Source organism: Peromyscus maniculatus, chromosome 3 (assembly GCF_049852395.1).
Source record: "Peromyscus maniculatus bairdii isolate BWxNUB_F1_BW_parent chromosome 3, HU_Pman_BW_mat_3.1, whole genome shotgun sequence".
Classification (NCBI taxonomy): Eukaryota; Metazoa; Chordata; class Mammalia; order Rodentia; family Cricetidae; genus Peromyscus; species Peromyscus maniculatus.
Genome location: NC_134854.1, coordinates 51664687 through 51736594, shown reverse-complemented (window position 1 = coordinate 51736594; position 71908 = coordinate 51664687). Strand labels below are relative to the sequence as shown.

The window sequence follows — 71908 nt, the reverse complement described above, 5'->3', positions numbered from 1 at the left end:
CTTGGGTTAGAATGTCATGGATGGGGGAGGACAGGGGAATCCGTGGCTGATATGTAAAATTAAATTAAATTACAAAATTAAACAAAATTAAAAAAAATGTCATGGACTTTGATCATGGCCTTGAAATTGCTTTGACTCTTCATCTTTCTCCTCTGCATGATGCTGATTTGGTTCTTGGCTGTGATTATTTATTTTGATTTGTTAGGTCTGTGACTAGTGTTTGGGGTTTGACTTCTTGTCTCAGCTCTGCAGCCTCCTTTCTTTTACTTTCTCATTTCTCTAGACGTCCAGGCTGTCCTCAAACTCACTTCTTAGCAAAGGATGACCTCGAGTGTCATCCTCCTGCCTCTACCTCCCAAATGCTGAGATTAGAGCCTGTACCACCACATCTGATCGTGGGCCTTGGGAGGTAACTGACTAGATGAAGTCTTAATGGTGGGGCCCTGTGATGAGACCGATGTCTTTATAAGAAGAGGAAAGGAAGGGTGAGGAGATGGCTCAGTGATAAAACAGAAAGTAAGAGGACCTGAGTTCAAGTCCCCAGCGCCCATGAAGTCAGGCATACCCTGTATAACCCCAGGGCTGGGAGAGTAGGCATGCAAGCTTCAGGTTCAGTGAGTAACCCTAGATTAAAGTTTTAAAAAGGTGGAGACCCACAGGGGATGAACCTGCATGCTCCATCAGCCTATGCACTGCACACACATGTGGACATGCACTGCACACACACGTGGACATGCACTGCACACACACGTGGACATGCACTGCACACACATGTGGACACACACTGCACACACATGTGGACATGCACCGCACACACATGTGGACATGCACCGCACACACATGTGGACATGCACACACACATAGACACACAAGCGAAGTGGGGTGCAGAAGTCAGAGGACAGCTAGCAGATCAGGCCTCTCCTTCCCCCATGTGGATTCCAGGGATCAAATGCAGGGAGACTAGAAGAGGCAGGGGCTGGAGAGACGACTCAGAGGCACTCTTGCAGAGGACCCAGGTTTGGTTCCCATTATCCATGTCGGGAGCCTCAGAACCACCTGTAACTCCAGCTCCAGTGGATCTGATGCCCTCTTCTGGCCTCCACATATATGAACATATGAGGCACACACACACACACACCAAAAACAAATCTTTAAAACAAATGGATATATATAACAACAACATAGTGTGATTCATCCAACATTTTTCTGTTGACTGAACCTATCATTTTTTTTTGAGTATGTGGTCAAATGTATCAATATATAAGGATTGGAGGAGGAAGAATAGAAAGAAGGTGAAAAGAGACCTGAATTTGAGAACCCTTGGACTCCTGTTATGCAATGACTTCAACTATGTTTGGGCTCAGTTACCCAGACGCCATTAGTTCAGAAACTGGTACCATGAGTGTGGACTTCCTAGTCTCCAGAACTATGAGAAACAGACATAGAGAGACAGATATTTATTCAGTCTGTGGTATTCTGTTATAGTAGCAAGAAATAAGTAAAGACACCATCCTCTTGGAATCAACACGTTCCTTGTGGGGAACCTTTGAAATGCTGTGTTATGCCACTTCCCATCCCGTTGGGGCCCTCCCGTCGGCATCCACCAGTTCTTGTTCAGGCTCCACGCACGCACCGATGAAAGGGAAGCGTCCCAGGCTCGGGACTTCAGCTTTCTCTTTTGTGACTATTAACTCTGGGACCCTTTGTCACATGCTCCACCTTCTCCCGGGGAGAGGAATAAGGAAGGAGGAAGAAGGAAGAAGGTTGAAAGGATGGAGTCGAGGGTGCTCAGAGCCTCTGCCTCAGGGCTCCCTGAGGTGTGTACGGATTCCTGGGAAATACAGGCTGCCTCCCATATTACCCTCTAAATCGCTGTGACATATGCCTCACTTAAACTGGATTACAGTCAGGTGCTGGGAGAAGCTGCTTTAGTCGACTGTGGACTGAAAGAGGACAGTGGTCCCCTGAGACCCCGTTGCCTGGTGACATCCTCCATATCGTGGTTAGTGTAAGTGCAATCTCTGATGTCCATGCACCGATGAAATCGCCCACGGACAGGTTTCTCAGAACTCAGCCCCGTCACTAAGCAACGTGTGACTACTTTTGCAGGAAAGTTTATGTCTCCAGTTTTCTGTGCTTGCTGTGTTCCCTGACACACATTCAGATCGACTCCTGGCTGGTGACATCTTGTTAAGTGTTGTTTCTAACTCTCCAGATGTTCCCTGGCACCGTGCACTCTAATCCAGGGACACCTGTTCCTGAGGCGTGACTGGCCAAGTGGTACAAGAAGTCCCCTGAGAGCTACTGTGACATGGACTAGGGTAGCATTTCCGTTATCTCTCCTTTCTACACGACCCTGCGGGACACAAGAGCACCTGGTAGCCAGGCAGGCCGCAGCAGCTGTGGACCAGAGACCAGTGGCTGCATGCCTACCTCCCAAGACCCCACTCCATCTTCAGGATGCTAGGAAGAGGTTGGTCTTCAGACCACGGGGGCACAGAAAGCTGTGCACTCACTCCAAGTGGCATGGGTGTGTCGGTTGGCAGCTGAGGTTTGAACTCGGAATGTTTCCCCACAGGCTCAAGTGTTAATGCTTGGCTCCAGCCGGTGGGGCTGTTTTGAAAAGGGACCTTTAGGATGTGGAGCCTCAGTGCGGGGGACTGGGTCACAGGGAGGAGGGCTTGAGGTTTTACAGACTAGCTCCACTTTCTGCCTACCCTCTGTTTCCAAATGAGGGAGCCCCAAGCTCCTGATGCCATGCCTCCTCCACCAGGTGAAATGTATCCCCTCAAACTGCAAGCCCCCCCCCAACACCTCCTCCTCCCTTCCTTCTATGAGGCATTTGGTCACCGCAATGAGAAAAGTCACTAATACAGTGGGTTTCCTGAGGTCTAAGGGAACTGCCACAGAGGGAGGGAGCCGGGCTCGGAGCATCAGTGTCTACAGCAACGCTTCTCACCCAATGCTGCGACCCTGTAATACAGTTCCTCATGTCGTGGTGACCCCCAACCAGAAGATTATTTTCATTGCTACTTCATAACTGTAATTTTGCTACTCTCATGAACCGTAATGTAAATATTTTTGGAGCTAGATAAGAGGTTTGTCAAAGGGGTTGTGACCCACAGGTTGAGAAACCCATCCGTCACCAGGAAGACGCCTTTGCCTTAGTATTGCTTGGCCTAGGGGAGTCTGGGAACCAGTGATCTTCTGGAAACCATTACTGTAATCTTCCTTCACCTGGCAGCCAGTCTATACTCAGAGATTTTTGTGAGTTTTGTTCTCTTGAGGCAAGAGTCTCAAGTATCCCAGGTTGGCCTTGAACTGGATAGGTAGCCAAGGATACCCTTGGATTTTTGATCCTTGTGTCTCAGCCTCCTGAGCAATGTTTGCCCCCACACCTGGTTTGTTCGCTTCTGGGAATTGAACCCAGGACTTTGTGCGTATCAGGTAAATACTCTATGAACTAAGCCACATCCCTAGGCCCTACCCAGAATCTTTTAAAAACAGTTTGTAAATACCTTTCTGTACTCTATCCTTGGAGAAAATGAGCCACCAAACAAGTCATTAATTCCATAAAGTGAACACATTTTTAAAAGAAAGGTGGAAAAACGAAAAGCTCCAGTAGGAGAAAGACAAGAAAACATTCGAGAGGTTAGAAACAAACCCTGGGAGAGATGGTGGCAGCCACCGAGCCTGTGTTTTCCCAGGAGCTTACCGGCTGAAGCATTCCTGAAGGTGGAGGCCCCCCCACCTCCACTGGGAACACAGCCTACTGAGAGAAGACATAAATCAATCGTGGCTGGACCTAAAAACAACTTTGACATGCTGAGAAGATCAAACTGATCCAAACGAACAAAGGAAACAGAGCACTCCCCATGGAAAATCTTTTTTTTTTTTTTTTTAAATAGATATCCTTCTAAAAATCAGCCTAGCTTTATTGTGAGTCAGGAGCAGCTCTGGCTGGAGATCAGGGGCCTAGGATCCCTTTCAACCCACTCAGAAAAGCTCTGAAGACCTCAAGCCATCTTGTCCAGAAGTACAATGAATTCTATCGCAGCTTGTGCGGCCCATGGCTGGCAGACTCCCAGTGGACTGGGGTCTTTCTGCCCCTCTTATTTCTATGCTTTAATGAAAAGGGGTTCTCCCAGCCAGCTCCCCATCGCTGCAGCTTTATACGTTAACCACACCACAGGACACAGAACTACTTGTAAAGCAATTCTGCCAGCCACTTTACTGTACAATTAAGGCTTGTGGTAAATCTAGGGTTCCGTTTTGTGTGTGTTTAGTTGTTTTTTTATTTTGTTTGTTTTTGAGTCAAGGTCTCATGTGGTTGAAGCTGCCTCTGAACTCCTGACCCTCTTGCCTCCATTTTCCAAGTGCTGGGACTATAGCATGCACTATCCATACTCACCCAGATTAAATCTGGATAAGAAAGACAGACGGGCACAAGTGTTGTGCCACCCAGGGCGGAAACACAGGGCCGCTGGCGGTGCTGCACGCATGCGCATGCGAAGTTGTTAGCATGCAGGTGGCTCCATGGAAGTTCTCCGGCCGCTGCCATCAGCCTTGTGTGGCCACTGCTTTGGTCTTGGCCTCCACTCTATAGGAGGTGGCCCAGAAGCACCATTTCATTTAGTGTTAGCAGCCCACAGAGGTTCAGATCCAGGTTCCCTGGACCAGCCGCGCCCACCCCGACTTCCTCTCTCCCCATTTAGGATCATACCAGCCTCTCCCTGTCCTCCGAGGAACCTCCGCTGATGCCCACTAACATGTCTTCCCCGCCCTTCTATGAACAGCGCGTGTTGAAAACCCCTCCAGTCCACGGGCAGAAACACAGATGACTGTAGAGCGGCTGAGCCTTCCCGAGTCCCTCTGCTCCGTAAGTCTCCTCTGTGGGCCTGCCGTATGCATGTGTTTCCACACCCCTAATCAAAGTCTTTCTTCAACTGCCAGAAAGAAAAGAAGAGGAAGAGGAGGAGGAGGAAGAAGACAATAGCGACTGTAGAGCAGGCACAATCAAATCAAATGGACCTGAGGGCCCGCCCTCGACTTCTGTCGTCTCCTGCATCTTCTGAAAAGTAGGCGGCAGTAGATGGGCCACACCACCACCATGTAAGAAGAAGCCAGCACTCTCTCCACAAAATCTAAAAGTGATTATCTGAAAATATACTCGAGTTATCAGACAGCTGGCTTAATAGAATGACGTAATATACACACAATAGCATACTGTGTGGGAAGCAGGATATATATATATATATATATATATATATATATATATATATATAATATGTGTGTGTATTTACATATATATGTAATCATTTAACATAGAAGGTGGATTTCGACAAAAGGCCAGAGTTCAAACAAAAGAGAAGGGACTGGCAGACAGCTCCGAGGCTAAGAGCACATACTTCTCTTGCCGAGAACCTGAGTTCAGTTTCCAACACCCATGTCAGATACCTCACAACCACCTGTAACTCTGGCTCCAGGGAGATGTGACACCTTGCGCCTCCTCAGGTACCCGTACATACATGCACAGACCCATATAGAGACACAGACATATACATACATAGTTAAAATACATCTTTAAAAGGAGACTGACGAGGAACTGCATAATGTAATGCTGAATCAAAGTCCCAGTGGCTAGCATTCCGGAGGACATTTCAAAGGAGGAGTTATTTCTGGGTCAACTTAAATGACGTCTCTAAAATAACCTCAGCAGTTGGCACGAACGATAAATGCTCAGAGTAATGTGCGTGTCTTGGCAAAGAGTGAGAAATTAACCTTTTCTTGAAGCGTATCTGGAAGTGAATGCTCAATAGAATCATGCCCAAGAACTTCCTGGTGGCTAGCCGGGTCTAGATGAGTTACCTGTGGGTTAAGGCTGCCAACTAGGGTGGGCTCAGAGTTTTATCTCAGATGGAAAAGATGAAGTTAGTGGAGAGTGGTGTGACGCAGTCAGGTCTCATCTCTGTGGATTCAAAAACCCATAGCCGATGGGAGGCCTGCCCCTTTCTAAACAGAAACAGAGGAGGAGTGGATGGGGACTGGGCAGAGGGGAGGGGTGGGGGAGGAGAGGGGAGGAGAGGAGGGAGGGAAATTATAAAATAAATGAAAAAATTTAATAATAACAAAAAAATCAGTAATCCATAGCCTACTCATGGGACAGCTAAGGACTCAGCTGGCCAGATTCTCACTAAGAACCTGCCTTACAGGGGCGCTTGCTCGGCCTGTGCCCCTGCAGGGGTGAATCATGCCTTCCTTCCATGGGTACTTATAAATGTGACCTTATTTGGAAAAGGGTCTTTGAAGATGTAATCAAATTCAAATGAAGTCATACTTAATTGGGAGAGGCCCTGACCTAGTGAGATGTAAGGTCCTGTTTGTGGACAGGGTCTCGGGTATCCCAGGCCCGCTGATTACGTAGTGGAGGATGACCTTGAACTCCTGCTGCTGGGCAAGCACTCCACCAGATGAGCTACAGCCTCACACACTATGATGTTGGGGAGTCTTTGGTTCCCACTCTTTAGCTTTGACTGGCCTGGAACTTACTATGTAGCCCAGGCTAGCCTCACAGTCCCAGAAACTCTCCCAGCGCAGCTTCTTAGCTAAGTGTTGGGGTTACAAGAGTAAGCCCCCACACTGGCTGACGAGGTCCTCAGAGGAAGAGAAATGGAGTCAGAAGCAGACAGGCAGAGGAAAGGCACCGTGACAGACGTACAGGGTGAGCCGAGATGGCGGTGGAGGCAAAGCCTTGGGTTCAATCACCAGCATGAAAGGGAGAAAGAGAGAGATGGAGGGAGGAAGAAGGGAGGGAGGGAGGGAGGGAAGGAGAGTGGGAGGAACGGAGGGAGGGAAAGAAAGGAAAGCCGGGCGGTGGTGGTGGCGCACACCTTTAATCTCAGCCTCAGGAGGCAGAGGCAGGCAGATCTCTGAGTTCCAGGACAGCCTGGTCTACACAGAGAAACCCTGCCTTGAAAAATCAACACAAAGGGGGCGGGCAGAAGCTAACTTTAATGAACAGTAATGAATAAATACTTCAAAAGAAGAAGTGCTTAGGCCTTCCCTCGGTTCCTGGGATCTGTAACTCATTTCCCTCTTTGTTTTTCTTTTTGTTTTACCATGGTCACACTGCAGCCTCGCGATTAGTTAATACCAGATAGCGCTGCCTAAACCTCAGCTACTCTATTTAAAACCTAACAAAGAAACATGTATGTGTTGGTCCTGGGTAAATCAGGGAAGAAAAAGGCAGGGGCCTGGTCCTTAGATAACTCCAGCCCAGATGAGGAAGGGGAAAGGTGCAGGAAACAGCAACAGAGTGTAAATACAGTCCGGAGGAAGCAACTGCAAGACACCTAAGACCTCCTGCAGGAAGAGGAGCAGCAAAGGCTAGTTATGGCCCAGGCAGGAAGGCTAGCAGTGTCCCAAGGGTAGAACTCAGGCTGCCAGGGTGGGTGGCAAGCACCTTTACCTGCTGAACCATCATCTGGACACCAACGTCTTCTACTGGCTGTGTAGAAGATCAGACCCACCTACAGAGAGAGGCTACTGGTGCCCACAGTTATATTCCTACAGAGGTGTGGACCCAGACACACCAGATTTCTAATTCTTAAAAAAAAGGAGGGGAAGGGGAGGGAGTTTTCTGAGTTTCATGTATATGTTCTGATGTTATCAAAGTTAGTTCAATTCTACACTGGGTTCCTAAAAACAAAGCTAAACATTGCACTGTGAGAACCGAGCAAGTCCATTCTGGATATGTCCCAAGAGAACAGAAAGCAGGGATTCAACAAGGGTTATAATATTTGTATCATTGTCCACTATAGCCTTATTCACATAACCAAAGGTGAGGAGACAACAGGGCCCGTCAACAAGTGGATGGATAAACAAAATGTGGTAGAACAGGGCTGGAGAGATGGATCTGCGGCTAAGAGCACTAGCTGCTCTTCCAGAGGACCAGGGTTAACTCCTAGAACCTAAGTGGCCACTCAACTGTCTGTAAGTCCAGTTCCAGAGGATATGATGCCCTCTTTTGGCCTCCATGGGTAGTGCACACACATGGTGCACAGACACACATGCAGACAAAACACCCATCCACACAAAATAAATATAGGTAAATATTTTCCAAGAATACAGCTGAACAGCATTCACCCATTAAAAAGAAATACAGCACTGATACGGGCCACGATATGAACCTTGGAAATACTGTGTTAAGTGAAATAAGCCAATGCAGGAATATATTTATTGTAGGACTGGATTATTATTAACTATGTTGAAGGGGCAAGTTCATAGAAAAGTTATCAAAGAGGGATCATTAGAGGAAAAGAAGAATCTCAAGAGAGCTGGGAAATAGAGAGGGTAACAGAAAACACAGAAGAGGAAAGTAGAAGGTGGGGCGAACTGGGGAAGAAAGGGAGCCCGCTGGACAGGGAGGGAACACATGAGAACAGAATAGTGACCTGTGTGTATGAAAACGCCATGATGAGCTAATCTCCCCAAGAAAGAAGAACTCTCCTCCCTGCCTCGCTGCGCCGGCACTGTGGATGAGGGTTCCTTGCTAGCTCGTATTGTGCCAAGAAGTAAACCATGCTATTGCATTCTGGATAAAAGAAAGAAAGAAAGAAAGAAAGAAAGAAAGAAAGAAAGAAAGAAAGAAAGAAAGAAAGAAAGAAAGAAAGAAAGAAAGAAAGAAAATGCCATGATGAAGCCCATTACTTTGAATGCTAACCTGAAAAAACATAATAATAATACAGTTATCAGGGCAGAAGTTACTGCTTTACAGTAAGGGTGGTGGGGAGCAGAGGGGAGCAGACTCTGCGAGCAGGGTGGGAATTTTAAAAGAGACAGGGAAATGTGGGAAGTGTGCCACAGCAGCCATGGAGGCTGAGGGCAGAGGACAACTGGGTCTTTGGAGTTTGCCCCACATTGGGCGCCAATATTGGGATAAAATCGCAAACAATCCACGGAGCCTGCTTAATGAACAAAGGAATTTATCTGAGGGTTAACTCACAAGACAGAACAAAGGAATTTGTCATAGGATCCTGGAAGGGTGAGGCATGGTCCAACACAGTTCTCTGGCAAGTTCTGCCCTGGTCCATACCAGTATCCAAAACCACGAGGTAGCAAAGAGAGAGAGTTTATATGCACCCCAGGTCTTAAGGGTCCCCCAGTGGCCACACCCCAGGGGCAGGTACCTCAAGGTCATAGGCAGGTGTAACAGCTACCTGCTGCCTCACTAGGGACGGTGCTTCAGGGCATGGCTCAAACAGCTACCCACTACAACTTTGCCTAGAGAACCTACAAAGAAATGATTCTACCTAAGTCCACCATGGTGGACAAGTGAGTTTATTAGGGTTACCTGCAGAAGTACGGGTGATTTTTGGATGGCTGTCTCACTGGAGAGTCCCATTCCTCCATGCCCACTCATCAACTGTCAATGGTTGAGTGTCCTCAGGGAGGGGAGGGAGAGGTCTCTGAGCGCTACCCTCCTTCCATAGTATGATGGCAGCTGCTCTGACTTCCAGCCGTGCATGTCTGGGGTGGACTGAGTTACATAACAACGGCCATCAAAAAAATTCTGGAAATAATGTCGAGGTGGCAGATGCTGTTCATGCAACCAGTCCCACTGCATACTTGGTTAAAATGGCAAATTTTGTGTTACGTATTTGGTTACCAAAACAACAAAACCCTACAGAGTGTCTCTAAAAACTTACGAGGGTTTGCTCTATGAGCTGTGGGCTATGTGTGTCGGACCTTCAGCTCAGAGCAATGTACACGAACCTCACCTACACTAAGACTTTTAAATGACAGGCACACAATAAACGCATGTTCCAAGTCAGACATGATGGTGCACATCTGTAATCCAACATCCGGGAGGAAGAGATAGGAGGAGCAAGGTCATCCTTAGCTACACAGCAAGTCCAAGGCCAGCCTGAGCTATTTAAGACCCTGTCTCTAAAACAACAACAAATATGTTCTCCTCGTGGACACCAAAGGCTGGGGTAGAATGGGCAGCAGAAACAGAGGCTCCAAAAATAATGCATGTGCCTCAAAAACCGAGAAGACCACTCGTGGTTGGGGAGCACTAGCAAAATGGTGAGGTAAGGAACTTGAGCTCAGTGTTCACAGATGGGGAAACTGAGGACACTCCAGAGATGTGGGTAGTGCAAGGGCATGGGGGAAGGGCCGAGTGGGCATCTGATCATGAAGCCCTTCTGTGGACAGTGACAGAACCCTGAGGGAAGCAGTTGGGAAGGTAAGAGGGGACAGACCCAGGGGAGTGTGCCTGCCAAGTTATATCCGGGCGGAACAGCAGCTTCTCAACGCGGCTTCGAGAATGATTAGCCAGGTGTCTGAGTGAAATGGAGGACTAGAGGAGACACCTGCCAGGGCTCCTCAAGAGCCACCAGGGAGGCCAGGCTACGCCCGAAGTCCCATTGACCCGTGGGTGACTCCACTGCTGCTTCTGGATGATGTCCTACCAGTAAGGCTTGGGGCCAGTGACTTCGTTCTTCTGGAGTACTCCACGGGAGCCGATGGCTTCAAGGGGACGGAGGTGAGAATGAGCCAAGGCTGTGAGGATGAGGAGAGAAGGCTATGATTTTTGTCTATTTTCTTAGGTTAAGAGAGGTTGGAGGGTGTGGTGATATTATGTTCCCCAAAATATTGTGCACCCAAATAAAGTTATCTGGGGTCAGAGACAGAACAGCCACTAGATACAGAGGCCAGAAAATGGTGGCACTCATGCCTTTAATCCTAGCATTCCAGAGGCAGAGATCGGCCTGGATCTCTGTGAGTTCAAGGCCACACTGGAAACAGCCAGGCATGGTAACAAGAGCCTTTAATTCCAGGAAGTGAGGGCAGAAAGCAGAAAGGTATATAAGGTGTGAAAACCAGGAACTAGAGCTTTGTTAAGCTTTTAGACTTTGAGCAGCAGTTCAGCTGAGATTCATTCTGGATGACGACTCAGAGGTTTCCAGTCTGAGGAAACAGGTCAGCTGAGGAATTGGCAAGGTGAGGTGACTGTGGCTTGTTCTGCTTCTCTGATCTTCCAGTTCTCACTCCAATACCTGGCCCTGGATTTGTTTTTATTAATAAGACTCTTTAAGATTTCTGCTACAGGAGGGGCAGAGTGAATTCGCGGGGGCGTGGGAAGACTAAAGGCAGGGGACAAAGAAAAGTGACGGGACAGCAGATGGGGGAGGCAGCCAAGGAGATACAGAGACCAGCAAGGGATCGGAGAGCGCACCAGATAGGGTGGGAGACAGTGAGGAGATGGGAAATGTTCTCATTCTCCTGGACAAGAAACACGATGACGCGGGCATGAGACAGAGACTGTGGTGGTTTGCACCCCCCAAGAGAGACTCCACAGGCCATGCATGCTGAATAGAGGAGAAAGGCTGTAGGCCCAAATGGGAACGTGATGCAAGCCCACGGACCACACATGATCAGGGCCGGTATCTGGGCTCAGTCAGACTGAGTACCCTGGCGATCAATTAGTGATGTCTGCCAAAGGAAAAGAAGAGGAAAGACAGCGTTATAGCCTTTCAACCCCATGAGACATGCTCAGAGAGGAAAGGTTAGAGGAGGGGCAGTCCCGTGTGACGGTGAGGTCCAAGACCTCTGTGGATGACCCTACTGCCTGCAACCATCATTAAGGATGCCTGGGGCCAGCAAGATGGCTCAGGAGATAAAGGCACTTGCTGCCAAGCTTGATGACCCGAGTTCAAATCTCAGGACCACTCAGAGTCGGAGAAAACTGACACCTGCAAGTTGTCCTCTGACCTCCATATCTATGCAGCACAGCCTGGGTACCGCCCCACCCCCCACCCCCCTAACCCCCCACTCCCGCCGAGACACACACACACACACACACACACACACACACACACACACACACTCACAGAAATAAAACAGTGCAATGCTTTAAAAGGGGACCTAGACAGATGGCGGGGAGGATTGCCAGTAGCATGGATGTTCAAGTCTCTGGTAGCAGTGGCATGAAGAGGATGGGAAACTGTCAGTGCAGGATGTGAGAAGTCACCTCTCAGAATCAGCAGGCGGACCGAGGCAATGACAGGCGACGGAACCACAATTCCGGACTTGGCAGAGTCCAAGTGCTTCCAGCACTGAACGCTAAGCCCTAAAGGGCGTGACCAAGGCTTTCTCTCTTTGTATCTTCAGACCTTGCGTACCACCATCACCTGGCAGGTGTGCTCTGGCCTGTGGGATGAGGGGGCCCATCTCTAGAGAGCAAGGGGCATACATTCCCTTTTCCTGCCCCACAAATCAGGAGTTGGCAAGAAAAGGAGATGGGAACCAGGGATTTGACTCAATGGTAGATAGAGCACATACTTAATATGCCCGAGGCTATGGGCTTGATCTCCAGCATCAGACCAGAAAGGGGAAAGGAAAAACAAAAACCTATGTGACAGGAAATGGGGCAGATTCTAACAGAAATGGTCCTGGGGGTGGTGCAGGGGGGCAACAACAGAGCTGCCTGGTCACAAGCACCAGCAGAGCAGGGTGTTGACAATTCAGTGACACACACTCCCGCGGACACCAAACCACCCGGTTCTATCCGCAGCGGTTGGTTTCCTCTAAGAGCTTTCCTGGGAAAAGACAGACAGACAGAGAAGCACGACAGACGCCACAGTCAGTCCAACCCTAACTTTGCCTGTGATTTTGGGGATCAACGCTGAGGACAAGCTAACTGTGCTTCAGTGTGCTTGCCACACAGCTCGCCTCCACCCCACCGTTTCCTAAGATTGCTCTGAGTCTGACAAGAAGAACGCTACTTCAAAACGCTTCCCGTTTCAGTTCCCAAGTTCCCCCACTATAGTGAATTCTAGATAAGGATGCCTGGGCTTCACAACGCCGCCGTGGAACACGTTTCTAGTAAGTAGGTCGTCTATCTATGGGGTGGGTTTGGAATTAGCTACGCTCTGGAGACAGGGATGCGTCGAGAATTTTGACTTCGGTACAGAGCACAGCATCGTTGCCATCCAGCCAGCCTTCTATGGAGCTCCTCACTGGGGACAGAATCTCCAGGACACCCAGCTCCTCTGTGTTTCATTTTCTTCCTTTCTGAGACAGGGTCTCAACCATGCAGCTCTGGCTGACCCAGAATTTGCTGTGTAGACCGAGGTGCCCTTGAATTCCCCGAGATCTGCCTGCCACTGCCTCCTGTCTCCCAAGTGCTGGGATTAAAGTCTTGCACCACCACAAAGCTTGGCTTATTATTATTATTATTATTATTATTATTATTATTACTACTACTACTACTATTACTATTATTATGACTTTTGACAGGGTTTCAAGTCACCCAAGATGTCCTTGAAGTTCCTGTGTAGCCAAGGACGACCTTGGGTTTCTGATCTTTCTGCCCCACTTGCTGGGTGCTGGGATAAAGGCTTTCTCCCCCATGCCTGGTGGATACCGTGTTGGGATGGACACCATGCTCTGTGCAGGCTAGGAAGGCATCTATCGAGTAGGCGACACCCCAGCCCTGTGTCCTCTTTCTGGGGATAAGCATATTTGGTTTCTTGCCACTGAAACTGATTTCTCTACAGAGCATGTGTGTCCTGTAGCAACAAGGACGTGGGGACCTTCAGGAGCTACAGATGAACATCCTCCCCCAGACAGTGCTGTGTCATTCCAGACAAGTCCCCAAATCTGCATTTCTATAAAATGTCCTGAAACAGGCCTGGGAGACCGGTAAGGACAGGCAGAGGGGGAAGGCACTGAGCTCCCTCTGTGACGGAGGAAGGAGGACACTCCAGTTTTAGCTCAAGTGGATCCCAGAAAAAAAAAAAATCCATGTTGTGAAAGTCACAGAAGAAGGAGATGACTCGTTTCCACAAAGTGGGACGCACAGCAGGAGCTGGGTGCTGATCCGAGGATGGCATTAGCTTTGCAGACCCCGAGACCTGTGACCTGTCTCAGGTCACCGTTTCCAAGTAGGACAGGGAGCTGGGTGTGGTGACAGCCACACTGTCATCTCAGCATCTCAATGGTAAAAGCAGGAGGCTTTACATTCAAAGCCAGGCTAGGCAGCTGGAGATTAAATCTAACCCTAACCTGTCTCAAAAGAACAACAACAAATCTACAACATGCCTCGGGTGGCCTTTGTGCTGATGGTCGCCTTTGCTGGTCAGGGCGAGAAAAACACAGTGGCCTGGATGCACACGGGGGCCTCGGGCTACAGTGATGACGCACCCTTCTCCAGCCAGTCACACACAAAGGCTACCCGGGAAGGGCTGAGAAATTAGCCCCAGAAGCAAAACCCAACAGCTGTGGTTTGGTGAATAAATAGAATTCTTGCTACACAAGGGAAGAGAAAAAAATAGTTTTATAAAGTGTGTGGGGGGAGGCAAATAACCAAATGTTTTAAGAGGGGCAGATGTGCCCATAAGGAACATGTGGAGATCCCCGCAGGAGCACTGTGCCCGTAGCTCAATGGGGCTGGGCAGGCCAGAGGTGGAGTCCCCTTTTCCAGTGTTGAGGGGAGCAGGTATCCTTCCAAACAGGCCTGCCTCTGGCCTAGACCCTCAGCAGGTACCTGGTCTGTCTTTTGCATTGCAGACCTCTCCTCTGCTGGGGCACCCAGTGCCCGTTTAAGGCAGGAAGCCCCAGGCACAGGAGGAAGTGGCAGGCGCCCTCATTCACACAGGATCAGGAGCACGGGTGAGCAGGCCCACAGGCGATGAGTCACCACGAGCTGCCAATGCTATTCTGAGATCTGCCAAGGACACGGATGCTCTTGTCAGCACCCTGGCATCCCTGGCTGTTTGTCTCCTTCCCAGTCTGGCTCCAGAAGGCGAGCATTGTTAAGAAAGAGGGATGTGAACAGGGTGAGGCCATAGACAAAAACATCTGACTATTCTGCTTCTGCTGTCTCCTGGAGACCAGGAAGTCGTCACTGAGAGCCACCTCCTTCTGGATTGAACTGAGGCAGCTTGCTGAGAAGCCAATCCAGGGCAGGGCATGGCAGACCTGGTAGAATTTTCCAGATGAATCACCTGGCCACTTACTTTACTAAGGGCTGAAGAAGTATTTAAGTTCTAGATTCTCTAAGGAAACTGAATCAGAGTGGGTCCCCACGAACAGCTCTCCAGAATGCAGCACCCGGGCACCTTCTCAGCCTCTCTAGCTCCATGCAACCCAAGGAAACTTTAAGCTCCAGGAACCATAGGGGGCCAAGTGCCACAGAGACCATCTCAACTCAGTTACTGGAATTTAAATAAGAACCTACGCCAGGTGGTGGTGGTGGTGGTGGTGGTGGTGGTGGCGGCGGCAGCGGCGGCGCACGCCTTTGATCCCAGCACTCAGGAGGCAGAGGCAGGTGGATCTCTGTGAGTTCGAGGCCAGCCTGGTCTACAGAGTGAGTTCCAAGACAGCCAGGGCTGTGCAGAGAAACCCTGTTTTGAGAAACAAAAACATCAAATAAATTAAATAAACAAACAAACAAACAAATAGGAGAATATATGTAGATTGTATGCAATCCTCCCCCTCCTTTTTTTTTTTTTTTTTTTTTGAGACAAGGTCTCTTTCTGTCAACAAGATGTATGGTCTTCCTGCCTTGGTTTCCCAAGTGCTGGGGTGACTGGCCTGTGCCACCATACCTAGCATTACTCCACCATTTTGTTAAGGGATTGAGCCTCTGCAGATTTTAGTGTACAGGGTGTATGCTCCTGTGGCTGTCCCTTGTGAACACTAGGGAGGACTGCCTTTCCCTAAGTCAACACAGGGACGTGAGGAGGCTAGAGGAAGGTGTCAGACTCCTGGAGCTGGAGGTAGAGGATCCAAACCCAGGTCCTTCAGAAAAGCAGCAAGTGTTCTGAAGTGTATCTCTACCCCGGTCCCATCCCCCTTCCTCCCTCATTCCCTTTATTATCTTGTTCCTATTGCCCTCATAATATGAGTGCTCTATCTGCATGAATGCTTGCAGGCCAGAAGACAAAGAGCATCAGATCCCACTATAGACAGTTGTGAGCCACCATGTGGTTGCTGGGATTTGAACTCGGGACCCCTGGAGGAGCAGCCAGTGTTCTTAACCTCTGAGCCATGTCTCCAGCCCCCATCCTGGTTTTTATTACTCCCGCCTGACCTACAGGCCTGGTTCTGTATCTTTGGACACTGGGGTTGAACACAGGGCTTTATGTGGGCCAGGCATGCGCACTTAGTGCCCAGCCACACCCCGGCCCAGGTTTTCTGCCCTTTTGAAGCCCTCCTCTCTGTTGCTGTATACAGCTGCCAGTCTGTACTTTGGAAGCTCTGATCTGACCTGATGGTCACTGTCACTGTGCAGTGGTTTTCGGGTGATTCTCTCCATCTGCCGGGTCACTTAAGGTACTTCCTGTGCACATGCCACATGCCTATCCAGACCTAACTCGCCACATCTCTGTAGGAAAAACAACACAAACAAAAGCCCGGGATGGTTTCCGTGGCTTACTGCTTTTCCCCCCGTGGAAACATGCTTGCTCTCCAAGGCACGGTTCCCGCCTGACTCCCAGCCAGCTGGGTGATCCTGTCCCACTGACTCAGTGTGTCTTCAGGGTGGTTTGTGGGTCTCTCTGCAGGCGTCTCCTGACCTCTGCAATCTTGCTTCCTCATAGGAAATGCTTGCTAACAGGACACGGACCACACTGCATGCACCTACCTGTCCCTAAAAGTATACAACACAAGGAAGTGTGAGGATGGAGGCCTGCTGACTTCCTCCTGTGGAGCCTCGTGCAATTTAGTAGGTTCTTTTTGTTGTTGTTTTTCAAGACACAGTTTTTCTGTGTAGTCCTGGCTGTCCTGGAACTCACTCTGTAGACCAGGTTGGCCTCAAACTTGGAGATCCACCTGCCTCTAGCTCCTGAGTGCTGGGATTAAAGATGTGCCCCACCATCACCCGGCTCTTTTTTTTTTTTTTTTTTTGGTTTTTCGAGACAGGGTTTCTCTGTGTAGCTTTGCGCCTTTCCTAGAACTCACTTGGTAACCCAGGCTGGCCTCGAACTCACAGAGATCTGCCTGGCTCTGCCTCCCGAGTGCTGGGATTAAAGGCGTGCGCCACCACTGCCCTACCCGGCTCATTTATTATACTTAAAGCTTCTTTTAAAATATTTGATTTGGGAGCTAGAGAGATGGCTCAGGGGCTAAAAGCACAGTTGCTCTTGCTGAAGAACATGGTTTTTTGCCAGCACCTACGTGGAAGCTCAAACCTGGAGTTCTGTGACTCCAGTTCTGGGGGATATGGTGCCTTCCTCTGCCTGTATGTCTGCATGTCTGTGCCCTCCTCTGGCACAGACACAGTGCACAGACATACATGAGGTAAAACACCCATATATACAAAATAAAAGTAAATCTAAAAAAAATTAAGATTTTGAATTTTGTGTGTGTATGTCTGTGTGTGTGTATATGTGTGTGTGTGAATACATGCAATTGAGTGCAGGTATCCTCAGTGACCAGAAGAGGGCATCAAACCCTCGGGAGCTGGAGTTACAGGTGGTTGTGAGCTGCCTGATGTGTGTGCTAGGAACTGAACTCAGGTCCACTGGAAGAGCAGCAAGCCTCATAATCACTGAGCCATCTCTCCAGCCTCTCTTCTCATGCATTTTAAATCATTACTACATTACTCATACCCAGTACAAGGTAAGTGTTTTGATAGTTGTTAAAGTATATTGATTAAAAACAAAGACAAGCTGGGCGGTGGTGGCGCACGCTTTTAATCCCAGCACTCGGGAGGCAGAACCAGGCGGATCTCTGTGAGTTCGAGGCCAGCCTGGGCTACCAAGTGAGTTCCAGGAAAGGCGCAAAGCTACACAGAGAAACCCTGTCTCGAAAAACCAAAAAAAAAAAAACCAAAAAAAAAAAAAAAAAAAAACAAAGACAAGAAAAAAGGTCTTATTTCAGCACAGATACAAACTTTTTTATATTTATTTATGTGTGGGGGTATGTGTTTATACCAGGATCAGAGGAAAAGTCACAGTTGAGTCCCCCTTCTACTTATTCAGGCCCTTGGGATCAAACTTAGGTTGTCAGCAAATGCTTACTGGTCCCTACAGATGCAAATATTTTCAACCCAGACTAGACTGACTACGGATATGTAACCCACAAGGGTCAACTCTAGGTGGGTATAAACATACACATATAATATGTATATATAGTTATAGACTGTGTAGCATTAGTCACCGAGAAGAAGAGTCCCCTGCTTTACCCCGTGCTAATAACATGACCTCTGAGATATGGCTGATGTTTGCTGTCCCAGTTTGAATGAGTATGACCTTTGAACTGGTGTATGCTGTCAGGTTCAACTGAGTGTGCGTTACAATTGTAAGCTCTGGACATATGCAAGGTGTTCTTGGGCCAGCCCTCTGCTCTCTAAGAAGTGACCAGCTCTGGGAAGATCGACTTCTAGTCAGTGAGGCTACAGATAAACAGACATCAAGAATATAAAAATTAAACAAAAAAGAAGATAAAAATTAAAAATATATAGTTATTACAGCTAGTTCTGTGATAAACAGACACCAAATGCAGAACATAGTAATCCTGAAATGTAAGTGAAAGAGGTCAGTCCCAAGAGACTGTGTGCTGTAGAACTCCATTTATATGACATGTCAGACAGGCAAACCCACAGATACAGAACGTCAAACAGTACTCATCAGGAGCAGAGGAGCGGGAGGATGGAGTGTGACCACTGAGCGATGAGGCTCTCTTTAGAGGTCATAAAATGTAAAGTTAGATAGTAGTCCAAACACAGAGAGACCCTGTCTCAAAAGAAACAAACAAAAAATTAAGTAGCAGTGATAGCTTTGCAACCTTGGGAATGAGCTAAAGAAAAAGTTGCTACTACAGAGTTTATAGTAGATGAATTACATAAAATCAACCCAAGTCAAATGTCCATCAAATGGTGGCTAGATAAATGTAACATATGCTACAAAATAGTTCTTGTACAATAAAAATGAAGTACTGATACATTCTTCAACATAGATAAGTCTCTTTTTTTGTTTTGTCTGTTTTGAGACAGGGTCTTATTAGCCCAGGCTAATCCTCAAACTTATATGGAGCTGGGAATGACCTTGATCTCCATGTCCTCCTACTCCCCCTTTCCACATGCTGGATTACAGGTGTGTACCATCACGTTGGGTGCAACATAAATAAATCTGGAAAACATACTAAGAGAAGGAAGGCAGTTACAGAAGGTCATGTCCTATATAAGCTCCCCCTGACACACACATTGAGGCAGGAAGACACAGTTTTATATGCTCAAGCTGGCTTCAAATTCATGGGAATCCTCCTGCATCAGCCTCCTGAGTGCTGGGATTACAGATATTACACAACATCTGGCCCGTGCCTCTCTTCAAATAGAAATCAGGGTGTTCAATACCCTCACACCTGATCCAGCAGTGGGAGAGGAACGTAGTCCTTGGGTGTTAATGTTTCCTGGTGACATGAAGATTTGTGCAAAGCTCGTGACTGTCTCGCCAGGAGAGCCACTCACTTTCTGTGTCTGAGAAGGGTGTCAGCACTAAAGTGCTGAGCACATGGTTACCCTGGGAGCAGAACATGGTGCAGGCTAGAGCACAGCAAGACTAGGAGCTGTGATCCTCCAAAGGCTGCTGCCACTCCTCCAGACAGAATCAAAATGGAAGATGATGCCCTGGGTGCAGAGGCTGAGGTTCCAGAACCGCCTGGGGAACAGTGAGTTCAAGGTCAGCCTGGGAGGACCTAGACCTTCCTGCCTCCCCCTCCCCTGGCAAAGGAATCAGAATACTTGAAGATTGACTACCTAAAATGAAATACACCAACAATGATCCTCAAGGTTGTGAGGCTGGGGAATGTCAGATTGTGTGGCCACTGAGAATTAAAGAGAAACTAGGCAAATGTGAGTGTTTCAGCTCTGTGAAGGGCAGAAATAAGACCATCACTTGCTGAATAACTAGGCAAGGGCAAGCTGAGCTCAATAGCAGAGCAACTGAGGTCCCCAGTGCTGGGGCAAATCTAGATATACCCTGACATTAGAGGACACTCCAAAACATTCCAAGCAGTTTATGAAACAAGGACCACCAGTGACTCGGAGTGTGGAGACGGCTCTGAGGAAACTGGTACTCCATAGTCAGACATCCCAGTGATCTGCAGGTTTCCTGCCAACTGCAGGCATGCCCAGCCCTGCAGGAGAGTTAAGAACTGGAAATCTCATAACAACCTGAGGCTGACCTAAAGGTGCTGCTTGGCCTGAGGGGTTAAGCAAACACGAAAATTCTGGGCATGGTGGCTCAGGCCTCCAGTGTGTGGGAGGCAGAGGCAGGCTCATCTCCGAATCTGAGGCCAGCCTGTCTGCAGAGAAAGTTCCAGGCCAGTCAGAGCTGCATAGCAGGGCTTTGTCTCAAAAGGAGTGGTGGTGCTGGTGAATGGCTCAGCCATTAAGAGCACTTACTACTCTCGTGGCTTACACACACACACACACACATGCACACACACACACACATACACACACACAGACACACACACACACACACATAAACACACACACATACACACACACACACACATACACACACATACACACACACATAAACACACACACACACACACATAAACACACACACACACATACACACACACACATAAACACACACACACACACATACACACATACACACACACAGACACAGACACACACACACACACACACACACACGCATGCACGCACACACGCACGCATGCACACGCACACAGACACACACACACACACACAGACACACACACACACAGACACACACACATACACACACACACAGAGACACACAGACACACACACAGACACACACATACACAGACACACAGACACACACATACACACACATACACACACACATACACACACACACACACACACACACACACACACACACACACACACACACAGAAGACCAGATTGAAAGCAGAGTGCCAACACAGAAGGCGAGGAGACCTTGTCTAGGACCTCCTTGGGGTTAGCAGGAGATGCAGAACCGAGCTGGGAAGGTAAGTGCAGGTAAAGAGTGAGAAGGAAGCAGCAATTTCAAATCCGAAGAGCTGGATTTTCACAGAGCCAGCCTGTTCACAGAGCAGTAGCCAGGGAAAGAGTTTCGAGCCTTCCATTTAACAGGAGAAAATACAGCCAGGTTCCGCAGCATCTGCCTGTAGCCTCAATACTTGAGAGGAAGAGAATTCAGAGTTCGAGGCCAGCTTGGGCTACGTAAGAAACACTGTTAAAAACAAGCGAACACAGCACCTCACACAGGAAGGGGGATGAAGAACCGGAGGAAACTGGACCATTTCCCTCAACAGGACAACGAACTTTCTTACAGTTAAAGCCATTTCCCAGGGGACGGGACACCCTGTTACTGGGAGAGGACAATTCCCAAGCACAGGTCAGTGACCAACTGGAAAAAGGACATGGAGGGAAGGGCAGAGCTATTCACGTCTGTGATCTCAGCCCTCAGGAAGCGCAGGCAGGAGGATTGTGAGCTTGTAGGCAGCCTGGGCTATACCCCGAGAACTTGTACCAAATCACACAAAAGGGAGCTGGGAAAGCGGCTTTGTGAGTAAACCTGACCACCCCGTAACCCACCATGTGGGGGCATGTGCCCATCTAAACCCAGGCACTCCTCAAGTGATACGGTAGGCAGAAACAGGAGAACAGCCAGCCTGGAGGGAAGGAAAGAAGGGAGTCCCAGAAACTGTTCTGACTTGCATACGAACACGACAGCATGTGCATGCCCTGTATGTGTGCATGCACACAAACACACAAACACGCACTAAATTAATTAATTAGACGCTTTTTGCTTTTTGTTTTTGTTTTTGAAGACAAAGGACCCGGGAATGGTGTGGCACACACTTTTAATCCCAGCACTTAAGAGGCAGAAGCAGTCAGATCTCTGTGAGTTCAAAGCCTGGTCTACGTAGTGAGTTCCAGGCCAGCCAAAACTATACAGTGAGAGCCTGTCTCAAAAAAATAAAATATCAAGCTTAAAAATGAAGGACCAACTCCAAGGAGAATGTAGAGTAAGCTCCCTTTAGCCCTGAAGTCCCTAATTCTAAACTGGACTCCTGGTTGTAGACAGAAGGAATAGTTAGTGAGAAACAAGCCCAAGTAAGTGACCCCCCCCCCATTTAACATCAGCGCACTATGCATGGCAGGAGGCTTGCAGTGGCCGAGGGAGGGTGGTCCAGGGCTTCTTACCACCCACCTGAACCCCGGATGTGTGGCGACTTAACGGCTGAAGAGAGAGGAGTACACCTAATGTCTGAGCAGGCTTCTACTCCTAGACAGAAGACCCGAGGTGGTGATCTCCGAGGAGATGCTTTCCCAGCAGAACAGGAGAGAAGGATGGGGAGGGAGGGAGAACTTCCAGCGTGAGGAACGGAGCAGGAGCCAGGATGCTTCAAACTGACCCAAAGGAACAATGACGTACAGAACACGTTCCGTTCCATGTGCGGTGCTGCCAAGGGAGGCGTGCAGCGGTGTCTCCCCTGCGGAGTCCCGAGGCAGAGCAGGTCTGCATCAGGGAAAGAGCTTCAGTGGGTCAAAAGCTGTTCATTTGGGAGGAAAGAGGTGAAACATAAACCACGACACAGGAGCCTCCTCAACAATCACAACTATGGTGGTATTTCATTTGTGCTGAAATGTGATTTGATTCGTATGTTAATAAATAAAGTTGCCTGGGGGTCAGAGCTAATAGCAAGCCATAGCAGAAGCTGGGCGGTGGTGGTGCACGTGCCTTTAATCCAATCACATGGCAGGCATAGTCTGTGTGTTCAAGGACATAGCCAGCTTGGGGACACACGCCATTGATCTCAATACCAACCATAGAGACCTGGAGGTCTGTATAGACAGGCAGTGACGAGGAGGTTATGTGGTTGGGTTTACAAGCAATGAGAAGGCAGAACAGAAAGTCAATAAAAAGACAGACACACAGGAAGTAGGTCTCTTTCTCAGGGGAAGGACGGTGGCTGCGGCAGCAGCGAGGGATAAGAAGGCGGTCTTGGTCTCAGCTCTCAGCTACTGCTCTGACCTCTTGGGCTTTTACCTCTGCATTTGGCTCTGTGTTTCTTATTTAATAAGACCGTTACATCTACACAGAACAACTACAGTCCTCCAACACAGTCAGCTGATGAGTTCCCGGTCTCCATAGGGCCATTCCTGCCAGCCTGTCCTCAGATTGAGCCCCTCATCCAGAGGTTCCTTCAATGGCCTCTACTTGACGATAGAGACTGAGCTCTAGTCCTGTTTTAACTCAAAGGGATCTTCCTTCCCAGTCATGGCACAGGCTTGCTTCTCGAAGCTCTACTAAACACAAGGCAGCACAGGAAGCCCCCCCAAGGGATGCCACAGAATTGTCTCATCTGAACCAAGCAGTACTAGCTGGGGTCACTGGGTAGACTGCTGGGAAGGGTCCTGGGCTATTGGTGAAATTATTAAGGCCACTCCACTTAGTTAAAAGGAAGATTTATTTAGTGGGCAACTTACAAAAAGGGAAAGGTAGGTCGCAGGGTCTGGGGAAGGTGTATCGCAATCCAGTGGTGTTCTCTGGAGCTCTGCTCAGTCAACCTCCACCGTTCAGGGTCCCGGCACCGCTCCCCATCCAGCTCTCAGGTCTCCAGCCACCTCCCCTGGCCCCGCCTTGCAGGCGTGACAGTTGCCAGAGTCTCAATGGGGGTTGGAACTTCCAGATCCAAGCTGGAATGGCTACCCACTACACTGGGCCACGCACTTTCCAGGGTAGCTTCCTCTCCCAGCCCTGTCTTTAGACCTCCACCTGTCCCACAGTGGCTGCTCTCTGGTGGAATCAACTGTAAGACTGTTAGGTTCTTCAGACTGTACATACTGAGCTCAGGAAGACACACAAACCACACACACACACACACCTCTCTCTCTCTCTCTCTCTCTCTCTCTCTCTCTCTCTCACACACACACACACCTCTCTCTCTCTCTCTCTCTCTCTCTCTCTCTCTCTCACACACACACACACACACACACACCTCTCTCTCTCTCTCTCTCTCACACACACACACACACACACACACCCCTCTCTCTCTCTCTCTCTCACACACACACACACACACACACACACCCCTAGGATTATGGCCTTCTGATGCCACTCTCTGGGGCTCAGGACAAACAGTTGCTACACAAAACAAAGGCCTTTGAAGTCTTGGGTGAAAGATTTTCCCTAAGTACAATCATCCCATTAAACCCACAGTACTGCTCTCAGAGCAGGTGGCCCTTTACCAGCAGCTCTGGAACGCTGACGGTCCGAGACGAAAACTTTCTTGGGCCACACAGACAAAAGGGATTATTAAACAGTTTCAAATGATCTTGCTTCTCTTTGTCTGAAAGGGCACAAAGGTTGGGGGGGAAGGTTCTTTCATTTAAAAATTGTATTATTAATTTCTTTCTTTGTGAGTGTGTGCAGAGGTCGGTTCTCTCCACCAGTAAATCCTGGGGATCACACAGCCCATCAGGCTTGGTGGTGAGTGTCTGACTCTACCTACTGAGCGATCTCACTGGCCTCAAGGTCATCTCCTTCAAACAGGGGTAATGACAAGCAGTTGAGGGCCGACTAAAGATATTTGAGAAGCAAGAACTTCATCCCAAGTTAATGAAACATTCATAGAGAGAGAGGTAACTGAGCAGGAGGCAGAGGAGAGTCAGACCTGGGCAAGCCACGCACAGGAAGTAATCCCACCTTCACCGACTATCCTGCCCAGCAGCACAGAGGAGGGGGGCAATTTCAGTGCAGGAGTTTATGGGGGGACCAGTATCTCCACAAACAGAAAAATCTAGAAAGATAGTGAAGAGGTACTTCTTAAAGCAGCAAAGGGACAGCAGTGGTGCACACATTTAATCCCAGCACTTGGGAGGCAGAGGCAGGTGGATCTCTGTGAGTTCAAGGTCAGCCTGGTCTACTGAGTGAGTTCCAGGACAGCCAGGGCTGCACAGAGAAACCTGTCTTGAAAATGAGAGAGGGTGGGGAGGAGGAAGAGGAGGAAGAAGCAGCAGCAGCAGCAAAGGTGCCGGGGAGATGGCTCAGCGGGTCCAGTGCTTCCTGAGCAAACACGAGGACCTGAGTTCGGATCCTGGAGTTCCTCTAAAAACCCAGTGCCGCAGGCATGTGTCTGTGACCCCAGCGCTGGGGAGGGGATAGGACTGGTGGAGCTCAGGGGATGGCTGGTCTAGCCAAATGGTAATCTCTAGTTCAGTGAGAGATCTTGTCTCAGAACATACGGTGAGGCAGCGGGAGAGATGGTCCTGCAATGAAAGCACTGGCTGCTCTTGCAGAGGACCAGGCTCAGTTCCCAGCACTGACACGGTGGCTCACAACTGCCTGTAACTCCAGTTCCAGGGGCTCTCACACCCTCTTCTGGCCTCCTTGCACACCAGGCACACACATGGTACGCAGACATACTTGCAGGCAAAATACCCATGCACAAAAGATTTTACATAATAAGGTGGAGAACAGCAGAGGACACTGGACATCAAACTCTGGACTCCATGAAGAGGTTAAGTACACTTGTACACGCATACACATGCGAGAACGCGCGCGCACACACACACACACACACGCATGCACGCACGCACACACCCCAAACTAAGCGCAGAACACTACTGCAGAGGGGCCGAAGACCCAGTAGAGCCGTACACCCCGGGGGCCTGGCCAGCTCTGCAAAGTCCTGAGCCCCAGTGGCAGGTGGCCGGGCTGCAGGGAGTTTTCACAAAAAGCCTCACAATTGTTGGTTCTGCTTGAGACTGTGGCCTGGGGAAAGATGAGTGCACTCCACAACCACGCTTTGGCAGGGAGCCTAGCAAGAGTCAGCTGGGGGGAAGGCCAGGCCACGTGGAAGATGGAAAACACTTGTTTGGTTCTCTCCTATCACTCCGCAACCCTAGACAGCACAGGCATCTTCTCTGGGTTCTCAACTGCAAGCCTCTGGACCACAAAGCCTGGGGAGCAGACTCAACGGTAAAATGGGACGGCAATTAAAAAACAAAAAAACTTCTTTATGTATATGAATGTTTTGTTTGTGTCTCAAGGTTTCTATTGTTATGATAAAATGCCAAGACTAAAAGCATTTATTTAACCTACACGTCCCAGTCATGGTCCATCAAAAAGGGAAGTCAGGGCAGAAACAAGCAGAGACCATGGAAGAGAGCAGCTTACTGGTTGGCTCAGGCTACTTTCTTCTATAATCTGGGACCACTGCCCATATATATCTGCCTCCATCAGCTTGCCCGTATATATAATATGGGAGATATATATGGGCAATCTTAATTGAGGCAATGCCTCCATCAGACTGTCCATATATATCATACATATATATATATATATATATATCTATTGCCATATTATATGTATGGGCAATCTGATGGAGGCATTTTCTCAATTAAGATTCCATCTTTCCAGATGTCTGGGCTTGTGTCAAGTTGACAAAACCCAAGCAACACAACTTACAGATCTTTCTGTGCCCCACGTGTGTGCCTGATGGCCATGGAGGTCAGGAGAGAACACTGGATTCCCTGGAACTACCTCTGCAGAGGTTCTTGCTTCTAAAATGCCATTAGTAACATATAACTAAAAATAAATGCTATGTATAATTAGTACATCTATTCCCAGCTAAGAGCTTTGTTCCATCTATTCTACACTAACACTAGTAATGTGAATTAATCTGATTTAAGATACATGCTAAAACAAGCAATCTCAGCAGAACTGCTCCAGGCAACAGAGGGCGGGGTGGGAGATAACTGAGATAGTTCCAGAGGCAGTGTGGAAGGTGAGTCAGGAAGTCAGAGAACCGGCTAGACGGCTGCCCTGTCCTCGGACGTGTGGCCCACACTCACTGTTGAATTGAGGAAACGACAAGAAGCAACCAGAGGATACAATCAGGCCTACAATCAGGATGCAGCAGGTCTGACCGACTGTGCCTAAGATAAGGAAGGGCTTTGGAAGGCTCCAGCAGGAGTGACCGGGAGGCGGAGGAGAGGAGAGGGGTGAGTGGGAGGAAGCTGAAAGGCTGGAGAGAAGAGGCAGCCCAGAGAATAACAGGTAACAAAGAGGTTGCCTGAGCACCACTGCAGCCCAAAACCGTCTCCCTGCTGCTGAGTAATGTCATCCCTGAGAGCTGAGGAGGACAGCAGTGTAAAGCCATACAACCTGATGATGCAGGTGGCTACTGCCGCAGAGCTACTGTGGGCAGTGCAGGGCCAGTCTGCAAGTCCAGGAGCCATGGCCTGCTCTGCCCGCCCTCCACTCTCATTTCCCTTCCAACTTTTCCGACCTGAGCAGCGTTACCTAGCACCAAGCACACCAGGGTCTCGCCTCGGAGGAAAAGGGACTCCATATCCCAAGGGCTCAGACACCAAGCATACAAGTAAGGTGGGTTTGCCTGGGGAAGCAGCCAAGGGGTGGGGTGGGGGCTCGCACAGGGTTCTTGGACTAAATGGAGCTGGATGAGCTTGAAGGAAAGCAAAGACTGAGAACGCTGAGAGTGAGAGAGGCATTTGAGGGAAGAACGGATTCGGACAAGGAGGGACGAGTGTGCGCGGCCGCTCTATAGGAGACTCCCAGAGAGATTCGGTGAACGGGGTGAGACTTCAACAAGAGGCTCAGTCTTCTCCCCGGGGTTTAAAGTGTGCAAAGTTCTATGTATGAGCCTGCAAGAAGACCCTGCAACAAAATGGTGTGTGTGTGTGTGTGTGTGTGTGTGTGTGTGCGTGCATGCATGCATGCATGCGCGCGCGCGAGCATGCACACACGCACTTTTAGTTTTTTTTTTTTTTTTTTTAACGTGCATTTTGGGGCTGGAGAGATGGCTCAGTAGTTAAGAACACTGCCTGCTCTTCCAGAGGATCTGAGTTCAATTCCCAGCAACCACATGGAAGCTCACAACCATCTATAATGAGATCTGATTGCCCTCTTCTGGTGTACAGATACATGCAGACAGAACACTCATACCTACACACACACACACACACACACACACACACACACACACAACACATACACACACACATTTAAAAAAAAACATGCACTTTGGTCTAAAGAGAATAGATGTCTTTCATATTCTCATCTATGCCCTACACACTGAAAACAATGTGCCAGGCAGAGGTGGTGCTTGCCTTGAATCTCAGCACTTGGGGGGCAGAGGCAGGCGGCTCTCTGTTCAAGGCCAGCCTGGTCTACAGAAATTCCAGGACAGCCACAGCTACACAGAGAAATCCTATCTCGAAAAACCAAAACCAAACAAACCAATTAATGCAAGCAGTTGCCAGACTGGCCTATGTGGAGACAGGAAAAAGGCCCGAAGAGCCAGTGTAAGGTGGGTGGGGCTGGAAAGATGGCTCAGTAAAACACACCGGCTGCTCCGGGTTCGAGTCCGAGAACCCACATGGCAGCTCCCCACTGTCTGCAACTCCAGTTCTAGACTTCCGGGCTTGGCTGGCTCCCAAGGACACTACAAACATATGATGTACATACATGCAGGCAAGACATCCATATTCATAAAACAAAAATCAATTTAAATAAATAGGATGGAAGTGTGATCAAGGAAAACCATGTCAGCCTCTGGCCTCCACATACACACACACACACACACACACACACACACACACACACACACACACACACACACACACACACACGCATATACACACATGAACCTAGAAGACACAGTCACCAAATACATGAACAAACATATCCACATATAAACCCAAAAATTAAAATGAAATTAAAATTCTCTAGAAGTCAAAGTTAAGAAAGGGGCTAAAAAAAGAAAAGTTGCTGGGCGGTGGTGGCGCACGCCTTTAATCCCAGCACTCGGGGAGCCAGGTGGATCTCTGTGAGTTCGAGGCCAGCCTGGTCTATAGAGTGAGATCCAGGAAAGGCACAAAGCTACACAGAGAAACCCTGTCTTGAAAAATCAAAACAAACAAAGTCCCGGGAAAAGATAAAGCGGTTACCAGAGTCAAATGCAAGGGAAGGGCTTTAAAAGGGAAGGAATTAAGGCAGGAGAGTCCCGAACTCAATGAGCCCACATGCTGTTCACGTGGGTGGTAAGAGGAGGTGTCACTGGTGATGTCACTGATGAATAAAGCAGAATGGGAGGTACAGAGCAGGGCAGCCCTGGCAAGCGTCCTGCCTGGTTACCCAGCTCAGCAGTTGAGGAGGAAGTTGGTGGTAGAGCCAGGAAGGCAACAGGAAAGGAAGACAGGAAGTTAGTCAGAAAAACTAGTCCGCACAAGTGAAGGCCTCTGTAGCCAGGCGTGGTGGTTCCTGTGTGTCATCCCAGCACCGGGGAGGCAGAGGAGGAAGGATCACAGTTCACTCCAAGACCACTGGGGTAACCAGGGGTAACCCTGGGGGAGAGGTGCGGTTCAGTGAAGAGCACCCGCGTAGCCAGCAGAGGCCCTGGGTACCAGCACAGCACCGTGGGAACAGATTGCCACACTCTCAGGAAGGGATTTTCTTTCTTTTCCTAAGTTCTTACTTAAGGAATATCTAAGTTCTATTTTTAAATTCTAGAACGTGACACACTTGAAGGGCAAAATGTTTCCCATCCAATAATTCTTTATCTTACTGTGTAAAAGCCTCTAATTTTTTTTTCAAATTATTTTTTAACTGACAGAAGATCCACTTCCAGACCAGCTTTCACCGTGGCCTCTTCTCCCACTTTTGATGTATGTTAGTATGTGAGCCTAGGTGTGTGGGTGCACATGCGCATGGAAGCCAGGGGTCAACATTGTCTTCCTCTATCAACCTCCCCTGCCTTTCTTAAGGTTCTCTCCCTGAACCTGAGCTCACTAATTCAGCTAGATCTGTCTCTACCTCCTGAGGCTGGGATTACAGGGACACATCACTACACCAGCTCTTCGCGTGGGTGCTGGGATCCAAACTCAGCTGTTCACCTTTCACAGCAAGCACGTTACTCAGCCAGCTCCCTAGCCCCTGACCTTTTCTTCCAGAGAAACAGTAAGGTGAACTCCTAAGCATTTGTTACAGTTACTTCCTTCACAGGTTGGCAGAAGTAGATCAAGGGAGTACAGCATCATTTCATGCAGTTCTGAGTGTTTATAACTCCGTTTCAGAAAGAGCTTGGAGAAGCACAGGGAAGCCAAGGGGGTGCTCAGGCAGAGGAAAGAAGCTGGAGAAGGCGGCACCGGCTGGTGTGAGGACACGAAGACGCAACCCTGCTGAAGAGGAGGGTCGGTAATAACAACAGCGTTCATCTGCAGGCACCACACTGAGAACCTGCTGCCCAGGGGGAGGGCGGGTCTGCCCAACACCAGCACTTCACGGCAATGAGGCCTCGCAGTACCTACGGCAGGGCCCAGCTCCCCCGGCAAGGCTGTGGGCTAAGTGTCTGCTGCCCAGTGACAAGTAATGCCGGGCAGCCAAAGGCACCCGCCGTACTTAAGTGTAGAGCTGGGCTGGAGCACACTGTAGCCCGCAGAGACACACACTGGGCATGTGCAGGGCACGCTCCAGCCCAGTACCACGCAAAGGAAAAACGAGAGGCAACGCAGAGCTTGGGCAGAGATTAAATAACCAAACAGCTGGGAATTTATTACAAAAGCTGGTTTTCTCCCCTCCCTTCCTATGTATTGTGTTTTCCCTTTATGTCAGTGACTCAATCGTAAAGTGATGAGAAGTCCTCGAGATTAAATAACAAGTCTGTCAACACATATTTTGGAGTGTAATACAAGAGGTGGGAGAACATTCCCTAACCCAATGTGAATTAGGTGTCCCTCAAAATTGCACATTTTCCTCCTAGTTTGCTTACATAATTTAAAATGTATGTACAGAATGACCTTAAAGTATTGATTCATATAGAATTCAGTCTGGAAGACATACACACTACCACCTTCTAAAAAGGACAGGCCTCCGGCCCTAACAATCCACTAGCATGATTCAATACATACATTTCACACCCTTGCAACAAAGAGTCTTTGCCGTGTTTCTAATCCTAGTCATCTTCTGAGGTAACTCCAGGAACCGGGCTGCGACAGAGACCACTTTTCCAAGAATAAGGCTACAGAGCAAGGCTTCTCGGAGGGTCTTAACGTCCCCAGACTGTAAATCTGAGGTTGGAAGCTCCACGCTGGAATGTTCGAGATAAACTTACAGTTCATGAACAGAAGACTACTCCTAGGAGTGAGTCAAATGTCAGTGAAGTCGGAGAACAAGCTGACGACCATTCTAGAGAGGACGAGGACCTCCAGAAGCCACAGAGTGACCGAGCCACAGCACAGTGACGTCATCTTCCAGCCTCGGTAAGGTACACTCTGTCCAAGGCGGGGCCGCAGCTTCATCTGGCCTGAGCTCGGATTCACGTCTTCATGGTGATGCCCTCTCTGCACACTGGCTTTCAGAGGGTCACCCGGCGGTCTTCTCATCAAACCAGCTCGCATGACTCTGCCTCCTGTTCACTGAGCCCTTAATTAAGGCTGACGAACAAGGGCCCAGGACCAGAACATGTCCGGTTAACGGGATAAGATGACAAGCCCAACAAAGAGGCTGGCAGGTTCCTTTTAGTACATTCACAAATATAGTAAAAAATGGTCAGTAACGGCTCTAGTGTACAAAAATAATTCGACAGTGTCGGGGGCAGTGGGCAGTGGGCAGGACGCCTGACGAGCTGAGGTTCCGTCGGGCTGGGAGGACTCCACACGCCGCCGGAACCGAAGGCCTCCAGGCCCCATGAGCGTCCCATCCGTTCTCCCGTGGGCACCGATCACTCACTCAGTATGTGAGCTTGTCTCCTTCGCACAAGAGAGGACACTTCCCTCACTATTAACGGTGAGATAAACAGAATTGTACAACTTGTCTGTGGAGAGAGAAAAGTTTTAAATGAACAACAACTTACTTTTGGTAGAGCACCATGATTTGAACATTAGCGATGGATTTGAGCAAACACATTCTGACATCACAGAAAGAAAGCTGTCTGTCTTCGGTGAATTAGAAAACAACTTTTGAAAATTAGAGTTAAAACCACAAACACAATGTCACATCAGCTGTCAAAAATAAATAAATAAATAACTGAAGTGTGCCACTACCATGGGCAAAACAAGTTCCTAGAGCCCAGAAGAAAGTTGGGCTTCTCCTTTCTTTTTTAAAAATTTTTAAATTTTTGTTTGTTTGTTTGTTTTTTGAGACAGGGTTCTCTATATCACAGTCATGGCTATTCTGGAACTCACTCTATAGACCAGGCTAGCCTCAAAATCACAGAGCTTCCCCTGCCTCTGCCTCCCGAGTGCTGGGAATAAAGGTAGGTGTGCACCACCCCACACCTGGCAAACGTCAGCTTCCTTACGGCAGATCCGGGTTTTCACTTCAATAGTTCTGGTAGTTTCGCATCAGCAGGTACTTCCTTCTGGTTAGCAGATCTTTATAAGGCTTCTTATTCGTTTTGTAATGTATTACTTAGTGGGGGGAGAGCGCGAGCACCCACGTGTGCAGGTGTGTGTGTGTGTGTGTGTGTGTGTGTGTGCAGGGGTGTGCAGGGGTGTGTGTGCAGGTGTGTATGTGTGCGCGCATGTGCAGGTGTGTGTGTTTGTGTGTGTGTGCGCGCGCGCAGGGGTGTGTGCGCGCAGGGGTGTGTGTGTGCAGGGGTGTGTGTGTGTGCAGGGGTGTGTGTGTGCATGTGCAGGTGCCACAGCACATGTGGAACTCAGAGGACATCTCGGAGCAGTCGGCTACTGCTACTGCTAACGTGCTACTGCTACAGCTTGGCTGGCCTGCAAGCTGTTGGATCGTCTTCCTGTTTCTGCCTTCCTTCTCGCAGGAGGAGTTCTGGAGTCCCAGAGGTGCACCACATCTGGCTTTTTATGGAGAGTCTGGGTATCGAACTTGGCTAAAGGGCTTGCGCTGTGGCCTGGACTTTCACTGAGCCATCTCCTTTTCGTTTGTTTTTGTGGGGCTGGGGACTGAACTCTGGGCCTTCAGCACGCTGCAGCCCTAGCCCACAAATGGATCCTGGAAGCCAATGTCCTTTTTCTTTAAAGACAAAGTCTTCCAGGCTGGCCCTCAACTCATAATCCTCCTGCCTCTGCCTCCCAAATCTGAGTCATTAGAAGCTGGAGAAGAGAGCCTAGGGACTTGCTCGTGTTGACCTATCCTGTTCCTCCTTGGGACAGGCCGGAGGACAGCTGCTTAGAGTCAGGTGACAGTGGCCAATTAGGATGCCTGGTTTCAAGGCTAAGCCATCCGCAGACGAGCTCAAGCTGACCTGACATGAGCATTGTCCCCTCAACAATACAACAGAATATGTCACACGCCTTCTCAACAGAAAGCAGCATCTTAGAAGCAGGGCCTTTCTGGCTGTTTCTCAGAAAGCCCAACATCTCAGCCAAGGCTCTGGAGCTGAACACCTGCCCCTGCGGACGGTGTTAATTAGAGCTCCCTTCTCGGTAACACTGTTGCCTTGCTGCAGAATTCTCCAGCCCTGTTTAGCAAGCAGCCAGTCAGCAGCCCAGAGGAGCACACTGATTAATGGCTGGCGAGGGATGAGTAAGTCTCTTGCTTCTCTGCAATTGTAAATGGCCACACTCATTAGTCTCAGGTCGGGACAGGCAAACTCAGGGGCCTGGGGCCCCTTGAGAAAAGAAATGAGTCTTCCCAGCCTAATCAAATGCTACTTTTCACCCTAAAGTCTTTAAAAGGAATCAGCAATTTTGTTGGTTTCAAGTAGTGATGAAATCAAATGTTCTAAACTAAATAGGAAAACTGGTTAAAGAAAAAAGCCCACGCTTACCATGAGAATGAAAAAGTAGAAAACCCACATCCATCCTAGGTTGTCTTGGATCAAAGACACCAGATACTAAAAAAGAGAAAAGGAAATTATGATATAATTCTTTATAAATTAACAAGATGAGGGCTGGGGACATGGCTGGCTCTATTTGATAATGTTTAGTTAACGTTCTCAACGCCCTGGGTTTGACCCCCAACAACATGTAACTATACATGGTGGGGCATGGCTGTGATCCAGTGCTTGGAAGGTGATCAAAAGTTCAAGGTCATCCTCTACCACATAGCCACTTTGAGAACAGCCTAGGCTACGTAAGACTGCCTCAAGAAAATGGTGGGGGGTGGGGGGATGGAGGGGTGGTCAGGAGCTTGCTGCTGAGTCAGACGGCCCCACCGTTAGCAGCACTGGCTACTCTTAATCATAACCACCTGTCTGTCACTCAGGAGAACCCATGCCCTCCTCTGGCCTCTGCAGGCACCAGATAACTACACACATTCATGAAGGCAAAACACTCATAAAATAGAAATCAATGAGATAAAGTAGTTGAAAAGGAGATTAGACAGGACTACTTTGGGAAATCAGGAGCTGGGGTTTCAATAACATCTTGTCGTTTACAAAGCTCTTCCACAGACATATTCCCTCCCATTTTGAGACAGGGTCTCACCATGCCCAGGCCGGCCTGGAACTCACACTGTCAGTCTGAGTGCTGGTAATGACTACAGGCTTGGCCTGCCACCCTGGTTCCGTGTGCATTTTATTACTGGCTCATTCTGTACAGAACTGCAGAAGGAGCTGTATGCCAGAGGTTTGCTCTTCAGAGGAAGAACAGCATCCTCGGTGCCTCCTGCTCCCTCCTCATCTCCTGGTGGAAGGTCCTAGAGCTGATGCTTTCAAGAACAAGCTAGCTCCCCAGCTTTTCTTTCTTTCTGTTTCCCTTTTCAGTGTTTCCGAGGCACAGATTTGCTGTGTAGGCCTCAGCAGCTGGCAGCTGATAAGTCAATGAGAGCGACCTCAAATGCCCTTCTCCCTTCTCACCACACTATCTGTTCACCGGGTTACTATGTTACCAACCTCCCACAAGATAACTCCTTCCCTTTACTTTCTTTTGTTTGTTTTGGTTTTTCGAGAAAGGGTTTCTCTGTGTAGCATGGCTGTCCTCACTTTATGGGATCTGCCTCTGCCTCCCAAGCGCTGAGATTAAAGGCGCACACCATCACACCTGGTCTCTCTCTCTCTCTTTCTTTTTCAGAGCTGAGGATTGAACCCAGGGCCTTATGCTTGCTAGGCAAGCACTCTACCACTGAGCTAAATGCCCAACCCCCTGGCTTTTCTCTTTATTTCCAATTATTGAAAAGAAGCTAAGAGCACTTAACCCAGCGTTCTCTCCCTCCCCCATTACAGGAATATCTAACATAAAATTACCATTTTACAGTTTTTTAAGTGTATGTGTGTCCATGTATGCACAGGTATGTGAGCTTGTACCCAAGCATAAAAGCTGGAAGACGGTATCAGGTGTCCCCCTCCATCACAATGCCTCTTCTTTTGAGGTTTCCCTGGGCATAGGGATCAGATTTTCTCAGCTAGGCTGGAAGCCACCGAGTCCCAGCAATCCTCCTGTCTATGGCTCCCTCAGAGTTGGGGTTACAGGAAAGCCTAGGATTCCCAGCTTGTTACCTAAAGGCTAGGATCCCGATCGGTCCTCCTGATTACACAGTGGGTGTTCTTCCCCCCGGGGCCACCTCTCCACTCCCTAACTGTAACCATTTTAAACACACAGGTGGCAGCATCAGTTAATCACAATGATACACAGTCACAACAGCTACTTATTCCCACATCGTTTTTATCTATACCAAAAGCTCTGTGAATCACAGCGCCCACGACCCTAGCCACTGGCAAGTTCTATTTTGTTGTTTTCTTCTCCCCAAAGCCAGGGTCTCACCCTCTAGCCTAGGCTGGTCAAACTCATTCCTTAGTCTAGGACAGCCTTGAACTTATGGTAATCCTCTTGGAAGTCCTAGTCTTCCAAGTGCTGAGATTACATGCATGTACCACCACACCTGACTTAATAACTTCTAATTTACTTTCTAAAGCTGTGAATTTGCCTACTGTAGATATTTCATGTAAATTGTTTTTAATTTCGCATTCATTTAGCAAATTTTCAAGGTTCAAACATACAGTAAGCACGCATCAGCATTTCATTCCTTTTCATGGATGAATAGAATTCCACTGAATGTATATAGCACATTTTTTAAAAATCCATTCATTTGTTGGATACCTATTTCAACCTTTTATCTACTATGAATAATATTGTAATTTTTTGGGGGGGAAGAATACCCATATTTTCCACAAAAGTTCCACCATTTTGTTTATGCTCCTATCAGGCTCTGATTTTGCCTGGACACAGGGATGTGAAACACGTGAGTGCCTGGTCCTGTGGAAGCCAGAAAAGGGCACTGGATCCTCTGGGACTAGAGTCACAGCCAGGTGCAAACCACCATGTGGGTGCTGGGAACTGAACCCGGGTCCTCTGGAAGAGCAGCCAGTGCTCTACCCACTGAGCCATCTCTCCAGCCTCTATTTCCTGCCTTTTAATTATAGCCACTAGGAACGAGGATCAGATCTCAGTGTGGTTCTGATTTGTATTTCTCTACTAAGGCTATTGAGACTCTTCCCATATGTTATATTAGCCATTTTTATGTATTTTTCATCAAATTTGTCCCTATGTTTTCTTTGAAGAATTTCAGGATTTTAGCTCCTAAAGTTAGATCTTTGATCCACTTTGGCCCTGGATGGCCTGGTTGCCATTACACAGCCCCGGTCGACCTTCAACTCAAAGCAATTCTGCTGCTTCTGAGGGCTGGGATTACAGGTGCACACCATCACACTCAGTTTGGAACAATCTGCTTTTCAAGGAATGCAGAGTCTGGTAGAGAGGACAGAGATCCAGACTGGCAAGTTGGCCATCATGTGCCATAGGTGTTTCCTGGAGGCATGCACCAACTGCTAAGGCAACCAGGAGGAAAAACAACAAATTCTTGAGAATTTGTTGAAATTCAGGGAAGGCAGAGGCAACACCACCACTTGGAGCAGCCCAGGGAATGGCTGAGGGCAAGGCTGACGGAGTTTTAGCCTTCAGAGTTTGGGAGGCAATGGCAAACCATTCAAAACTCCCCAAGAGGCCAGGCACGGCGGCGCACACCTTTAATCCCAGCACTCAGGAGGCAGAGGCAGGCGGATCTCTGAGTTTGAGGCCAGCCTGGTTTACAAATCTCTTGAGTTCCAGGACAGCCAGGACCATCTGGAAAAACAAAACAAACAAAAACAAACAAAAATCCCCAAGAGAAGGGATGAGCACAGTTAAGAATGATTTATTCCTGACCCACTCGCCTGACTGTGGAGGTCAGTCCGACAGTGACCCGAATTTACCGTTAGGATCGGAACACTGACGTGTCAGACGGACAGGACTAAACCAAGTAGTCAGGCATGGGAACACAGTCTATTATCCCAGGCCTCGGGAGGTGGGTCGGGGACTCAAGGTCATGCTATTCTACACAGCAAGCTCAAGGTCAGACTGGGCTATGTGAGAAACTGCCCTCAAAAAGGAAAAAAGAAAATTCCAAGTAAAATGACTGCAATGCTAATTACGATTACCTACCTGACTAACTTAGAGAGCACTAGTGAGGGACAATCTAACACCCAATGCAATGGGGCCAGAGAGGTGGCTCGGGGTGAAGGCCCTTGTCCGAGCCTGACGGCCTGAGTTCCAGCTCCAGAACCCATAGAGTGGAGAGAACAGATTCTGGCAGGTTGCCCTGCCTTCCACACATGTGCCGCATGGCATGCATGCCCCCACACATAGGCTCACACACGAAAATACCTAAGTATATAAAATAAAATGCTTGTTCACCACCCCCTCAGATGTGAAGCCTTCTGGATGGGTGACAGTAGCCCCGCCTGGTTTCTACCTCAGAGCACGCAGCAGGAATTCTTCCACTCTTATTAACTGTTTATGTTTTTGACCCTTAGAGACATATCCTACGTGGTCAAATAGCCTCAGGACTGTACAGCACTTTGGAAGCAGCATGTCTCCTGTGTGCCGGCAGAGTGCTGGGTAAGGCTGCAGGGGAACCGAACCAGGATGCCGCCCTCATGGAGCCTGCATTACTCCAGCGAGCAGACACTGATGAACATCCACTACATGGCTGGACAACATCAGGACAGTCTACTGTTCCTCACTGCTTGCTCCCACACTGACGCCAAGCATTAGCTATCAGTGATTCACCCTGCTAGTCAGGCAAACCAGCAAACCTTAAGTCATTCTGACTACTACAGTAGAACAAGAGCCTAGAGCTTAGAACCTAGAGCCTAGAGCCTAGAGCGTCTCCAGCATCCACACAGGAATTTACAGCTCCACGGGTTCCATCTCTGCACGTCTGCAGACTTCCGGAGTTCTGCTTCCCAGACGACTCTGCTACAGGATACATACAGTCACCCTCTGGGACCAGTCACAGATGTCTAGGCATGGAGAAACAGACTGTACTCAAGAGGTAGCTACACACTCTATGGTCATGTGAGATGCCTTCCATATTAGGTCTCAGGGCTTTCTGTACAGTGGTTCGCAGCACAAGAGCGCCACCTACCGTGGGAGCCAGCAAGCACATGCTGTTCTCACCTGGCCCACGGCAGCACCAATGCTCCCAGTTCCATCGACAATTCCCGTGACAGTCGCCAGAGCCTCACTGCTCCCTTGGATCAGCTCTTGGCGGCCCAAGTCTGCAGAAATAGCCGAGCTAATCATATTGGATGGTCCGCCAATAAAAAACCCTGAAGCCATAAAGAGAACAGGTTCATGTTAAAATATAATCCCTAACTCTAGCCAGGTAAGAAAAAAAATATCATCCCAATGTCTTAACATGTTGGGGAGAAACAGAAAATAGAGGAAGTGCTCTCAGACAGCATTTTCAAACAAACTGGTATCTACTTTTCTAAAATCCTTTCCTGAATGGTGTGACACCCTGGTGTATCTATGGTACCTCAGGTTCAGAACAACACAACAGAACACACAGTCTTCTTAATGCTTGAGCCACTCAGGTCAGTGAACACACTGGAAAGAGAGAGAGGGCCGCCGGGCGGGGGTGGCTCATGCCCTTAATCCCAGCACTCGGGAGGCAGAGCCAGGCGGATCTCTGTGAGTTGGAGGCCAGCCTGGGTTACCGAGTGAGTTCCAGGAAAGGCGTAAAGCTACACAGAGAAACCCTGTCTCGAAAAATCAAAACAAAAACAAATCAAAACAAAACAAAAAAAAAAAAAAAAAGAAAAGAAAAGAAAGAAAGAGAGGGCTGAGACAGCGCTGTTTCAGAGGTACAGGGATGCTATCTGCCCTGGCTCTGAGAAGGCCAACCCTGGCTGGGTGTGGCTTGGCTCTTGTAAACTGGGTCATCTTACTGGAATCAGAGTCACACATCTTGCTGAATTACAAAAATTACTATTTTTTTAAAATAACATGTTCCTTAATTGTGCCCAACTGCTCTACCTAGTGCTCAGGAAAATACTGACCCAGTTTGGCACAAGAGAACAAGCTAACTGTCCTGGACTTCCATAAGCTGGTGGGTGGAATTCCAATGTGACACCTTCCCAAGTCACTTTCTGAATCCAAATGTTTAGGACATCTGTCCACAGGGACAGCTTCTGTCACAGAGAGGGAAGCTGCCCAAGGAGGCATCGACCTGACCTCCCTATCACTTGGGTTCTACAGAGCGGAGGTTTTCGTGTCGTCCATCTGCGGGAGACAGCCTCCTCCGAACTCCCAGAGGACCAGCACAGTGAACAGAGCGGCCTGGCATACCTGTGATGGTCATCAGAAGCGCGTTGATGGACTTGTTGTTCGGGGAGCCTGTGAGAAGAGACACACAGCATGGTGACCGGAAAAGCAGGTTCGTGTGCCTCATCAACAGCGCACAGCGGCTGCATCTCCGACACCTCACGATCCCTCCAGAGACAACAAAGACGGACAACTCTCCCCGCCTGCCTCTTCGGCTTTTGTCCTGTCTGCCTCTGGCTGCAGCTCTAGCTAATGAGATGTCTAAAAGCAGAGAATGACTCTACCGTCTTTAGAACACACACACATACACACACACACACACACACACACACACACACACACACACACACACAAGGCCTGCTAATTACCATCTTCCCGCTTTTGAAACCTTGCCCCCTTTTATGGTTTTATCAGCTCTAATGCTGTCCCTCTGGAGCCGCCCCTCAAACAAAGCAATGCACTCCCAAGCAAGCTTTCCGACAGATCCACAAAGCAGGAGAGATGCCAGTTTCCTCTCCACACAAATAAAACCATGTGATGACAATTCCCAGGCACTCGGAGCTAATCCCGGCTCTCTCCACGGCTGACCGCTGACTCTGGGCAAGGGTCTACCTTCAAGGGATCAGGAACCAAGGCGGCTGCAAAGGAATACTCACGACTATAGCCAACAAGGGAGCCAACCGCCAGGAAGAGGCTGAGGGCCAGCACGGGGGCTCTCTTCTGCAGCACGTCGGAGATGAAGCCTTGCAGAGTCCCACCTGGAAGCACAAAGAGCATTGACGTCAGCGGAGCGCAGCCGTGCCTGGGCCAAGCCCTCTGAGGCAAGCTCCTCGGGGGCCACGGACACAGCGGGCTCTCCCACGGTGACGGCCCGTGGACAGGACACCTCAAATCAATCATCCAAGAGAGAAAAAAGAAAACCATCCAAACCACTATTACCCATATTTACTGTTTCCCCTACCAAATAAAGAGTGAGGTGGTCCTGGATTTTCCTCGTTTTAATTTAAAGCAGACGATGGATTAACTAAGTGAACCTGTACTCCCAGCTCCCTGGAGGCTGGAGCAGGAAGATCATAAAGCGGAAAGCAGCTCGGGCTGCCTAGTGTGAGCTTGGGGGCTCGGCCTCAGCACCACCAAGTTTAGGGAGACACCTCACGAGCCATCGACAGAGCCCCTGAGCTGCATCTCCAAACCAGCTTCCTTCGAACGTTCGTTCGTTCGTTCGTTCGTTCGTTCGTTCGTTCGTTCGTTCGTTCGTTCGTTCGTTCGTTCCTTCGTTCCGCACCAAGGCACCTTTAACTTAGGAAGGCACGGAGTGGCAGGTCTCAGGGTGTCTCCATCACCTGTGGCTCTGGACCTAAGACTGCCAACAGCTGAGTGCAGACATAATGTCCGTGTGCCACCTAAGGACCTACTGCGCAGTTTGTGTGCTCAGGGTGGCTTGGACTTAAAGTACCTGTGTGTATGTAAATATCACAGAGACAGAGACTTAGGTAAGGTGGGGCCATAGTGTGTCATCTGTTGGTCTTATTTAAAAGTTTATTATTTCCTTGTTTGTATTTCTGTCTATACCACAAAGCCACTGGTAAAATCTGTTATAGAACTAGGGTTATACATATTTGCTAGCGCGTACAAAGTCCAGGGTTCAATCCCTAGCCTGGAAAAATAAACTAAAATAAACTAAAATTGCTGTATACAGCAGGGCAAGTGCAAACACACACACACACACACACACACACACACACACACACACACACACACACACACACACAAGGGACATTCCTGCTCTTCCTTCCTCTCACATCTGACAATCTGCCCAGGAAGGTGCTGTGTTTACTTCCTTGGCCAGAGACACTGGGACAGCAGAGGAAGCCAAAATGAACACATTCCCACTCCATCTTGAATCTCTCACAAAATCAGCTTCAAAGGCAAGCCACCCCGAGAGCATACAAAGGGGCTGCGTTTAAAGAGATCCCCGAGTGTTCCCAAGACAAAAGGGCCGATCCATCAACCACAGACTAAGAAAAGACAGCCGATGAATCACAGCCGTCCGTCTCAGGCTGGCCTTCCTCTCTATGGACTTTTTGTTCTCACACGAGTGTGCGGGTTTACTGGTAGGGTGGCTTGGGAGACGGCTGTGGGGCAAGCCGTAAAACTTCAAATGAAGCAGGATCTCCTAAGTCCGGAAGGAGGTGCACACGCGCGTACCTACAATGCCTCCGACGTCGTACCAAATGGACAACTTGTCGGCTTCGGCTTCCTTCCACCCGAAGTTGTTACTCAGATAAAAGGGCAGCCAGAAGAAGAAGGAGTAATTCACCAGCTTCAGGCAGGCATAGGCCAGGGAGTACTGCAAGAAAGTCACAGCTGTCACCACGCAGCGGACAGCACAGCCTGGGACCTCCCTGACTGGACCCGGAGGCCTCTTCTCCTGACTCCCACTGCTTTCTAAAAAGGCCTTAAAATAAATAAATAAATAAATAAATAAATAAATAAATAAATAAATAAATAAATAAATAAATAAATAAATAAATAAAAAAATCACATACAGCTTTTTCTTCACTATCCCCAGTTTCTCTCCTATCATTTCCCTGGCAAAAGCAAGCCAGTGTTTGGAACCCACAAAGCAGTGCGCACTGTAGCCACATTTCTTTATTCAGACAAAAGGCCCACGGTATCCATGCTGCCAACCCGCATCAGCTACAGACAAAGCAGCCTAGCAAACATCTCAGCTCACGCTGCAAGCAGTCAGACTTTCGTGGTTCTCTTCCTACCACGTTAATGCTGTAAACTATGGAGAGTAATGTGACTCAGTCACAGAAAGACATCCCCCTGAGGACCACTTTCATATTAGAGCTTCCAAAAAGCCCTACATCCCACAAAGGAGAGCATCTCTGGTGGGCCAAAAAAGGAAGGGATGTGCTCAGGACTGGCCTCCTGGCTCTCTTTTGAAAGCTGCCTTAAGTGGGTGATGGCTGAGACTCCTGTATCCAACACATTATTACCAGGAAACCCTGACTATTAGCATCAAAGGGGAGGCGGAGGCAGAGGGCTGACTTCAAAGGGTGTCTGGCTAGTACACTCCTGCCCCTGAGCGCCAGCTATTCCCCAGGTGCCACGTGTTTTAAAAGAGCCTCCCTGGCAGGGCAGCAGCCACCCCGTAGAGAGCCAAATCTCAACCAGCGGAGCGCTCTGCCCACAGCCTGCTCCCAAGACAAAGGCGCGGGTTAACTAGACTTCCTTTCCACCCTGCCCCTGCTGGAGAACAATGGCTCAGGAAGTACAAAGGAACCAGCAAATGAGTTTCTTGTTTGGTCACAACAAACCCAAGTTCTGTCTCAACCAAAGCAACTACCAGCCAAATGCTTTAATAACCGGAATTCAGACAGGCTCTTCCTAAGAACAGGGCTACAAGCACCGGGGCTTCCCCGACACGTCACTGTCCTGGTTCAAGCATCACAGGGTTGTGTCACACTTACATTGACTGACACTTGACTACCTGTTGGGAGGGTTAGGCTTTTTAGCAGACAGGCACAGGCAGAAAGGGGGCTGAGAGGGACTGAAAAGTGGGGGTGGGGGATGCATACGCATCAGGAAAAGAGGTGACAAGAACAGGTGCTTTGTCGACTACACAAAGAGCCAGTGTTCTAGACCCAGGCAAGACGGGTGTCATCTCCAGCCCACAGGAAGGGGAACTGAGTCACAAGGACGGGTTGGGTGACTTACCCAGGTCTCACAGAAAGTTAGTGGGCAAGCTGGAAACACAAACTAGGCCTCTTAACTTCCACTCCAGTGGTAGCCAGGCACCCAAAACATCAAGACAGACAGACTGCCGCAGAAGGGGTTCGCCTCAGACGGAGGTTTTCCTGACTGCAAAGGTTGTGGAGACACTGGGGTGCGATACCAAGAAATACTGAGTGTCTGTCCTGGACAGGGTGACTCCCCACTCCCTGGGGTGACCAGAAGTCACAAATGAGGCAGAGAGTGAACCGTCCAAACCCTTCTGGGTCCACGTAAATTCAACAGACTCAAAACACATGTTTAAAAACTTGTCATTTTTGCCTTTGGAGCTGCATGCTAGATCAGGGTCAGCAGGTTCACGGGTCACATCTGGCCATGCCCATCTGCAGCTTCTGTGTGCTACAGAGTCAAGGGATTAAACTAAGATTTTTCAGTTCCCCCAGAGCTACAAATATTCAGTTGTCATGGCTCTCAGGGAAGCGGAGGGATGCTACACAATCTCAAATACACGGGTAAAATGAAGGCGGCTTCCCTGGCTGACTGTGGAAGCAGACAGGCGAGTCCTTACCGGTATGACTCCAGGGAGGCAGCAAGCCTGGTGAAAGCTTATTGCCGTCACTTGGGTGGCAGCCCCGTCCTCTTGGATGGAATAATTTGGCTCATATCCATCTTCCTCTTCAGCACCACTAATGAGGGGCCTGTGTGAATCCTCCTCCGAGCCTTCTTCTGCCTCAATACTTGGGAGACCTGGGACAGCACCAACAGTGACCATTTACAGAGCACGACCTGTATGCCTAGGCCTGCGCCAGGCTCCCATACACCACCGCTTACAGAGTCGATGCTGTTGTTATTTTCCTTGTGTAGAAGACCCAGCTAAGGTCCAGAGACCAAGGACAAGCAAAGCCAATTAAGGCCCCAGAGCCTGTCACTCAAAGCTCAGAAGAGCTGCACACCCTTCTGCTCCTGTGGCTTCACTTGTACACACTCCATATTTAACCACAAGAAAATATCAAACCGAATCAGTTTCTAAAGGAAAAGAATCCAGTCTCAAGATGTTTCTTTCTTTCTTTCTTTCTTTCTTTCTTTCTTTCTTTCTTTCTTTCTTTCTTTCTTTCTTTCTTTCTTTCTTTCTCTCTCTCTCTCTCTCTCTCTCTCTCTCTCTCTCTCTCTCTCTCTCTCTCTCTTTCTTTCTTTCTTTTTTTTTTTCTGAGACAGGATTTCTCTGTGTAGCTTTGCGCCTTTCCTGGAACTCACTCTGTAGCCCAGGCTGGCCTCTGCCTCCCGAGTGCTGGGATTAAAGGCGTGCGCCACCACCGCCTGGCTAAGATGTTACATTCTTAGCCAGTGTCTCAGTCTCATAAACCGTCTACAAACATTCGGTTCTTCTGTACTCGTGAGCCTCACTCTCTCAAACCCCTGCGGTGGTAACAGACTTGGCTGTGACCGACAGGATGCACAGGGCGAAACTCTTCCTTGAATGCCCTGAGAGCAGCGTGCAGCTTTCCTCCAGGAATTCCTTCCCTGTCCTTGGACTTCCCTCAGCTCCTAACAGTAAGGTATTCTGAACGGAAGAGATGGCTTCTCCTCACCGATTTCTTCTGGTGACACCAGCAGTCCAAAGAAGATGACGACCCCGCCAGCAAACTGCACAGTCGCGGTCACCAGAAAGGCATACTGGAGGAAGAGAGAGAGGGCTGAGGTGGTTCTTACACAGCCGTGTTCATGAGACACACGACGGGGGTCGGACAGGAAGGGCAGGGGACGGGGAGGACTTCGGTACCCGGGGCTTCCAGGCTAGGCCCCAAGCCAACTGTTCTTACATGTGACTCCCCACTGCATTTTCCTAAGGACATGGTGAGGCTCACAGAGGACCGTGAGGGTCCCCTGGATACTAAGTGTCACTATTAGGATTGAAAAATCAGGATTAGTCCCCCAAATCGCAATCTTTTCATCATCCAAACTCCTACAAAGACATAACATCTGCCCTCGAAGATATTATACCCAGCTGAGGGGATTAACCAATACCCAACACAATACGAAAAGGTGGCATGAAGCTAAATGAACAGGAAGACCCAGCCCTAGTAGAAACAGAGAGGATTCAAGAGGAATCAGGTAAAAGCAGGCTGACACGGGAGATGATGTTGTTTAAGGACACGGTGGAGAATCCTCTCCACCCCAGGGGACGAGATGCTGGCACCCTGGGGACGAGATGCCATTCACTGTATGCCTGGGGAGGGCTGCTGCCCAGGACCACAGCGAAGAGAACCGCCACGGGAGGCGGATGTCGGGATGAGAGACTCAATGGCCAGGCTGCACAGCCGTCTTAATGACACGGACAATGAGACAGAATTTTTAAACAATTGAACAACAAAATTAAAGGCGTATTTCCAGATGCTAGATCCAGGAGCAGCACAGGAATGAGTGAAATTCACACTTGAACCAATTAGTACAATCCAGGTGTGACAGATGTAAAAAAGTGGGGGGGGGGGGGGGGTGACTGTGACAGATGATGGGCTTCACCTGGACCAAAATACCTACTCTCTGAAGGAGCAACTTACTTTTAATCACTTAGGTTTCTAACTGGCGATCTAGTCAAGAACATAAGCATTACAGTGTGGAGTAAATCCCTTCTGCCCGATCCCTTCCCAACCCATCCAACTCTCAACTGCCCGAACACATAAACGCTGCCGCATAGTTTTTGTTCTCCAGGGGCCGTTAGGAAACACACAAGCTAATGCAATCACCACTCTTCCTTTCTCCAAAGGGCATCTCGGGGCACACTGCCTGGCCTGCCTGCTGTCTGTGAGATCTTCCCAGTGTCTTGCTCTCTTTAGTTAGAGGTTCTGATCCCAAAGTCACAGCTGCATGGACGGCATCCTCCAACAGGTGCATCAGAGTTTAAATACTTCCCTGTCGGCTGACATTGAACGTCAAGCTTTGGCTCTGATACACTGTGTTGCAGTAGCTGCAGATAACACTTGATGTACACATGTGTGCACATTCACAGGTGCCGACACTTCCCAGAGGTGGACCAGCCTGGTCAGGGCCGCCGTAACCTGACAGACATTGCCAACAACAGCCATGGCCATTGCTTCACAACCTCAGGGTCACAACAACTTACCAACCTGTATTTTACCAAACCACTAAACACACAATATAGTCTTTCTGTCGTTCCCTTATTTCCTTAATTTTCTATAAAAATAATTTACTGGTTTAAAAAACCCCAACTGTACCTTCCCTAACTTTCAGACAATCTGCATGCTTCTTATTCTTCATTCCCACATAGGAACATTAGAAGGCCGAACAAAGGCTGCTCAGCTCTCCCCACACCCAGGACTGTAACAGAGCCAATGAGCCCAGCTTCTTGTTCTGTTGGCTTTAGGGACCATGTTCTGGGAGTTTCACTTCTGGCATCACTTAGACTCCTTGGGATATTTGGGATGGATGCCTAGGGCTTCTTGGCCATTTGATTCCTCAGGAATTCAAAGTAGTTGAAACAATGCAAATAATTGGCAACATCTTGTGATGATACTCCCAAAGGCTCAGAGGTCAGAAAGGAGGTGACTGTCTTTATTCCTCTTTCTGCGTGAACAAGCTTACTTCAATTTGAGCCTGCTGGGGATCCACTACACCACCCTATTCAGAGTCTGCCAGATACTCAGCAGACTGAACATGCCCCACCCCAAAGGCTTCCTCCCATCTGCATGGACTTTAGTTGGCTGTGTACCTGGAGATGGCTCTCCACACCCACGATGGACCACTGGCAGCTGGGCTGCCAAGGCACACACCCACTCTTGCTCAGTACTCATAATTTTATCTTTTCCCTTCTTATATAACATTCTTTTTTTTTTTTTTTTTTGGTTTTTCAAGGCAGGGTTTCTCTGTGTAGTTTTGGTGCCTGTCCTAGATCTCACTCTGTGGACCAGGCTGGCCTCGAACTCACAGAGATCTGCCTGTCTGCCTGGCTCTGCCTCCCAAGTGCTGGGATTAAAGGCATGCGCCACAGCCGCCCAGCTTGAATTACATTCTTGAAAGACTTCCACGCTGGGCTACCACTTGAGCGTTAGTGTCCATCACACAGCCCAAGGCCCCTGCAAACCAAGTTAGCTTCCTTCTGTCAATAACAAGACACGCCGTGGCCTCTTCTTGCCAGGCATGGGGATGCACGCCTGTAATCGTGGCACTTGGACAGAGCAAAGAGGACAAGGAGTACTTCAAGGTCACCCTGGATTAAACAGCAAGAGCAAGTGTACACATACAAACCGTGAAAGAAACACCCACCTCATAGCCATACTGCAGAACAGATGAAGCCAGGCACGCTCCCAAAATATTGCCCACTGAAGCACAGGCACTCCAGAGACCAAAGACAACTCCTCGGCTAAGAAGAACAACAGAAAAACCAAGACAATGCGTCAGGGATTCTACATGCAGACAAAATGAAAAATGGCCAAAACAGTGAAGGCGTGCACTACAAAGAATCAACATTCTATTTAAAGTTTTGAAAAATATACCAGAATGATAAAAACAGATTCTTCTAAGATTTAATGATATTACATTTTCATTTAGGGGTTAGACGTTTAATGCAGAGGCGGAGCGCTTGCAGAGCAATAGTGAAGTCTTAGGAACTGAAGAAAAAGAAAAGAATTGAAGAAAAGAAGCCAGGTATAGTGGCTTACGCCTCTGATCCCTGCACTTGGAAGGCTAGGGTCGGATTGCAGCCAGTTCAAGGCACCCATGCTACATGGCAGGACCCTGTCTCGAGAAAAACAAACACAAAAAAAGATGAAATGCTCCAATACTATAAAAATACTAAAACCCATCAAGGGGGTCATGGAGCGGGTAAGTTCCAGCACTCCCAATCTCAGTGGACGCCGTGGATTACTGTTAAGGTTCCCAAGAAGTCAGCGTCTAAAGCAGTACTGGCCAGACTTGTCTCACTGCAGCTGCTTCTTTAACATCAGTCTGCCAGGCCCGTGTGAGGCCAGAGCAAGAGGATTACAAGTTCAAGACCAGCCTGGGCTCTAGAGTAAGACCCCACCCCACAGGCTTCCTCCCATCTGCACGGACTTGAGTTGGCTGTGTGACTGGAGATGGAAGGTCCCTTCAGAGGCTCTGCACACCCACGAGGGACCACTGGCCGTGGGCTGCCGAGGGGCACACCCACTCTCACTCAGTACTCATAATTTATCATCTTTTCCCTTCTTGCATTACATTCTTGAAAGACTTCCACGCTGGGCTACAACTTGAGCGTTAGTGTCCATCACACAGCGCAAGGCTCCTGCAAACCAAGTTAGCTTCCTTCTGTCAATAACATCACACGCCGCGGCCTCTTCTTGCCAGGCATGGTGGAGCACGCCTGTAATCATGGCACTTGGGAGGCAGAGCCAGGCGGATCTCTGTGAGTTCGAGGCCAGCCTGGTCTACAGAGTGAGATCCAGCACAGACACCAAAACTACACAGAGAAACCCCTGTCTCCAAAAAAAACAAAACAAAACAGCTAAAGCACAAAGCAAGCCTGGATCCTTCAACTTTTCACCCTGTACACTCAGCATGCCTTCTTCCAGGATGGCGTGGAGGATTCATCAGCAGGTACCTTCCTCCCTCCTGCAGTTACACACACCACACATGCCAAGTCCAACCTACTCTAACATGAAGGTTGAGGGGTAGGGAGGTGCTGTAAGCCCGCCCCAAATTGTGACAACATCTGAATTAGAGCCCTCTTTTGGTGACCAAAGACACGCCACATGAATATCTTTTTCTTCTGTGCTAGCAGTATCTTCTACACGCTACACACGTGCTCTACTACGGGGCAATGCCCCCAACCTTCAAGGCGGAGGTTCCTTACTGTTAATGCAATGACAAGGAAACCATAGAGCCTCAAAATACGGCAAAGGACTAACCTCAAAGGAACATGCATAATGGATGGCATTCGGGTGGGACTATTACAGTTTCTAAAGGAGAGAGGCGTAAGAAGAATGAACTGGGAAGTACGGCCTTAGCAACGTGCCTCACTGGGTGTCCACAGAACATCACTGAGGTCCACACACACTCTGCCGCGGACCTTCTATCCCAGACCTGCTCTGTCTAAAACAGAGACAAGATGAGGCATGCTCTAGAGCACCCAGTTCAGAGTTCGAGCAGACTCAGTGACCCAACAGTAGTGCAACCAGAGGAAGGGGCGCCATACCCAGCCTTGCCAAACCAGTTGCCCATCACAGCAACCACGCAGGGCCAGCCAGTGGACTGCAGCAGGCCGTTCACGATCCACAGGCCGCAGTACAGCCACTTGTTGTAGAAATGCAGCCACTCCGTAAGGGTGCCAAAGACAAACACCTTCAAGAGAAGGAAAGAAAGGGACATGCGGCATCACACAGACACTTTCAACACACCCAGCTGCTTTTCAGGATACACGAAAAATCTATCTGTGGGGTGGGCAAATGGCTCAGTGGGTAAGTATGCTTGCTACGAAAGCACGAAGACCCAAGTTCCAATCCCTTTTAAAACTGGAGTGTGGTCTCGTGTCCCCTTGTAACCCAGTGCTATGTGGGATGCGAACAGAAAAATTACTGGGGCTCACTAGATGCCAGCCAAGCTCCAGGTTCAGTGAAAGACTCTGCCTTAAGAAAATAAGTGGGGGGGGGGGGAGACGCTGGAGATATGGCTCAGAGATTAAGAGCACTGGCTGCTCTTCCAGAGGTCCTGAGTTCAATTCCCAGCACCCACATGGAGGCTCACAACCATCTATAGTGGGATCTGGTTCCCTCTTCTGGCCTGCAGGCTGAACACTGTCTATACATAATAAATAAATAAATCTTTAAAAGAAAGAAAGAAAGAAAGAAAGAAAGAAAGAAAGAAGGAAGGAAGGAAGGAAGGAAGGAAGGAAGGAAGGAAGGAAGGAAGGAAGGAAGGAAGGAAGGAAGGAAGGAGAAGGGAAGGGAAGGGAAGGGAAGGGAAGGGAAGGGAAGGGAAGGAAAGGAAAGGAAAGGAAAGGAAAGGAAAGGAAAGGAAAGGAAAGGAAAGGAAAGGAAAGGAAAGGAAAGGAAAGGAAAGGAAAGGAAAGGAAAGGAAAGGAAAGGAAAGGAAAGGAAAGGAAAGGAAAGAAAAGAAGTCGGATAGTGAGAGAGCAAAACCCACAATGTCCTCCACTGGCTTCTGTATGTGCACACCTGCAGGAGTGTGCGCACGCACGCACGCACACACGCGTGTGCACACACACACAACACTCCCTTCAACTTGAATCTTCCACTCTAGAAGCAGAGGCCTCATTTTCCATCTGCTCCCTTACCCCCTCTGGGAATGGCAATCTCCAGAGGGCCAAAGCACTACACGAACCCACATGTGCATGCTGGGTCAGGACGGAACCAGGCACTGAGCACCAGGACTGTCCCATGTAAGCCAGATGTTGCTATGGCAGCTACTAAGTTGACTCACTTAAGTGAATCCTATCTATCATCTGCTGAATTATTCAACAGCTTCTATCATGTGCCTGGTTTTTTCCAGGCATTTTCTCAAAGGGACATTTTATTTGCAGTCGAAGTCTATTTTGAGAGGACTTGGCATGGATAAGTAGAATACTGTCAGATCTCAGTTGTAAATTCTAGAATAAGCAAAACTACAGGGAAAGAAAAATGGTCAATGGTTGCCCAGGAGCAGAGAGAGGTAGTCACTCAACCACGCTTGTTTGTCGGGACAAGACTAAATACCTACAGGGTTTATATATACATCTGAATGTTTTTAAATATTAAAAAATATGAATATAAGTGCAGTTCACTGGCTCATAAATAAAGTGCTTCGATTTCTAAAATTTTAAGAAATGGCAGACATTGAAAAACTGAAATAATCAGAATCTGACTAAAGTCTAGGAGTTGATTCAATCGGTAAGAACCCTCACTGGCAGTAACAACGGCTGACTCGGATGCTGCCGCGCACAGCATCTCACGTGTGTCAGGTGCCATTCCAAATGGCCCTCATACAGACAGACACACATGGCCCTCACGGCACCCGTGGGAGAAGGGGGTCTGCACATCCCCTTTGCAAATGAGGAAGGGGAAACACTGGAGAATCTGAGTCAGGAAACAGGAGAAAGAGGTGGCGGACTAAGGCTGTCCCGGGCTAGGGTCTGTGGGCTTACTCTGGAAAGCAAGACTGAAGCCTACGCACAAAGGGGGGAAATGTGAGCCAGAGCCCGGGAGAGGCCATGAGTGAGTCCCGTCAGACAGAGGTGCAGAACCAGGGTGTCACCTGGCCACACGAGGGCCATTTGAGGCCAGAAGAATGAGAATAAAAGCGCTGGATAGGAAACAGTGGCCGGGTCAGGGAATCAGAATGTGTTAGTCTGTCTGCAGCCAAGGCAGGCAAGCGAGCATGACTGAGAGGCAGCCTGAGACCAGGCTGAAGAGAGCCAACACTACGCTGTTTATCCAGGCTATGGGAATCCAGGAAGGATGACAGGATTCTTGCTTTAAAAGGATGTGCCTCAGTGAAAGACACACAGGAAGACAACATGAAAACCGGTCTCATTCCTGCACTCTAGATGGAGATGAAAGGGCTAACTAAGAGTCTAGAACATCTGGTCAAAGTAGTAGCAACTGCTTATTTTTAAATTTTAGTCACAATTAGTGTGTTTATGATACGCGTGTGTGAGCGGGGCACACGCATGCCAGAGTGCACTCACGGAAGGAGGTCAGGGGACAACTTTCACGTGTGTCTCTCCACCCACCGTGGGGTCAGGGGACGGACGTTAGGTCATCAGGTTTGCTCTTGAATCTCTAAGCCATCCGGACAGCCCAGTGATAACCACTATAACCATAAAAATCTTCCAACTTACCACAAACGCAGAAGAACACATGCCGAAGGACAGAACCCATCGTAAATTCAGCCGGTCCCCAATGATGCCACTGATGAAGAGGCCCTGGAAAGAGAGCGTTTCATGTGACGCCTCTAAATGGGATCGGTCTGAACTGGAAGCACACGTGACCAGTGAGGCAAACTAACGAGAGGGACTGGAAAACCAAACCTTATTCACGGGTCTGCGTGAACTGTCTGTAACATTGCACTGCCAACATTCTGCAGAAGAGGACAAGGCGAGCCCCTGGGTATGTTCCATTTTCTAGATGGGCTGCATTAAGCAATGGCTCTGAGCCTTCCTGCAGGATTCTCTGAGCCATGTGCACTTGGGGTTAAGAAATGTTCCCACGCGTGCGCAGTCTGGCGCAGGACAGAGGTTACGATGCACCCCAACTGCCTGAGCCTCTCTAGGTTTCCGGAGACCACAAAGCAAGGAGGATGGGAAGGCTGGGAGGGCAATGACCAGTGAGAGACACAAGTGGCCGACCTTCCACTCTCCTGCCAGTGCCCAGCAGGAAGGAGTAAATACTGAGATCAGTCCAGACCTTGAGGGCAACACAGCTTAGGTTTCTGCCACAAATGTCTAAGATGAGTAACTGTCTTGACTTCAAACTTAAATTGATGTAGGACCAACTACTTCCAATAAACTGAGTGCCTTAGTAACACAGAACCCTCAGGTGACAAACGTCACAGGTGTCTGTCCCTCCACACTGGAGGCTTGGCAGACAAGCATCAGACTCAGTGGCCTACACGCGCCACAAGAGCCTGTGCACTTTGTGAGTAAGAGGCCAATGGAAAACTCTCAATTCTCTTTCCCATAAGGGAGCCAATTGCTGCTGTATTACTCCAGAAAGCACAAGGCCTGGAAGCCGCAGAAGGAAAGGCAGGTCCACAAAAGAACCATTTGGGGCTAGAAAGATGGCTCAGTGGTTAGGAGTACTGGTTGCTTTTCCAGAATTTGGCTCAAGGAACTCACATGGTGGGTCAAAACTGTCTGGTTTCAGGGGATCTGATGCCGTTTCATCTCTACAGACACCAAGCACACATGTGGTGTACAGATATACGTGTAGGCAAAATGCCCATACACATAAATTAAAAATATATATATATATATAAATAAAATAAAACTCTATCTACCAAGTATGGTACAGCATGTCTTTAATCCAGGACTTGGGAGGCAGAGGCAAGAGATCTTTGTGAGTTTGAGGCCAGCCTGGTCTACAGAGCCAGCTCTAGGACAGCCAGAGCAACACAGAGAACCTGCCTCAAAAAAACAAAAACAAAACAATAATTTTTTTTAAAAAAAAGATCTGATGAGGGAGTGGGGAGGTCAGTCACGGGACAGCATGAGTCTAGGCACAAGCCCTGGGTTTGATTCTCAGCACCACAACAAAAAAATTTTCAGCCAGGTGGTGGTGCATGCCTTTAATCCCAGCACTCAGGAGGCAGAGGCAGGTAGATCTCTGTGAGTTCGAGGCCAGCCTGGACTATCTTTACAAATAAAACAAAACAAAAATTTAACAAAACAAAAAAACTCTATTAATTTTAAAACTTACCACAGCATAGGAGAACAAAAACACAGTGTCTAGTGTTCCAAGGAAAAGAGTGGCTTCCTCTGAGCTGGGGAACAAATGGTTGCTGCTCCAGATCTGCAGAAACACAGAACCGGTCATCTGCTGTGACCTTAGTACTGACACCTCTCAGCCACTTCCCATCCATCTGCATCCGCCACCACCCCACACAACCCTGGCAGCGAAGGGCAGGGGTGACCCCTAGTAAGAACACAGGCACTCATGTGCACACAAGGAAAGGGGCGCACCCCAGTCAGAGTCCCCGTGTGAAAAGCTGCATGCTTTCAAAGGGCCAGCTCTGACAAGGACCTGCTGCTACTTCTAGTGCATTGAGGATGCTCCTTAGTCCACCCTTCTCTTAAGGCAACACGCTGAGATGCTGGTGAGCATGTCAGCTCAGTAAGAAGACTAGGCGGCGTGTACAAATGCAGGCATTAGAAGAAGTAAGTTCTGAATGGACTAAATATCCAGGAATTAGAAACCGTATGCACCTCCACCCAGGAAAGCCATGTTTTGTATACTTTAAAAACAACTCCCTGACTTGGAGAGATGGGTCAGCAATTAAAAGCACTGGCTATTCATTCGGAGGATCCAAATTCCGTTCCCAGCACCCACATGGTGGCTCACAACCATCCATAAATCCATTCCAGAGGACCTGATGCCCTCTCCTGGCCTCCATTGAAATCAGGAACACAAGTATACACACGCAAACATAGCACTCACACACGTATAAAAATTTTTTGTTTTTTTGTTTTGTTTTGTTTTTCGAGACAGGGTTTCTCTGTGTAGCTTTGCACCTTTCCTGGATCTCACTCTGTAGCCCAGGCTGGCCTCGAACTCACAGAGATCCGCCTGCCTCTGCCTCCCAAGTGCTGGGAATAAAGGCGTGCGCCACCACCGCCCAGCCATTTTTTTTTAATTAATACAAAAAAAATTGAACAAGGACAGCTTCCCAGACCAGCTGCTGCCTGGAGCTACAGGAAGACTTGACAGCAAATACACACAGGAGAGTTTGGGGCAGGACACAGCTCTGCTGGAGGGCTATGGCAGAGGTTAGACTGCCTACTTTAGACTAGTAAGGAGAAGCTTTACTACTGGCAGTATTGTTTTTTAAGATTTATTTTTAGAGTCAGCAAGGTAACTCACAGGCATGATCCAGAGCATCTGAGTTCAATCTCCAAGACTCAATGGGGGAAGGAGAAAAGTGGTCTCCAGAAACTGTCCTCTGATTTTTCTACATATGTGCTGTGGCATGCATATGCCCACAGTATACACACACAATAAATAAAGGTAATTTTAAAAATTAGAGATTCATTTTTATTTCTACCCCACTGCGGGGTGGGGGCACGCACGTGTGTACATGTAAGTGTAGGTGCCCATGGAGGCCAGAGGCATCGGAGCTCCTGACAATGCCATTACCAGTAGCTATAAACTGCCTGACCGGGTGATGAGACCCGAGGGGCCTCTGCAAGGACAAGCGTTCTTAACTGTTGAGCTTCTTTCCAGCCCCAAAATACTGGATTTTTTTTTTTTAATATGCATTGGTGTTTGGCTATGGGTGTCGGCTCCCCTGGAACTAGAGTTATGGATAATTGTGAGCTGCCATGTGGGTGCTGGGAATTGAACTCAGGTCCTCTGGGAGACCAGTCAGTGCTCTTAACCACTAAGCCATCTCTCCAGCTCCAAAATATTGTATCTTTAACAGAAGGTAAAATCCTGAGGGCTGGTGGTATAACTCAGGAAAAAAGCTGGATTTAAACTAATTTCCCAGTTTCTGCCTTGGGTCAGAGTGTGGGTATCAACAGAATGGGGCTGTAAAGAAACACAAAGCTCTACAGGCATGCCAGAAGCTGATTTCTGTAGAGCCAATCAATCAATCCAAACTGCAAAATCAGCAGTTCTGCAGAAAAAGGATCTTAACACCTACTGTGCCGTCAGTTAGAGTAAAATAAATACCTACAGGGCTGGGGGTGGAGCCCAGAAGTGGAGCACCTGCCTAGTACAGATGAGATCCTGGAGGTGGAACCCAGGAGTGGAGCACCTGCCTAGTACAGATGAGATCCTGGAGGTGGAACCCAGGAGTGGAGCACCTGCCTAGTACAGATGAGATCCTGGATTCGATCCAGCACCAGGATAGATGGATGGATGAACCAGCAAGCAAACAAAAGAGTCAGTATTATTACATAAGAGCTAATAATGTGAATGGCTACCACCAAAAAGAGTCAACCCGGCCTAAGGTGGTTCTTCTTAGTAAAGCCTGCTCACAAGGCAGACCCCTAAGCATCAGGCGGCCCTAACCAGACTGGGGAGGGCTCCTACCATTTCCCAGCAAGCACTCATTCTCTGGACCCTGCTTTCCTGAGATCCTGGAATTTTAATGTGTGTCACACAGAGGGGGCCTGCATATCCAACCCCAATAAAAACCCTGGGTATGACTCTCCAAGGGGCTTCCCAGGTAAACAGCAATTCACAAACGCTGTCACAGGCTCTGGAGGGGACCTGGTTTCCCGCAGGCGTCACGCTGGGCACCTTTCCGTTTGCTAATTTCACTCCTGTCCTTTTCCCACAATAAATCACACATGCTGAGTGCTCTAAGTGCTCCACTAACCTATCAGACCCGGGGTGGTGTAGGGGCCCCGCCAACCCACAATCCCCAAATACAAATCCCAGCTTTCTGGATGCGGGACAGACTGCACCTGGTTCCCACACTGGGGGCTCAAGGGTCACCAAACCACAGCTGGAGGAGCCAAAGATGTTTCGCCTAAACAAAAGAAATGAGGGGCTGGCAAGGACTTCAATCTCCAGGACCCACACAGTGGACAGAACCGACCCCTGAACAAACACTCAAAACACACAAAGAAAGAAATAAAATTCATTCTTGAGAGAGAGAGAGAGAGAGAGAGAGAAGAAAGAAAGAAAGAAAGAAAGAAAGAAAGAAAGAAAGAAAGAAAGAAAGAAAGAAAGAAAGAAAGAAAGAAAAGAAAAGAAAAGAAAAGAAAAAAGAAAAAGAGGTATTTTACCTCATCCCAAAGGGAAGGGCGAAATTTTGGCAGAAAATGGGTGAAGAGGGGCTGGAGAGATGGCTCATCAGCTAAGAGTACTTACTTACTGCTCTTTCAGAGGACTAGATTTCACTTCTCAACACCTACATGGGGCAGCTGGTACCCTCCGGCACCTGAGAATCCAATGCTCTCTTCTGGCCTCTGGGCATGTATGTACACCTATGTGTATTTGTGCATAGCACACAAACACACACACACACACACACACACATACACACACACAACTTTTTTAAAAAGAGAGTTACTTTAAAAAAAAAAAAAAAAAAAGAAAAAAAAGTAGCTGGCTATATGGCTGGTGCACGTCTTTACTCCCAGCACTCAGGAGGCAGAGCCAGGCGGATCTCTGTGAGTTTGAAGCCAGCCTGGTCTACAGAGTGAGTTCCAGGACAGCCAAGACTAAGTACATAAAGAGACCCTGTCTCAAATGAAAAAAAAAAAAAAAAAAGAAAGAGGAAGAAGGAGGAGGAGGGAGAGAGAAAAAAGAGGAGAGGAGAGAAGAGAGAAGAGAGAGAAGAGGTAGGAAGGGAGGGAAAGAAAAAGGTGCAAGATTAAACAAAAACTAAAAATGAAAAATCAATCAATCAATCAAAGGGAGAAATGCACACAGCACTTGTGAAATCTCAATGAAGCCAGAACTGTGTGATTTCACAACAGTGAGATACAAGGTGATGGGCTAGGTACCTAGGCTGAATCTGAAGGTTCTGAACTTACAACAGCCTGGAGCTCGTACCCTAGGACACAGTAAGTTGTTTCACAGTCCTGATCAGATGATGTGAAAAGAACGTAAGAACTGCTAGGGGTGGACACGGAGGAGGCCCTTCCTGGCTCCATCCCCGCACTCTGCGTACCTCTGCAGGCAGGTCAAAGGATGTGTTAAAAGCACTTGGGGTCCACTGCTTGGAAATGCTGACTTTGACGTTGCTGAATGTTTTTCTTGACGCATGGAGCAAAGAATAGCTGCAAAACACAGAGGGAACAGAACTGAATGAGAAGCAAAGAAAACAGCACTCAAAAATCAAACCTGCACATTCACTTTATTCAAGTTTGGAAGGAAAACTATTTGCTGCTTTGTAAGAGGTAAAAGCTGCTGATTAAGGCAGGCTCTGCTGGGGCTGGCGAGGCGGCTCAGTGGGTAGAGCACTGGCTGCTCTTTCAGAGGTCCCGGGTTCAGTTCCCAGCACCCACAATGCAGCTCACAACTGTCTGCAACTCCAGTTCCGAGAGGATAAAACACCCTCACACAGACGTACACACAGGCAGAACACCAACGCACATAAAATAAAATAAAAATAAAATAAAGAGAAACCCTGTCTTGAAAGAGAGAGAAAAACACTGGTCTTCCTTATGATCTCACTGTTGGTGCATAACTTAGCTTGGAACTGGACGTGGCACACCTACCTTAGGGCCCAGTGCCAGTTCTGGAAAGCACCCCCATCTCACACAAAAGGGGAGCCCTAAGCCAGGCTGTCAAAATGACCTAGCAACTCTTATAAGACTACAGAACCTCTTTCCTAATTTATTCTTGGAGGGGGAATCAACATGTATAGTGCCATCAATAAAGATTAACAGAGCTGGTGGGATGGCTCAGTGGCTAAAGGGCCTTGTCTCCAAGCCTGATCACCGAAATTCAATCCCCAGGGCACAAGGGGAAAAGGAGAGGACAGACTCCAAGACCTTGTCCTCTGACCTCTACTCTCACACTGTGGCAAAGGGCACCCCACAAAAAACAAATGAATTAACAAAATTAATAATAAGATCTGAGAAAACAGCAAAACAGGTGAATAAGAGGACTACATATAATAAACTCCTACCCCTAAATATCCTGGTTTACGCTGCTACTGCAGAGGTCACGTAGAGCTCTAGAATCACAAACATAGACAATTCCTCCAATCATGCTGACTAGTTAGGGGCTGCTAAGCCTCGGGTCTCACAGGAGTCACCCAAATTCCCAACAACATCCTTCTCATCTTTGCTGTTCTAGAACGCGCTCCTGAATGCACGTCTTTGTTACAAGCTCCCGTTTCAGTAGCGAGCACCTGATTTCAGACTGGGGTTTCTCAACGGCTACAACATTTTCTGTCAACCAGTTCTTGGGTCAAGTTAGGACATTAGCAGCACCCCTGGTCTCTGACACTAAATGCAAACAGTAACCCTCCATCAGGCCAATCAAAATGTCACAAACTGTCAAATAACCCCCCAGAGAACAAAATGACCCTGAGAACTACTATCCTAAGTCATCAACAAAGTACAATGGGGATATCAGAATGCATGTCTATAACAAAAGGATAGAGGTAGTAGGAAGTGTGTGTGTGTGTGTGTGTGTGTGTGTGTGTGTGTGTGTGTGTGTGTGTGTGTGAGATGCGCGCATGCACCTCAGGCTAGCCTTGAAATAACAAATATATATTTTGTCTCAATAAAAATGAAGGAGTTTCTAAATGAAGTTCAGGTGCTAAGCCTAGAATTATGTGCAAGGACTGAATTCTATCCTCAAAGCCACAAAATAAAATTAAAAAAAAAATTAAAAGTCACAAAATCAAATGAGGTCCTCAGTGGTTAAGTACAGGCTAAGCACAAATAAAATGCTCTAATGCTATAATTTTATCCCCATCTCCACAAAAATTAATTAAAATAAAAATTTGAAATTGAATTATGTGAGCTGAAAGATGGCTCAGTGGATAAGAACACTTGTTGCTCTTGCATAGGACCTGGATCAGTTCCGAGCACCCACACGATAGTTCACAACCATAAGATACTGCAGTTCCAAGAGACCCAGTGACCTCTTCTTCCAGCCTCCACAGGCACTGCATGTGGTAGACATGCAGACAAGACAACCACAAACATAACGTTTTTTAAAAAGGTCAAACTGTGGCTGGGGGACATGGTGCGCACCTTTAATCCCGCCACTCAGGAGGCAAAGGCAGGTGGATCTCTGTAAGTTCAAGGTCAGCCTGGTCTATATAGCAAGTTCTACTACAGCCAGAGCTACACAATGAGACCCTACCTCGAAAAACTTGACTTATGAGGGTGTCATTAAATATTTAGGGGGGAAAAGCACAACTGAGAGCCAGTCACAGCTCAGTGACACAGGACACGCTCAGCAAGCTTGCAGCCCTCCCGAGTTCCGCGCCAAGCACCAAAACCAAAACCAAACAAATGCAGTACGAATGGAAGGTATCTATTTCACTGGAAGCCGGTGTCAACCAGCATACTCGACTCTCTGAGGCAGTACCACTCCCAAAGGCAGAAGACCAGAAAGTCAGGACGCCATTACCTGAAGAAAGTGAGCAGGAACACAGCAACATGGTGATGGCTGAAGCCGGGGAACAGAGCCCCCCTCTGCAGAAATCGTGGCCAGGCCATGCTCTTCCTGCTCCCTCGTCACCCTGACCTCAAAGTCTTCAGAGTGATGAGTTACATCACTTCTTCTTTCTGGAAAAACAAAGACACATTCTTGACATTTTAAACAAGAAAGCAGACCTAATGGCACAGGACTCCAGTGCCAGCACTTGGGAAGCTGAGGAAAAAACAAGAGCTAGCTCAAGGTCATCCTCAGCTATAAAGTGAGTTTGAGGCCAACCTGGGCTACAGGAGACCTGTCTCAAACACACAGAGTGACAGACAGATAGACAGATAGACAGACAGAGATAATCCAAACTATCCAAAATAATTTCGTAAAATCTCAATTAGTAGGTTTATGACCAGCCAACAAACAATCACAACTTTATCTCATAAACTACTTGGTACCAGAAAACTGTATTGAAAATTATGTTTTGTGGTTACTGGCTAGTCCTGGAGTAGGAGCAGGAACCTCAACAAATGAATATACACAATAGAAGGAACAGCCATGCAAATGGAGAAAAGCACTCGTTTTTATAGAAAAAGCAAAGGAAGTAAACGGACAACTTGGAAGAACTGAGCTATTAAAGTTAAGAAACAAAAGTTCAAATCATCTTAGAAATGCTGATTAAAATAAGGAATATCTGCACAGGGCTGAGAAGTTGGCTCAGTGCTGGGAGCATGGACTGCTCTTGCAGATCACCCGAGGTTAGTTCCCAGCATCTACATACATACAGTTCACAATGTCTGTAACTCCCAGCTCTAAGGGACCTGCTGCCTCTGGCTTCCATGGGAACCTGCGCTCATGTACACATCCCCACATGCAGACACACATACCTACACACACTTTAAAATAATAAAAATAAATCTAAAAAAACTTTATAGGGGTGGTTTAGTGGTTCAAAGCACTGGCTGCTCTTCCAGAGGACACAGGTTCAATTCCCAGCACCCATGTGGAGGTTCACTCCAGCTGCAGGAAATCTGACTCCTTCTCTGGCCTCCTCAGGCACCAGGCACACATGTATACACACAGGAAAACACACATACAAATAAAGTAAAAACTATTTTAATACATATTTTTAGTTTAACTGGGCACAGTGGCATACATCTGTAATCTTAGTACTCAGGAGACTGAGACAGAATCAAAAGTCAAGACTGGTCCAGTATACAAAGCAAGTCACTGAACAACCCCAGCCCCACAAAAGAAAACTATTTTAGCCCCAAATAAATAGAACGTAGCGAATTTCACTTTAAAATCATTCCTTCTGAGGCCGGACGGAGGTGGCGCACGCCTTTAATCCCAGCACTCAGGAGGCAGAGGTGGATCTCTGTGAGTTCAAGGCCAGCCTGGTCTACAGAGCAAGCTCCAGGACAGGCACCAAAGCTACACAGAGAAACCCTGTCTTGAAAAAAAACAAACAAAAAATCATTCCTTCTGAAAAATGCTAACAAATTTATGAGCACAGTAAGACCAAAAATTCTGACAAAATAAATGAAGTTTATAATTCCAGAAGTTACAAAAACAAAAACTATCATGTGTTGCTACTAAAATTACAGTTCTTGATCTTGGCAGATTGCTCGCCTGACATACGGGAAGCAATGAGTTTGATCCCCATCATTTGATGTTTGTAATACCAGCACTGGGGAGGTAGAGGCAGGAGGATCAGAAATCCAAGGTCATCCTTGGTATACACTGAGACCTAGGCCAGCCTGGGGATGCCCAAGAGAAAAAAAGAAGCAAAGAAAACAGCTATTTTACCTGAACATATTCCACCTCAAAACACTGTAAGAGCATAAGATATAAAATGCAAAATGTAATTGAAGAAAAGCTAGAGCCAACGAGATGGCTCAGTCAGTCAGGACACGGCTCAGTCAGTCAGGACACGAGTCACCAAGCCTGACCACCTGAGATGGGTCCCCAGGACACACACAGGGAGCTGTACTCTGACCTCCACACATGCGCACCACCCCCCTCTCCCACGACTAAGTGTGATAAAAATAAATGAATAACTACGTTAAAACTCAACAAATTGAGGTTACTATTGCTTTAGCAGTAACAGTTGTATAATTCAGGGCCACTTGGATACATGTATATATGTATCTACTGAGATATCTGAGACCACGTGGATTTAGTTTCTAAATAAAGCACCTTATCCTAAGCCATAGAGATGAAAGCAAAAAGTCTTAATAAGTACACGGGGAAAACAGATTCAAACAGTCACCTGCTGTTGGCAGACTGCCATCTGAAATGAATACTATTAGACCATTTGGTCCTGTGTCATTACAATAATGAAAAAGAACACTGTGAGCATATATCCTCCATAGCCCAGAGACGGCTTCCACCCAGATGTGAACTAGGGGCCTTGAACACAGGTCTCTGCCAAGTCTGGATGTCAGTGCATGCTGCTTTCATCATGTCCAACACCGTGAACACACACTGGGCATGTCAGTGTGTTTCAAGTCTAGCCAGTTCTGGTACAACTAATAAAGCCCAATTCATGTCTTTATTTTACTTACGTATTTCCCTCCTTTTCCTTCTCTTTCTAACCGGACAGGGTCTAGGTCTCCTACCTAAGCTGGCCTTGGACTCTCTATATAGTCAAGGATGACTGCTACCCAAGCATGCTAGGATTACAGCTGTGCACTACCATGATCAGTTTTGAGTGCTGGAAATCAAACCCAGGGCTATCAAATGAGCTACAATTAAAAAAAAAAAAAAGTGAGGTGGAGGGATGGTGGCACATGCCTTTAGTCCCAGCACTTGGGAGGCAGAGTCAGGCGGATCTCAGTGAGTTCGAGGCCAACCTGGTCTACAAAGTGTGATCCAAGACAACCAGGAATGTTACACAGAGAAACAGTCTCAAAAAACAAAAAACAAAAACAAAAAACAAAAAAAAGGAGGGGGCGGTCTTGCAATGTACCTAGGCTGGCTTGGAATTCAGTATGTAGACCAGGTTGGCCTTGAACTCATAAGAGAGACACCTGCCTCTGCCTCCCAAGTGCTATAATTAAAGGCATACACCATCATGTCCAGTTTACTTTTTTTTTCCCCTAAAGACACATCCTAGGGGCTAGAGATGGCTCAGCAGTTAAGAGCGTTAGCATCCACATGGTGGCTTGAAACACTCTGTAACTCCAGTTCCAGGGAATCTGATGCCCTCTTCTGACCTTTGCAGGTATTAGGCAGACATACATGTAGGCAAAACACTCATACACATAAAAGCAAAACTTAAAAAAGTATAAGAACACATCTCACTATGTAGTCCGGGCTAGACTCAAAATCACTATGTAGTCCAGGCTGGCCTCCAAACTGCAGCAATCCTCTTGCCTTAGCCTCCCAAGTACTAAGATTACAGGTAGGTACAATCACACTCCACTTATTAAAGCCAAATTTCTGTTTTTGAAATCATAGTAGTTTGTCATTTAGTATTTTCTCAACTGATTATTGAACACATAACCATTATGTAATAGTTGACAGTGCTAAGAATTAGCTTTCCTTACTATTTATGTGTATATTTACTTATTATTGTATGTAAGAGTGAGAATTTGAGCATGCATGCTAAACAACGAGGTCGTCCTTGGAAGTCAATTCTCTCCTTCCACCAAGGGTTACAGAGAGCTAACTCAGGTCATCAGACTTACAAAGAAAACACTTTGACCCAGGATCCAGCCCTAGCTTTTCTTATATTTTTTAATTCACAAAATACAGTATACACTTGTCATATACAGCATGTTTTGGAATATGGATACTTTGTGGAATGCTCCAATCAAGGGAATTAACAAATGCATTGCCCCACGGGGTATCATCTTCTGTGTAGGGAAACACTACAAGATACATTGTTATGACCACAATTACCACGTTACACAAGAGAGATCTTGACCTTAGTCCTTCTAGCTGAAGGAAATTTTACAACCTTTGGTCAATATCCCTCAACCTTCTACACTGGTACCTTAAAATAAATAAACAAAGTAAAATGTTGCCAGCCATAATGTCCCACGCCTTTAATTCCAGCACTCGGGAGACAGAGGCAGGCAGATCTCTGAATTTGAGGCCAGCCTGGTGGAGGTCTACAGAGTGAGTTCCAGGACAGCGAGGGCTATACAGAGAAACTATGTGTAAAAAAAAAAAAAATTAAAAATAAGGTCTTGGGGCTGAGATGATTCAGACATTAAAAGCACTGACTGTTCTTCCAGAGGACCCAGGTTCAATTCCCAACACCCACATGGCGGCTCACAGTTGTCTGTAATTCCAGTTCCAGGGGACCCGACACCTTCACCCAGACACACATGAAGGCGAAATACCAATGCACACAAAATATAAATAAATAAAAACATAATAATAAGGTCTTGTGCAGGGGCTAGTAGCTCAAGCTAGTAGGCCACGCCTTGTATCCCAACACTCAGGAAGCAGGGGTGGGCAGATCTCTGTGAGTTCAAGTCCAGCCTGGTTTACACAGAGAGCTCCAGGCCAGCTAGGGCTACATAACTAATAAAAAGAAAAGATCTCAGGAACGGAGACCATAGCACAGTGGAAAAGTTCTTGCCTGGCTAACAAAGGCCTTGGGTGCAATCCTCTGCACTGCATAAAAACAAACAAAACACGATACCAATCAGATCCAAAAACCAATGCATTTTAAAGCGAGTTCACGCCGGGCGGTGGTGGCGCACGCCTTTAATCCCAGCACTCGGGAGGCAGAGCCAGGCGGATCTCTGTGAGTTCGAGGCCAGCCTGGGCTACCAAGTGAGTTCCAGGAAAGGCGCAAAGCTACACAAGAGAAACCCTGTCTCGGGGGAAAAAAAAAAAAAAAAAAGTGAGTTCACAATCACAAAGCAATGTGATTTTTGTAATGAGGCTTTTCCCTACCCTAGAAGGCCATTAAAAACAGTATTTTTTTGAAAAAAAGAAAATATATAAGATTACATCCCACTTTGGGGGTGAGCAAGATGTCTCAGCAGACAGGAGCACTGACTGAACAAGCCTGGTGACCTGAATTCCATCCCTGGAACCCTCATAAAAGAAAAAAGGAGAACCAGCCTCACAAAGCTGTCCTCTGGCCTCCATATGCACGCTGTGGCACGCCTAAGCAAACACATGCACATCATGCATACACACCAGTGCTTGAGAGACTGGGGCCGATGGACTGCCACTGAGCCAGCCTGGGCTATTACACAGCAGACCCTATCTCAATAAGTAAATAAAAAAGCAAATAAGTATTTTTTAAACAAAAATGTTCTGTATTATTAACACTTTGATCAAAGGCCAGAGCACAATGAAAAAGGGAGTTTGGTAGAGAAGAAACCATAACAACAGTACCAACCACCCCCGACATGGTCTTTCCCCAATGCCCAGCCCACCCTCCCATCAGGCTTTCTGAAACCCTGGAGAGAGTTAACTAGTCCCATGTCCTTATAGACGCCTGGCTGGCTCTATGCCTCTCAAGAAGCAAGCATTCCTCTCACAGGCTAACTGCTTCGAAAAGACAAGGGGACATGCCCACCATGTCCCAGAGCAGCCTTACCACCATTTCCCTCTGGAACTCTGATGGCCAGCGCTGGCCTCCACACTGGGCAGCTCCTGTTCACAGGCCCTTCCTTCCCCTCTGCGTGTGGGCATTCAAGCAGCCAACCGGAAAAGGACAGCACCCCCTAAGCCCCTCTGCAGTCCTCCACCTTTTTCACCTATCCTTTCCCTGTGTCCCCGGGAAACTTCACTCCAAGGGTGAACTCGGGCTGACATCAGCTCCCACGGCGCACGGGCAGCACCCTTGCCTTCCGGAGTGCCTGCCGTGGCTACTCCAAGCTCCAACACTCATCTCACTCAGACCGCGTTCCCCCCCTTGACCCACACTTCCTTCCCAGATTACAGGCCATCTCCCCAGTGCGTCTTTCCTTCTCCCGGGCCTGGCCCACTTCCTTCCCTGTATCCTCACAGCTGAGCTCTGTCAGAGAAAAATCACACGAGCGGGCTGACTTCAGATTCAAACCACAAACCTCAAAGGGGCAAGCAACACTGTCTGGCAAGGCTCCCACACTTCCCCAAAAACCCCGCCTTCTCAACCTCCGAGACAGCGCGTTCTCCCTTCCCTTTCTAAACTTCCAGGAGCTCTCTCTGCTCTGTCACCCAGTCCTGTGGCTTTAGACCAATGCCACTCCTTTAGGCCACTAACTCTGACACTCCAGGGTCCCAAATGACTACATGGTATCTCTCCACAGATCTAAAATGGGATCCCTTTCCTCCAGATCTATTCCTCCCCTGCGATTCCGCACTTCAGAAATACCACCACCATCCCTCCTGCGGACAAAGTAAACAGGATTAATCCTTCGTTTTCCCCTTTCTCTTGAGCTTCCACACCCAGGCCCTTACCTCCAAATGAATCCCCCTGCCACCACCCCGAGACAATCTACCTTCATCTCCCACCTGCCGACTCGAACAGGATTGGGCTCCCTCTACATTCACAGCACCCCCAAATGATTCTTCACACACTCCATGTTACTTTATAACATCAATCCCACCACCAGGCAGGGTGGCACACACATGTGTAAGCAGCACTTAGGAGGCTGAGGCAAGACCACTGTTGATTCTGAGGTCAGCCTTAGCTATGTAGGCTCTGTCCCCAAAACTCATAAATCAAGGGCTACCATTATGGTGCAAGGATAAGATGTATATACAAGGCCCCAGGTTCATCTGTAGCCCCATTAAAAAAAAAGTGGATGAATCAACTTCTGTTCACAACCTTTTGATGGCTTTCCAAAAGACAGATAAAAACAACAACACAGTCTTTGCAGAACCTTCCCAGCCTTAGTTCCCTGTAAGAACCGAGCATGATTAAGGGGTAGGGAACAGCTGGGGCTGGTCAGGTCTGCCCGCATAGATGACTGAGCTGGAATGGCTGAAAGTTGTTTTATTTTACTTTCCAATTGGAAGTAGATGAGCAAGGCAGATACGTTAGCTTGCCCATCACTGAGACAAATACCTGATGCAAAAGACTTAAGAGAAGGATTTACATTGGCTCACAGCTTCAGAGGCCTCACTCCATACTCGGTTCAACTGACTCTGGGCCGATGGCCAGGCAGAACATCAAGGCGAAAGGGCATGGCAAGGGGGAATGCCCACCTCACAGCAGCTAAGGAAGCGAAGGGCCAAGCCAAGACAAACCCTTCAAAGCAGGCGCCCATGATCTACTTCCACCAAGACTGACCTCCAGTCTGCCTACTGAACCCATCAGCAGCTTAACCTGTTGAAGTCAGCATCCTGCCGATGCAATCACACTCCACAGCACCGCCCCCTGCTGATCACAACCACCTGCTGATCACAACGGCAACAAATGCTTTGCGGGAAGACACCTCGCATCCAGACCACACAGCAGAATGGCGAACGATATGAAAGGGTAGACAGTGATAGTAAACTCTCACGCCCACCCCGTCTCCAAAGACCCTGTCTGGTCAGTTCCCCTCCCGTTCCTGCAGATTCTGTATCTCCGCATTCACCCCAAGCAGAGCCCCTTTAGACAAATATACCTCCAAGCGCGCGCGCGCACGCGCACGCGCACGCGCACACACACACACACACACACACACACACACACACACACACACAATTCGGTACCTTTTCTTCCTCACCAGCAGAAGCAATCTATTTTCCCAGCACCTACCCACCTGCTGCTTCTAAGCATGTGCAGTTCCCATTATGTGAACAAATCTCTATCTGTTTTACCAGTCCCCCACTGGGAGGCTGAATGGCTTCCAGTTCTCTGGCAGGCCACAATCTACTCTTTGTCCCCCGGCCTCCTCCCCCCCACCGCCCCCGTTCCTAAACTTACCCCCATCTCCAAGCCCTGAACCCGCCAGGCCATCTCCTTTGGGCCTTTGTGCTTTTCTCTTGGTTCTTTCCGATAGCCTGCTCCTCCCTCTTTTTGGCTCATTACTCAGATGTCACCTCCCAGAGGCTACTCTGACCACTCATCAAAAATACTTGGGGCCAGGTGTGGTGGTAAACACATTTAATCCCAGCACTTGGGATGCAGAGGTGAGCAGATCTCTGTGTGTCTGAGGTCAGCCTAGTCTACAAAGCAAGTTAGTTCCAGGCTTGTCAGGGCTTCACAGTGAGACCCTATCTTCAGAGGACCAAAAAAAATTCCCACAAACAAGGCAAAAACAGGATACTGCAGCACACTGCCCCAGCTATGAGGGAGGTGGAAGTAAGATCGCTTGAGCACCCACAGGTTCAAGGTCAGCATCGTAACAAGACTTCATTTCAAAACAAGAGACACACTGGGCATGGAGATAAAGCCAACATGGAAGTTGCAATTTCAAGGGCAGTCTGGACTACAAAGCGCGGTAACAGATGACAGCCTGGGTGACACTCAGATCCTGCCTCGAAACAAAAATAAAATAGAGCTAGATTTGGCTCAGTGGCAGAGCACTTGCCTAGCATATGAAAGGCCCTGAGTTCAAGTCCCTGTACTATATATAAATAAAAAGTTTCTATTCCTATTTCTGCTTCTTTAATGATTTACAAGTTTATTGTTCATTTATAAACTCCATTTGAAAAAAAAAAAAGGTGTCTTTCTCTGTCCTAACTCTACAGCTGTATCCCCAGGACCTCCCAGAGCACTTAGACCAATTGAAAAAAGAAAATACTTTGTCAATTCTTTTTTTCCCTCTCTTCATCTCTCTCTCTTCATCTCTCTCTCTCTCTCTCTCTCTCTCTCTCTCTCTGAGACAGGGTTTCTCTGTGTAGTCCTGGCTGTCCTGGAGCTCACTCTGTAGACAGAGACCAGGATGGCCTTGAACTCACTGAGATCTGCCTGCCTCTGCCTCCCAAATTAAAGGCCCAGGGTCAAGGATTTCGTTAGCTGAATGCCTACCAGGCACCAGCACCCTGACAGGGTCTTTGCATATATAATCATAGCTCTCCAGGTAGTTTTAAGATAAGAAACAGGTATCAGAGAGTAATCTCTCTTGAAGAACAAAATAAACATTCAAACCCAGACCTAACTAGACTCCATATTATGTTGTGTAAGTGGAAAGTTAAGAGAAAACATCCCAGGCTGCGTAAAACATAATTAGAATTACCACAGCTTAAATTCACTGGTATGTAGTTGAGGATGAGAAAAGTCCAACTTATAAACAAATGTGATTCCCTTTATACCCTCAAACATACAGAACTGGCAATCATCTGACTCTTCAAGGATTTAGTTTTTACATGTGCAAAGTAAAATGATTATATGTACTCAAAGTACTGGTAGGGTGAAAAACCCAAGATGGGTCGTTGGGTTTGGCGATTTCACAGTACTGTGTAATGCCAACACTCAGCACTTACAAAGTATCTTCCTGACCTCTCATCTAACTAGAGCTATTCACCGGTACCATCCCTTCTCTTTCCAAAACTCAAGCCTACCCAGGTGTATACTCCTATAATCCCAGCAGAAGGATCCCAAATTTGAGGCCAGGCTGGATTATAAACAGGCAATCCCTTGTCTCAAAAACAGGCAGAGTGCACACTGATTTGACAACCTGACTTAAAAGCAGGGTCTAGTTCAGTGGTAGATTGCTTGACCAGCACACACCCATCTGACACGGTAGAACACACTAGCAACCCTAGCACTTCAGATAGGAAGATCAGAAGTTCAAGGTCATCTTCAGTTACAAAGGGAGATGGAGGTGACCTGGACTATATGACATCTGTCAAAACACACACACACACACACACACACACACACACACCCCAAATCTAGTAATCCTTTTTCCTTTGTTTGTTTTTTGAGACAGGGTTTCTCTGTGTAGCTTTGGAGCCTGTCCTGGAACTCACTCTGTTGTCCAGGCTGGCCTCGAACTCACAAAGATCCACCTGCCTCTGCCTCCCGAGTGCTGGGATTAAAGGTGTACGCCACCACCACCCAGCTCCTTTTTTCTTAAAACTGACTCATTATCAAAGATGTTTAAGGACCTAGCTATCTGTTTCATGGTCCCTAAAACCACATCCTTTTATACCAAGGTTCCTACAATCACATATTTTCTATATCACATATTTTGGACACGTATCAAAGACAACTTTCTCCTCCCTCCTCCAGACAAAGCACTAACCATGCCATCCTCGCTGATGAACAGGCACCCATCCAGAACCTTACACAATGAACACTGATCTTGCTCCTGAAAGCAGAGAGCGACCACACACTGCTCTGACACGAAAAGTTCAAGTCCATTTGGTTTACTTCTTTGAGGCTCAATTTCCTCACTTAAGGTTTAAATGAAACGATTTACTGGGTTTTCAGGGCCGAGTCTGTCATACAGGAAACATCTGGCAAATGGCGGAGAAATAATCTAACCTCAAAGAAGTGAAGGCGCTCTTTTCATCGGCGATGATCCCGTAAACACAGAAACGTGTGTGAAGACAGCAAGCAATGCTTAAAGAGGCCAGCAATTACGAGTCTGGTTTTGCTCGCCCTGGCAACTCTGCTTCCTCTAAACATTTCAGTAAGTTAGCACGGCATCGCCTAACATATTTCAGAAAACATTAAAACTAAGTGGACACATCTCCATTGTCCCTATCAAAATTAAGGACAGGCCACATTCTGCAAATAAGAAGAGCCGAAGAATGACGAATAAGTAACAGAGCCGAATTCCTCAACAGAGTCCCGGTAGTTACTAGAAAACAAAAGCCTACTTTCTCCACGAAGTCCGTTCTTCCTCTCTGACCTCGGTACATCCTACCCCAAAGCCTCCCACCCTATCTAAAACGTGGCCCTCCTCTTGCTAAACCAGAGCCCTCTTCTTGGATTTCATTTTTCTTCAGTTCAATGTCCCATGATCCAAGGCCAAGGGACCGGTGGTCCGAGGGGTACAAGTCCCCCTCGGCCGGGGCGTCCACATGGGCTGGGCTGGCCACTTTCCCTCTCGGGTGTCCTCCTCCCCCTGCGGTGCACACAGCCTCAGGGCGGCACAGGGGCGGCGGCGGCGGCATCGGGAGCTCCGGTGGGGTCCGGTGGGGTCCAGCGGCTAGCCGTGCCCGCGCCGCCACACCCACCAGCTGCCCGCGCCTCCCGCACCCGAGAGTCCCCGCGCACCCAGCCGGGCCAGGGCCCTGAGCACCCAGATGCTCGCAGGCTCGCACCTGAGACCCGCCGAAGTACCAGCTCCGCTAGACTCCGCTGCCCGCCGCCCCCGCCGCCACCTCACCCAGCGCGATGTGGCCAGAGCTTCCGGACGCTCACGTGACCGAGCATACAGGAGCATGCCGGGAGCTGTAGTCCGCCAGTGCCGCTTCACCTGCGAGTCTGCAGGTTGGGTTTAACTGGACTCCTGCGGGCGGGCGGGTGGGCGGGGAGGATAGCCAGAAATGTCAGCTGAAAAGGGCAATGACTGAGCGATCTAATTTGAGAACTGGTAGGCTAACCATTTTTTCCAAAAGAGGTTTTATTCTGCTTTAGATTTTTTAATTAAATGCAATTGTCCATATAGGTAGGCACATTTACCTGTCAGTGTTCGCATAAACCCTGTCAACACACCACCTAAATAAACCATGAATATTAAGATTCCCAGCAGCAGAGCTGGAGAGATGAATAAATAAATAAATCAGTCCATTTTTAAAAATGAGTCTGGAGAGATGGCTCAGCAGTAAAGAGCACTGGCTGCTCTTCCAGGAGACTCAGGTTTGGTTCCCAGCCCACACATGGTGGCTCACAACCACTCCAGCTCCAGATGACCCGTCGCCCTCAATGGCTTCTGTGAGCACTGCATACACATGTCATACACTCACGCATAAT

The 71908-nt window shown here is 48.2% G+C and overlaps 1 protein-coding gene across 5 annotated transcripts; it reads right to left on the bottom strand.

Moving 5' to 3' along the window:
* Window positions 1-30558: 30558 nt before the first annotated feature.
* Window positions 30559-71364, bottom strand: Slc37a3 (solute carrier family 37 member 3). Of its 5 annotated transcripts, none has more exons than XM_006990408.4 (15): window positions 71257-71364; window positions 60079-60236; window positions 57656-57764; window positions 53731-53823; window positions 52155-52238; window positions 49515-49660; window positions 47609-47705; window positions 44917-45001; window positions 43896-44074; window positions 41795-41936; window positions 40243-40344; window positions 39611-39658; window positions 38438-38589; window positions 33772-33837; window positions 30559-31845 (listed from the first exon to the last, which is right to left on the bottom strand). In XM_006990408.4, exons 2-15 carry the CDS (start codon window positions 60165-60167, stop codon window positions 31753-31755), a joined length of 1485 nt encoding a protein of 494 aa, XP_006990470.2. In that variant the 5' UTR covers window positions 60168-60236; window positions 71257-71364; the 3' UTR covers window positions 30559-31752. The 5 variants fall into 5 exon arrangements, with proteins under 5 accessions (XP_006990470.2, XP_076422567.1, XP_076422568.1 ...); XM_076566452.1 differs by lacking the exon at window positions 71257-71364 and adding an exon at window positions 70472-71189; XM_076566453.1 differs by lacking the exon at window positions 71257-71364 and adding an exon at window positions 65663-65988.
* Between the last annotated feature and the right edge of the window lie 544 nt (window positions 71365-71908).

What these genes read in the sequence shown, in the direction of transcription:
- Slc37a3 (XM_006990408.4), bottom strand. Translation starts at nt 60,167, where the DNA reads ATGGCCTGGCCACGATTTCTGCAGAGGGGGGCTCTGTTCCCCGGCTTC. An exon ending in TTTTGTTCTCCTATGCTGTG is followed by an intron (nt 52,239 to 53,730) that starts GTAAGTTTTAAA and finishes CTCTCTTTCCAG; the next exon opens with GGCCTCTTCATCAGTGGCAT. An exon ending in GCCTCCCTGGAGTCATACCG is followed by an intron (nt 41,937 to 43,895) that starts GTAAGGACTCGC and finishes ACTTTCTTGCAG; the next exon opens with TACTCCCTGGCCTATGCCTG.